We start from the raw sequence: 71746 nt of genomic DNA on the forward strand, positions 1-71746 counted from the left end.
GACATGGGGTCACGGTATCTCCAATGCCCAAGGGGTCTAAAACTGAAAAAAAGTTTTAAAATCGGTTGAATAGTACTTGAGATATGGTCCCACTTCCAGTTGACACGGAAGAAGAGGTCAAAATGAGGTCACGGTTTTTCCCAACAAATTTTAAGTCCTAAGGAGTCTATAACTGAAGAATTTTTTTTAATCGGTTGTGTAACTCTTGAGATATGGTCCCACTTCCGGTTGACCTGGAAGTAGAGGTCAACTTGATGTCACAGTTTTTCAAAATTAATGTCCATGCCCCACGGAGTCTTCACTACAGTGTAAAAATTGGTCCTGCACTCCTTGAGATATGGTGTTGCAAGGATTTTCAGTCACTTGTCAATAGAGGGCGGTATATAAGATAAGTGGTCCCTAGTTGAATAATGTAAAAACTTGCATTTGACTCAGGATTGTTTAATTTGGTTGGTTTCTTGAGTTCATGCTAGTATCTTTAGAGTCCATTACCATGTGACAAACTACTTAAGGATAAAATCCTTGTATTTGGTTGGTGGTTTGATGTTTGATCTTGTTCGAGTGGATTTTACTGAACTCGTAACCACCAAACTCTGCACCTACGATCACCATTTTCGGCTTAATGTGCATGCGCGGAATAAAATGTGCGAGCTTGGAAGCACACAAACAAAAGAAATCCCTGCTAAGCAGTGTATTTTGCTTGACGTAAGCGCAGAATTCACTGCTTCTGCTAAGCACTGAATCTTTGCTTCCAGAGCAGAGCACGACATTGGGCCCATTTGCACAAGATTTTTCATAAGGTTTATTGCGATTCAGAACCGCAATGCATTTTGGGAAGGAATATGGGGCGGTTACTATGCAGTTTGTACGACTCGCGCTCGCAACACCCTCTCTTGAAATTTTGCAATTCGCGATAAAACCTTCCCAGCAGGCAAATGACGTCTTTCTGACGTCATATTATGGTTGATTTTGAGTCATGACGTCAGATTACCAAAAAGTTACTAAAATACAACGTCAGATTGGCGACAAGTATCAAACGTAAATTAATAACGTCGTATGGACGTCGTAAGATGGTCATGACTATGATAACTAAAATGTAACCGAAAATGAACGTTACATTTTAGGTAGATTTATAACTAAATAGAAACGTCATTGACCAGACGTTGCTTAGACGTTATTTTATTGTCATAGTTTGACCATAGTTTTATTACAACAGTCTGACCATAATAAGACGTCGCAGTAATGTTTGTATTTTAACCAGATAGTAACGTCATTGAGCAGACGTTGCATAGACGTCTTTTGTATGTCCCTTTGTAACCATAATTGTATTACCATAAGCCGACCATAAACAAACGTCATATTTTTGTTTGTATTACAACCAGTTAGTAGCGTCATTATATTTTGGTCAACCTGTGACATCAAGTAGGACGTCATAATATGTACATCAGTATTTCGTCATATTATGGTCAGCTTGTGACGGCAATTTACCGTCACAACATTATTTGCATATTATGCAAATTTTGAGGTCAGGCTTAGATGTGGTTGCATACTGCAACAATTATAGAACAAATTAATCGGTAATAATTAAAAATTAATTAACTAAGAAATAATAAACGTAGATAATGTTGATGTTACGTCAGGTTTGGGGTATTCCAATGACGTCTAAACGATGTCATTAATTGACAATGTGCCGACGTCGGTTTGTGGTCGGAAAAATTACGTTGCATCATGGTCGATAACAGACGTCCTACAAACCATAGAACCATGAGCCAACCGTCATCCGACGTCGGGATTTGACGTCATGTTTTGGGAAATTTACCGACGTCTAATTGACAGTCGTTTATTGACCGTCTGTCGACGTCGGTTTGTGGTCGGAAAAATTACGTTGTATCATGGTCGGTTAGTGGTCGGAAAAATTACGTTGTATCATGGTCGATAACAGACGTCCTACAAACTTTCACATAGAACCATGAGCCGACGTCGGGATTTGACGTCGATTTAACGTTACTATGACCATCTTGTGCCTGCTGGGTTAATAGGCAAGTTCCCATCATGATAGGCCTGGGTGACTAGTGAAATTTACAAACTCGACTAATCGCCCCTCAAACCCAACTTGGACGCTTGCCGCGATAAATTACGGATTCTCAAGACTTGTGCCGCAAAGTGTTGCAAGCGCACGTTATATTATATGTTGCGAATAGTAAGAAGCAACACAACCAGTATTTCACTGGACAGGTAGTCGGGACAATTTTTGTAGTCAACGTTTGAGCACGATTATAACAGAGTAGAGAAAAATAGTAGTCGCGACTCAAATAATAATTTGTAGTCATAGCTCAAATAATAATTTGTAGTCGCGACTTTAACACTAAAGCACACTAGTCGCCCCGGCCTACTTCTGCACGTAAGTAAACCACTGGTATTATCCTGAGATTGCAAATCAAATTTTTAAGTCACTGTTGTTTTCAGTTTTACAGGACTTGAGCACATAGGCAACTGTAGCTTTTTTTATTGCGAATTGTGACGCTCAAGAACACATTCCCTGCTAAGCTGTTAAATACGCTTAGCGTAAGCACAATTCCATGATTACGCAAGCGCTGCGATTCTTTCCTTTAAAAGCCATTGGCCCTGGACCAAACTACACTAAAGATTTTTAAACACAAAAAGCAGCTAAACACAGCAAATACAAGTACAAGTTGTGAATCAAGGTATTCTGCTGATCTGCAATTTATTTTAAAGCAAAATGTTTTGCCTATTGATTATATAAGCAGCTCTATAACATTAAGCCACTATTCTGCTCAATTTATGCATTTTTATAAAGCAAAATGTTTTGCCTATTTATTATAAGCAGCTTTATACAAATGACCCACTCAACCACAAGAGAAACGTCAGCATAATAAAATCGCTGCTTTTGTATTCCTGCCAAAGAGTTTTTGTATGTCATGGTATAATTTCCGAAAAGAAAGCGAAATACTTGAATTAGTTTAGACAAATGGTCCCCGGCGCAAACAAGGTGACTTCACCCGTAAATGATTGAAAATCCCTGGCGTTCTATTTTCGTCGTCCACGCTCGTCGCCTGAAACGAAGCCGGTCAACTCGGTCCCAAACCAACTCGGTCCCAGTCATACGCTGACATTTTTTTCACTAATTTCTCAAAAACTACAACACCACAGCAAGTAATATGTTAAGGGAAGCTTTCAACTATCATTATCTTCAAACTGTTTAAGTTTAGTGTAAACATGGAGGTAGAATGTGTGGACACGATGGTGTGTCGTCGTCGTCAAAAACCCCTATTCAATTGCGCACGTTCGTTAAACGAAAACCCTATGCCTTCGTGTACGTCCAGAACTCGGTTAGGAAACGAATAAAAAGAGAATTCGCTGTGGTCCAGAACGTAAGTAGAAAAACAACAAAAGGAGACTTGAGTAGACTTCTCTCAAGAAGTCACAACTCATGATAGGTACATACTGAATTGCATTTACCATAGAGAATGTTTAACAATAACATGGAAGCGACTGCATCCAGTTATATTCAAATGCGTATACTCATCTCAAGAAGTCACAACTCATGACAGGTACATACTGTATGGCATTTACCAAAGAGAATATTTAACAATAACATTGAAGCGACTGCATCCAGTTATATTCAAATGAAGATTACGTGGTTAATTAATTAAGATTTTCAATTTTTTTTACATTTAGAGTAAAGCTTATGTTCTAAGCTACAATATGGTATAATAAACTCACTCTTTCGTATTATGGTTTGGGAGATTAGGCTTAAAGAAAAAACGTGTACAAATGCAATGGGGTTTTGGCGAGAAACAAAGAATAATAATAATAATAATAATAAAAATAATAAAAATCTCGACGAAAACAATACCTGTTCCGACGGTAGGTCGGAACAGCTAAAAATCTCGACGAAAACAATAGCTGTTCCGACTGGATCGGAACAGCTAATAATAATAATAATAATAATAATAACTAAACATTAGGTAATTGTGAACAAACACAAAGCTGTTCCGTGTTCTTTTGCTTAGATTATGTGCTAAAATGACCAAGGAGCCTATAACTGAAAAAAAGTTTGAAATGTTGAATAGTGTCTTGAGTTATGATGCCACTTCCGGTTGACCCGAAAGTAGAGGTCGACATGGGGTCACGGTAACCTAAGGCTAATCTCCAATGCCAAAGGGGTCTAAACTGAAAAAAAGTTTGAAAATCGGTTCAATGGCACTTGAGATATGGTCCCACTTCCAGTTGACACGGAAGAAGAGGTCAAAATGAGGTCACGGTGGTTTTTCCCAACAAATTTTAAGACCTAAGGAGTCTATAACTGTGAGATATGGTCCCACTTCCGGTTAACCCGGAAGTAGAGGTCAACTTGAGGTCACAGTTTTTCAAAATTAATGTCCATGCCCCAAGGAGTCTTCACTACAGACAGTGTAAAAATTGGTCCTGCACTTCTTGAGATATGGTGCTGCAAGGATTTTCACTGTCAATAGAGGGCGGTATATAAGATGAGTGGTCCCTAGTTGAATAATGTAAAAACTTGCATTTGACTCAGTATTGTTTGATTTGGTTGGTTTCTTGAGTTCATGCCAGTATCTTTAGAGTCCATTGCCATGTGACAAACTACTTAATGATAAAATCCTTGTATTTGGTTGGTGGTTTGATGTTTGATCTAGTTCGAGTGGATTTTACTGAACTCGTAACCACCAAACTCTGCACCTACGATCACCATTTTCTGCTAAATGTGCATGCGCGGAATAAAATGTGCGAGCTTGAAAGCACACAAATAAAAGAAATCCCTGCTAAGCAGTGTATTTCGCTTGACGTAAGCGCAGAATTCACTGCTTCTTCTAAGCACTGAATCTTTGCTTCCAGAGCAGAGCACTACATTGGGCCCATTCGCACAAGATTTTTCATAAGGTTTATCGCGATTCAGAACCCCAATGCATTTTGGGAAGGAATATGGGGCGTTGGACGTACGCTCAATAAATCACGATGAATGGGGCCTTAGATTCTAAAATCGTGTACACGTCATTGGAAACAAAGCAAAAATCATTCAAAAGTTATAGCAACCAATCATTAAATATATTTATTTTCAATACAATTTGCAGAAATTGTCTTTGTCGTTAAAGTCCATACCAACTGGCGCGTTTTTTTTTTATCTGCTGTATCCTCTGCTTACCAGTTATCACGCTACTATGCCTTTTTCTTTGAATTGGGAAAAAAATAATGATACCATATATCAACCGATGCCCTAATTATCTTCATTTGTTAATACGAAGTATGCAAACATGTATTAAAACTTGATGGACATTGAAATGTTCACACCACACACCGATCTTGGATGACTTCAACTGGCCCCATTTGTTTTGAGTTTTTCCTGTTTTCACGGCAAACGAGAAAGTATGGTTTCCCGGTGAAGCCATACATGGAAGAAACATCTGCAGTGACTACAAGTGTTCTTTGAGACTCTGTGTATGACTGTATAGCCAGCAGTTGCCTTCATTTTATTCAAAATATTTTTTTATTAAATTTTTAAAATTACCATGGTAACTTGCAAAAAATAAAAAAAAATAAAAAAAATATAACAAGTGTGAATAATTACTGGCTTCAAAATCTGATTTCTATTTATTTTTTTCCTATTTTTTTTCTTAATATTTATAATAAAGCGTATAAATAAACAGTGGTAATTGAATCAACAAGCTGATGTTTAAATTTTTAATATAAATAATAGTATTGATACGAGGGTTACAAAATAAAAATCTCCGAAAATGATATAAGGCACATGGCTTCTTTAAGCCTCGGTATTTTTTTTCAAGAATGCTCAGCAAAACATTCAGTCACATGATTTTGATCATCATGAATTGTGAATTGAAATAGCGTTTGATGAAACTTTTTCGGTGGGCAAATATTTTTATATGGCCTCAACATTATGACATATTTGTGTACCTTGTAGAAATGCCTAAAATACCAAACTTTTTGCATTTACAAGTGCAAATATCCAGTGGAGCCTTACGTGTTTCTAAGTTTTTGTCAAGGGAGAGGAGACTCTTTGCTTGGCGAATAAAACCACACAATTTTTATCTTGGGACTGTTTACATCACGCACAGAGAGGTAAAAGATTTGCCACGATATTAGGGGCACCTCGAAAACAGGACCTCCTACGATATACCAGAACTTCTTCGAAGCTTCCTTTTCAGTCAGATAAACTCCGCGGCTATTAGTGGCTGTGGTTATGATTTTGTTTTAAAAGAGGGTACCACTTTCATACAAGCCTTTTTAGTCGGATTTCTCCTGTGCTATTAAGTATTAGCAGTGGTGATTATTGTTGAGGGGGTAGACCAGACTTAGACCACTAAAATCCGTGTAACTGAATTATACCATGTGCTCAACACAATAAAATAAGTGTGTCATTGGAGCAGTGTACGTGCTATATTTTTAGTCGACTAAGCATTATTACCCTTACAGTCATCTTAGCTGGGAAATACTCAGTGCAGTGGATAAAATTGACACAATGACAAAAGCCGATTGAATTAAAACTATGCGTAAATGAGGCGAAACATAATCCACATTACGGATAATGTGTTGGCCCGCTCGATCAACACTAAAATAAAATTATTACGAAATACCCTACATATCATGCCAAGTACCATCATTGCCAAGTATACCCATCCCCAATATTGAAGCTCAATTCCAGAAACGAACACCAATTCCTTTAGTTGGAGAACGCAAGAGAGAAGGTGAGGAGGGGAGGGGACGCGTCGCGACGTTTCACAACTAAGTTGTGCACGCTCAACAATTAATTTTTATCAAAATACAACATTAATGACAAATTGCCATACCGATTATAAATACAATTTCTAATCCAATCCTACGAAATGATTATAACCTGTAAGAATACCTCCCTTGCCCCCACATTACCTTTTACAACATTTTGTATACTAGAATCCTCCTCATCTAGTATGTATCATTTACACCGTATTCACGAGGCATAGCAACAGTCTTTGACTCGGATACAACGGGCACAACATGAGTTTGAAGCAACTCACAGTGATTACAGCAGTCTGGCAATGTGCTATTACATACATTTTGTTACAGCTAACTCTCTCAACGTAGCCAAGACAAAAACATGATATTTAAACTTTACCTAGTTCCGTTAATATAGAATTCTTGACAAAAACTATTGTCAATCATTTCCTTCGATTTGATAATGGACCACCCTCTATTTTTCCGTGTCGAGCTAGCTTTGGCTTTATTTGTGGGTTACACAATTTTAAAGTAATGAAAAACTTTATTCACCGAACAGGCAGCAAATTGAACGATGGACTGCAATATTCTGATTTATTCTTGGCTGCTTTTTTACTTGTTTTTACTCTTTTATTCTGTCTGATTACTTGCTAGTTCTTAAGCATTAGATTCATAACTTAAATTGACAAACAAGTTACTGACCTGGTTTGGTGAATCCACGGAACACAGACCCGCTTGTAAACACAATCAGAGCAAATCAAAACGATGCTGTCCCAATGACTACCAAACGACAACTGCATTACTGCACAGACTGAGCGTTAGACTGGTCCCCTCTCTAAAGACAGACACTGGTGTTACAGGTCCAGTGATTTCATTGGACACAACTAGTTCATTGAAAATATGTGCAGTGACGTAGGCTTTCCATGATTGGTCGAGGTGATTTATAGTGCAGCGTGCACAATGTTTTTGTACATTCTATACAGCATGTGATATTGTTAAGTTCCCTGTATGGCCGCTTTTAATTTTAAAGCTGTTTTCCATTATTCCATATCACATAATTACGTACACGGTAAGCCGGTTTTTCCGTTTAGAAAAGGGATTTCATCACTGTTTATCTCACAATGTCGTGTTTAGAAAACATGCACTTTGTTTACATGCGGGCACGTTAGCAATGACAATACTAAGTTGTGAATGAATGGTCCATTGTCGATCATCCATTTTAAATATTTTGTTTTACCATTACATCGATGTGTTTTAGCACTAAACACTTTTCTGAGTTCTGTAAAAAAACAATCGCATGCATATTACTCGGTGGGATTCGAACCCACGACCTTTTCAATTCTGTACTGTGTATTCTGATCAGTGCTAACACAAATCAGTGTTAAGGTAAAACAATATTCTGTATCCCCGATGCAAATTTAACGTAGAATCGTTTCGATTCACACTCACTCTACTACCGGGCAATCTCGGTGGTCTAGTTTGGTAAGACACTGCTCTAAAACTGCAAAGATTGTTGGTTCGAATTCCACCCGACGGTAATATGTTCTTTCTCCTGTGTATTGGTCCCTTCGTCTCTCACTTCTTCTTTTTTTAACTGAAAGGGGAGGTCGGGTCCAGAGTGTACACAGGTTTTAACTATTTTAGATAGTTTAATTTCTGTCATGTTTTGGCTTTTAATCTCTTAAATCATTTTATTGTGTTATTTTAGGTAATTTAATGTTCTTAACTATCCTGTTATTAGCGCTTGTGCTGTTGGATATGGCTAAAAACTAATATTTTGCGTATGTTATTTGGCTTTCTAATTCATGGTTGTCCAGAAAGGCAGATGGTCCGAAAGAAAAATCATTTATACAACAATTCTACCTTAATTTCTAGTGTAGTCTTGTCCGAGGCTCTTTACGCAAGCACCGGCCCACAACCACGGTACATAACAGTTACTTGATACCGTGGGGTCGAAGCATGGTTTTTCGAGGTTCCTCATCTAGATGCTGAACAGGCTTTAATGAGAACCGACATAGATGTAGATGCTTCGACCCCACGGTATCTAGTACTGTCGTGTACCGTGCAGTAAAGTATTAATGCAGTTTGTGAATTCGGAGCGGGCCAGTGCTTGCGTACAGAGCCTTGAAAAAGGCTAATAAGCACGAAGAGGCAATTTTTTTTTAAATCACTCATTTTGGCAAAGCTGTGTTTGACACCGATGACTTTAGATTGAGCCCATCCAACAAACGTATTGTGTCTGTGGAATGCTACATAATCGGTAGTACTGGAATACCGTTTCTTAGTCACTAACCTTGACACTTGAATATGAATAATATTTGTATGCAATGCCTAGTCAACAAAACATCGGGAAACCCCCCTTCGACTGTAAAGGCTGTTGCAACACGCCAAAGTTGTTTATCGGCAATTCCATTCAATTTACAATTTACATTTATATTTAGTTGAAAGAAATATCGACAACAAAAACTCTTTCGGGCGCTATTTCTAACCCTCATGCTGAAGATATTTGAATGTTGGGTGTTTGTTGCTGATTTTATGTTAACTCTCATAATTTAGCTGTGTTTATATTAAGATTTAGTGTTCATTTTTACTACAACATTGATACATTGTAATTATTGGTGTGCATATAATCGCCGTGGGTTTGTGAGTCAGATCGTTTGATGATTACAGACTTTTCATTTAAAGACACTAGACACCTTTGGTATTATTGTCAAATACCAGTCTTCTCTCTCAACATTATATTCAAAAAATAACAAACTTGCGAAAACTATGGAACTTTATTGGTCGTCGAAGTTGCGAGATGAGAATGGATGAAAAACCACCCTTGTCAAACGAAGTTGTGTGCTTTCAGATGCTCGATTCTTGGACCTAATAATGTCGAAATCGTGAAGTGTAAAATTACCTCTTTCTCGAAAAACATACGTTACTTCAGAGAGAGCCGTTTCTCACAATGTTTTATACTATCAACAGTTCTCCATTGCTCGGCCGAGTAAGTTTTTTATGATAGCAATTATTTTGAGTAATTACCAATAGTGTTCAGTGCCTTTAATGTATATCCATTCATCTAAATATAAATTGTCTGAATATACCTTAAATAAAATAGCGTGGTCTTTAAAGGAACACGTTGCCTTGGATCGGTCGAAATGGTCTTTGAAAAGCGTTTGTAACCGTTTTTTATAAAATGCATATGGGTAGAAAGATGTTGTAAAAGTAGAATACAATGATCCAAACAAACATGCCTCGAAATTGCGTGGTTTTCCTTTTACCTTGTCGACTAACACGTCGGCCATTTATGGGGGTCAAAATTTTGACTCCCATAAATGTTAGTTCGCACAGTAGAAGGAAAACCACGCAATTTCGAGGCAAACTTGTGTGGATCATTGTATTCTACTTTTAAAACATCTTTTCAACCATATGCATTTTATAAAAAACGGTTACAAACGCTTTTGTTTTGACCAACTCGTCCGATCCAAGGCAACGTGTTCCTTTAATATGTATCATTTACACCGTAATTACGAGGCATAGTAACAGTCTTTGACTCGGATACAACGGGCACAACATGTATCATTTACACCGTAATCACGAGGCATAGCAACAGTCTTTGACTCGGATACAACGGGCACAACATGTATCATTTACACCGTAATCACGAGGCATAGCAACAGTCTTTGACTCGGATACAACGGGCACAACATGTATCATTTACACCGTAATCACGAGGCATAGCAACAGTCTTTGACTCGGATACAACGGGCACAACATGTATCATTTACACCGTAATCACGAGGCATAGCAACAGTCTTTGACTCGGATACAACGGGCACAACATGTATCATTTACACCGTAATCACGAGGCATAGCAACAGTCTTTGACTCGGATACAACGGGCACAACATGTATCATTTACACCGTAATCACGAGGCATAGCAACAGTCTTTGACTCGGATACAACGGGCACAACATGTATCATTTACACCGTAATCACGAGGCATAGCAACAGTCTTTGACTCGGATACAACGGGCACAACATGTATCATTTACACCGTAATCACGAGGCATAGCAACAGTCTTTGACTCGGATACAACGGGCACAACATGTATCATTTACAACGTAATCACGAGGCATAGCAACAGTCTTTGACTCGGATACAACGGGCACAACATGTATCATTTACAACGTAATCACGAGGCATAGCAACAGTCTTTGACTCGGATACAACGGGCACAGTATGTATCATTTACAACGTAATCACGAGGCATAGCAACAGTCTTTGACTCGGATACAACGGGCACAACATGTATCATTTACAACGTAATCACGAGGCATAGCAACAGTCTTTGACTCGGATACAACGGGCACAGTATGTATCATTTACACCGTAATCACGAGGCATAGCAACAGTCTTTGACTCGGATACAACGGGCACAGTATGTATCATTTACACCGTAATCACGAGGCATAGCAACAGTCTTTGACTCGGATACAACGGGCACAGTATGTATCATTTACAACGTAATCACGAGGCATAGCAACAGTCTTTGACTCGGATACAACGGGCACAACATGAGTTTGAAGCAATTCACAGTGAATACAGCAGTCAGGCAATGTGCTATTACATACATTTTGTTACAGCTAACTCTCTCAACGTAGCCAAGACAACAAATATTATATTTAAACTTTACCTAGTTCCGTTAATATAGAATTCTTGACAAAAACTATTGTCAATCATTTTCTTCGATTTGATAATGGACCATCCTCTATCTTTCCGTGTCGAGCTAGCTTTGGCTTTATTTGTGGGGTTACACAATTTTAAAGTAATGAAAAACTTTATTCACCGAACAGGCAGCAAATTGAACAATGGACTGCAATATTCTGATTTATTCTTGGCTGCTTGTTTACTTGTTTTTACTCTTTTATTCTGTCTGATTACTTGCTAGTTCTTAAGCATTAGATTCATAACTTAAATTGATAATAAAGTTACTGACCTGGTTTGGTGAATCCACGGAACACAGACCCGCTTGTAAACACAATCAGAGCAAATCAAAACGATGCTGTCCCAATGACTACCAAACGACAACTGCATTACTGCACAGACTGAGCGTTAGACTGGTCCCCTCTCTAAAGACAGACACTGGTGTAACAAGTCCATTGATTTCATTGGACATAACTATTCCATTGATTACATGTGCAGTGACGTAGGCTTTCCATGATTGGTCGAGTTGATTTAGTGCAGCGTGTGCACAATGTTTTTGTACATTATGCACAGCATGTGATATTGTTAAATTCCCTGAGAATTCTATTTATATCAGCCTTGTGGGTTTTGTGTTTTCCTTTGTCCCTGTAGTGTAAGAACCTCTCATAGGATTTGTACACGAAAACATTTGTGGAGCAAGCAACAAGTCTGTTGAAATCATTGGCTGCGTTCGTTTAGCTTCCCTGGGTCGACACCCAGGTCTGCCCCGGTACGTTCGAATAGCTTTGACGGGCCTCACCCGGGTCAGCCCCCAGTGCCCTTCTTGTGGAGTGGGTCACTTGGGGTGACCTGAGGTGCATGCCGTCACCACGAGAGGGCGAGTGTGATCGTTCGATTGTCAGGGGCTCACCCGAGTGAGCACTGCGGGTTCGACCCAGGGAAGCTTATCGAACGCACCCAGTATGGAGACCCTTTTACCCTTTCTTTTTTGTTCTATACATCTCCTTAAGGTAGTGAATATGAAATCATGTAAATTGACTGTGAACCTCCGTGGAAATGAATGTGAGGTCAAAAGCGTATCAACCTCGTTCCCAGGGATGATCGATCTCACCGCGCCATTTTCCCCAGCAGGCCTTGCTCGATCATGACGAGAGGTATCGATACGGCGCGCTGCCCATGGTAGCGAGGCTGGGCAAGTACGCATGGAGTTATTGGGTGCGTTCGTTTAGCTTCCCTGGGTCGACCCCGTTGTGTGGCTGGGTTTTTTTTCCAGGACGAACGTGGGTAATTATCTGCACACGTTTGTCCTGGAAAAAAAACTCGCCACACACCGGGGTCGACCCAGGGAAGCTAAACGAACGCACCCATAGACTCTAAGTGTGACGTCATAATTTCAGTCACCGTAAAGCGTGGAAAAGCCCGCACACACAATCTGGCCCGACTGCGCCTCCAATCACATGTCGCAAAATGAAAGGAATAATCTGGTAGACATCTCTAGTCGCGCCTTTAAAGGGTGTCTAAAAAAAAGGTAATCCTCTGTTGATGGTTTTTATGACCAGACTATATGTTTACCAGCAAAAAGTATGGCATCATCTTAAAGCCGAAGCCTTGTGCTTTGTAATGATACATTTGGTTACATTCCAGGGTCATGCATCAGGGAGCACCACTGTCTTGAAGACACCCTGTATATCGTCAGCGGTTTCACGAAGTAGCACTCACTGCTATACCAGCAAAAAACAACAATCAAAGAAAACGGCCTCTGAAGTTGAACACTTTTTAGAAACCCGCCTCCCTTCAAAACTTAAAAGTATTTCAATTTAAATGTTTCAATGTAGATACTTGATGACTTGAACTTATCAATTAATCTTATTTTGACTCATTTGCATAATTAATTATGAAACTAGACACAAGAGAAGATGCGTGCTACTTCGTGAAACCCAAAAAGTGCAAAATATGTCTTTTTGCGTTTTCACGAAGTAGCACTCGCCTATGCTACAACACAGCATTTTGTATTGTTTTTTGAAACTAGGTCAGCGCGCGCGCGCTCACACAACTTGCGTGCTACTTCGTGAAAACGTTTTTACCACACTTTGACTCGAGTGCGTGCCATGCATACAACGGTAAACAGAGGTTCGGGTGCTACTTCGTGAAAACAAAAAATGCCACGTTTGTGCCAAAATTGAAAACACTAATTAGCTTAATTAAAAAAGTAAAGCTGTCTGAGCTTCGAACATTATGGAATTGTAGGTCTTCGTGCATTATCGCTGACGATATGTGAGCAAATGAGTACTTCATTAAAACTGAGCCTTCTTTGCTTACACAGCTAGCACTGTAATTTGATGCTAACCCTGTAAGCAAAGAATGATGACAATAAGCGCAGAACTACACAGTAAGCGTTGCTATGCAGTAGCTAGAACACCCTACCGAGACCTGGGCGTGCTAAAGTGTACAATACATGGCAGCAGTCCCGTGATCCTACCACCAGCGTCGTCAGACCTTAGACCCCCTCTTCCACATCGTGATGCTACACCTTCCATCACGGAACGAGAACCTCTCTGTAGTTAGTTGATCTTCCTATACCACCGGTTCGACCCCATACCTCAGCGTATGAGCCTTCAATTAGATAAGTTGTGGTAACGCCAGATGGAAGCATAACAGGTACCCAGAGCCTTCTCGACATGATACAGGAATTCAAACAAGGCTGTTCTCACCAAACCAGGTATGTAACTACATACCCGATCTATTTTATATAGGTATTTCATTTATTTATTAATTTCACATGTAAAAATGCAAAGTACAAAAATAAGAACGATAAAGAATCATATACCAGGAGAGAAAACCAAAAAGTAGCACACTTGAAGGGTTTCAACAAAATTAATTACAATCAAGTTGGGGTATTTAAGTTTTCCCGATAAATTACGGCGCGCAAATTAGCAGCCAATTTCACTTAAGTACATGCATTTGTATTCAATGTTGCTTTTGCCTCTTCATGGCAACCCGACTGCCAAACACACCTTCATATAATTTAGCAGAAGCATGTTGTTGTTGGTTTTTGCTTAAACAGTAATAAGCAGAACCATGGATTTTAGTTCGTATTCGTATGGTATGACATATCGTAAGATAAAAACATTATCTTTAAAACTAATGTAAACGTATATGACTTCAACTGCCATTTTATGTTTTGATTAAATAAATTCTTCTTACCTTGAGGAGCTCTATCAGTCTGCATAAAAAACACACAATAGTACCGAAACTGCTCTTTTGAAGGTTCGGGATGATGTTCTTAAGGCAATGGATAGGTCTAATGTTGCATTTCTAGTGCTATTAGATTTATCTGCTGCCTTTGACACCATCGATTATGATATTTTACTTGACAGAATGAGGGATGACTTAGGCGTTTCCGATACTGCACTGGTTCAAATCATATCTCTCGGGTAGACAAAGTCGGGTATCTATTCATAACCTATACTCTGATCCAGTTGATTTTGAGTATGGGCTACCCCAGGGGTCCATATTGGGTCCCTTGATGTTTGGAATTTATACCCTCCCACTTGGCAATATCATACGTCATCATAACATAGACTTTCATTTATATGCTGAAGATACACAGCTATATTGTTCCTTTATCCCAGAATACCTGGTGCTTGGCAAGTTGCCACTGAGAAACTGCAGCTGTGTATTACTAATGTTCAAAACTGGATGACTTCTAACATGCTTAAGCTCAATGAAAATAAAACTCCGATAAAATTCCTCTCTCGTATTGACTATGGCAATCTCCTTTTATTTGGTGCAACGTCATATGAATTGGACAGAGTCCAAAGATTACAAAATAGTGCAGCTCGTTTAATTTGTTCTACACCCTTGAGAAAACATATTACCCCCATCACTTAGGGAACTTCATTGGCTACCAATGAGAGAACGAATCCATTTTAAGATTGCTCTTCTCGTTTTTAAATGCTTTAACAAAACTACACGTCATTATATTACCACTTTACTGTCACATTACACTCCTCCACGATTTCTTCGGTCCACACTTGACATCACTCGTTTGAATGTTCCCCGAGCAAACAAAGTTTGAGGTCAGAAGGCTTTCAGTGTGGCTGGGCCCATGACTTGGAACAATCTCCCAACTGCCATTAGAGAATCTACTAACTCTTTCTGCTTTTCGTAAAGTCCTTAAGACTCACCCTTTTCCAAGTTAATTTCTTTCTAGTGCGCTATGATCTTGATGGAATTGCGCCTGTAATAATAAATTGTAATTGTTATGTTATGTTATGTAAATAAAAAAAGGTTTCAGTGAAGGCAACATGATAAAAAAAGATGATTAAATTTGTACGACAAAAATTGTGTGTGTTATGAATATAATAATAATAACATATTTGTTTTTTAAACCACTCTCATAATACCTTATGTACAGCCGACCCCTGTTGATTGGGCACAACACTTGATGAACCATCAACTCCTTAGGAATATGCAGCGCCGGCAGCCGAATGGGCGCACAGGTTGCAATAAAGCGGAACATTAAGCCTTTTACGGCCTGGGGTCGGGTCCGCTCAAGGGCCCACGAATTTTTTGCATTATAGATGCTCTGTGGTGCAATCGTAGGACAATAAGAGGCATAAAGAATGGAACATTCACGGCATCTTCAGGTGCGGATCTATCACCGTGTTCACACTTGATCCTGGAGGATCAAAGGAGGATCTTATCTCAAAAGGGCGTCAAAGGGAGGTCACCGGCTAGTGTGAATGCGATCAGGATCGGGATTATATCCTCCTTTTCGACCTCCCTTCGTTGCGAGATCAGAGGGAGATGAGATCCCGCAAAGGTGATCAAAAACAAGTGTGAACGCAGATCGAGATCAGGTCCTGCAATTTAAGCTGCTCACATCTTCTATCGTGAACTGGTCCCCGACCCTATTGTGACCCTTGGAATAAGTACGGGCATGAAACGGCAAGTCTGATCATATAGTAGCTCTTTAGTTTTATTGAGATCTGTAAACGGTGAATCTGTTGGGTGAAGACACGCAAAGACGTCAGTTAAGGTCTTCGGCCCAAAACAGAATGCTCTTACAAAATATACAATAATAATTACATAAACTAAACTTTAAAAGAATAAACAATGAAACGATAAAACAATACTCGCGGTTCGCGCCAAAATTAAGGACGCGACCGCCATCTTGGATTTAAGGCAAATTAACGGTGAAATGCAATATAAACAGGTTATTTCCAATCCCTGAAGCAATGATAAAATAAACTAAAGGATCTCCAAAATGTTACATTCAGTAACACTGCTAAGATTATTAGGAAAGGCTCTAGAGGTAATAAATATATCTAAACACCGCAAATCAATAAATAGCTAGCGTGATGTTGCAAAAGCAACCAGATATCCACTAAAGTCAACAACATTCTATAAACAAATTGAGACTTGAGGATAGTGCTTATTACACACTATTTAATCTAAGTAGTAATTAGGAAAACATTTAAATGCAAAATATAACAAGATCTTTACCTGTTGGGTGAAGACACGCAAAGACGTCAGTTAAGGTCTTCGGCCCAAAACAGAATGCTCTTGAACCGGAAAGCAGCCCGCAGAGGGCGCTAGCCATGCAAGTAAAGCAAATGATTACGTAACATAAAAATAAACGTGGGGGGGGTCGCATCGCACCCGTGACATTATTCCCCCTGGAGAAAAATGTCGTCCTCGGCATGCAACTAACATAACCTATGTTACATATTTACACAATGGAAATTTTACAACTTATGAAAACAAAATGGTGGCAAATGTCTTCCATACCATCCAACCTTTAAACAAAACTCTGGTGTTCCAAGCATTTAGTTAGAACAACAAAAAGGTAAGTATTCTATAACTAAGGAGCAGAACACCAGTAATTTAAATACATCTCTAAATGGTTCCTTCAAAAAAGACTCTGTCATTTTGGTAGACAAAACTTAATGCAGAAGTTAATTACATTACAACTTCAATATCTTGACACATTGAAAGTAACAATTATAACGAAATGAACATAACTCAGAGAGATTTTTTGTTTCTTTCTCTCTATAACAGTATTATTTAAATAATACTTCGTTATCTTCATTGAGTTACAATCAATAATAATACAGTGTATATACAATTGGGGGGGGGGTTATTAGATGGAACTGTGTTCTTGCAGAAGGAGACGCAGACAAGCTTTTCTTCTTGTCTTAGCCATAGTAGGCTCTTTCCACTTGTCGAACAGTCGTCGTCCATTGCATATCTTTTCTTGGCGTGATGTATCTCGTGCTTGCAGTTGTTTGGTTTGACCTATGAAGTCATAGGTAAACCTTGTGGGCGGCTGTCTGTTTCTGATAGGTCTAGGGCTCGGTGGCGAAAGATATACCGTACTTTCAGTGTCGTTCGACTCATCTGTAACATCAATAGTTTGGGTTTCCAGTAACTCAGGGGTAAGTTGCGGTGGTGCGACAGGAGGGGAAACTTCAACGACATTGCTTGGCTCAAGATCTATGATTGGTGTGAGGACAGGAGGTGATAGTGACGGAGATAGTGAAGGAGACATTGACGAAGATTCAGTTTCTACTGGGATGAAGTCTATGTCTATCTCTTCGTCGCTAGTTTCACTATGATCCATGATAGTTGGAACTTTCTCACTCTCCTGATGTTCGTCTGACTCTAACTGGGTTTCCTGATGTGGTTCATCGGCTGTTGTGTTGTTCTCTTCTAGTGGGAGAAACATGCATGGAGTCAGCATGTTTCTGTGCACAGTTCTTTCTCTACCGTCACCGAGGGAGCGGAGGCTGTACACAGGTAGATCTTTGTGCTTTGAAATCACAATATAGGGCTGTGATTCCCATCTATCGGCTAATTTGCATGTGCCAATGAGGTTCTTGTTTTGGATGAGGACTCTGTCACCTAGACGTAGAGGAGCGATGGAGGAACCTCTGTCATACAGGCGTTTCTGCTTCGACTGCGCTTGTTTGACGTAGTCGCTGGCCCTTGTGTATGATTTCTGTAGTCTTTCTCTCAGCTGCTCTACATAGTCCGCATAGTTTGAAGTAGACTCTCTCTGAGTGGAATTGAGTCCAAACATCAAGTCGACTGGTAGATTTGGGTGTCTACCAAACATCAGGTAGAACGGAGCATAACCGGTGGAGTCGTGACGTGTGGAGTTGTATGCGTGTGTCATTATTTCGACGTATTGCTTCCAGTCTTTCTTCTGATTTTCTTCTAATGTCCCAAGCATGTTAAGGAGCGTATGGTTAAAACGCTCTGTGACGCCATTTCCTTGAGGGTGATACGGGGTAGTTCGGCTCTTTTTGATGCCACAGATCTTGCATAATTCTCGGATGAGTTGGCTTTCAAAGTTGCGACCCTGATCAGCGTGTAGTCGTACAGGAAATCCGTAGTGCTGTATTATCTTTTCCCAGAGTATCTTAGCAACTGTGCCTGCCTTCTGATCGCGAGATGGAAACGCCTGGGCATACTTGGTGAAATGATCTGTGATTACCAAAATGTTTTCATAGCCACCTTTGCTTCTTTCCAGCTTGAGGTAATCGATGCAGAGTAATTCCATAGGCTCAGTTGTGGTGATGCTGACCAAAGGTACACGCGTTTTTGTAGACGGAGTTTTTCTTAGGCAGCATCGCTTGCATTGTTCACACCAAGTTTTAATGTCACTTGCCATCTTGGACCAAAAGAAGCGGGTTCTTGCGATGTCGAGCGTTCTTTCGTAGCCCAAGTGACCGAAATCATTGTGGAGTGATGTCATTACTGTGTGTCGAAATTGTTCAGGGAGAACAAGCTGTTCGGCTGTTGATCCGTCATGGGTCTTTCTGAGACGATAGAGTACGCCGTTTTTCATGTGAAGCTTTTCCCATTGTCTTAGGTACATGAGGCATCCGAGCTTTTCACAACTCCTCTCTGCTCTGGTTGGTTTTCTTCCTTTCTCTAGATAGTGTATGACTCTGGATATGTCCGTGTCACTTCTCTGAGCGGATATGATGTCTTTCTCTTGTAGTCTCGGCAACTCATTTGATGGGAGTGACGTGTGACTCTGTGTCATGACATCGCATCTTGCAATTGGAGGTTCGATGAAGGGAGTTGTTTCGGGTGGGTGACTGTTGCAGATAGCTTGCACGATGTGGGGAGGAATTGTGATTGCATCCTTTTGGAATGACAAGAGACTTCTTGAAGTATCAGCTTGCGATTTGCGAGAGAGTGCATCAGCCGCTCCGTTGTTCTTTCCGGGCTTGTATTTAACAGTGAAATTGAACTGAGATAGTGCCGCAATCCATCTTTGGCCTGTCGCATCTAGTTTGGCAGATGTAGTGACATAAAGGAGAGGATTGTTGTCTGTCAGCACGGTACATTGGTTGCCCAGAAGATAGTCTCGTAGCTTGTCAGTAATCGCCCACTTCATGGCTAGGAATTCTAACTTATGTGCTGCGTAGCGAGATTCGGCGGGGTTGAGTCCTCTGCTTGCGTAAGCGATGACTCTCTCTGTTCCATTTTGGACTTGGCTGAGGACAGCTCCGAGCCCTACTCCTGATGCATCGGTCTGGAGTATAAACGGGAGTGAATAGTCGGCGTAGGCGAGGATCGGTGGAGATGTCAAGTACTGCTTTAACATGTCCATCGCGTTCTGACACTCTTCTGTCCAGATGAAAGGTGGGGTTACAGATGGAGAGGTGTTTTTGGTATTCTTCTTCTTTCGTCTTGGGTCACCAGCAGTGAGCTTGTAGAGAGGTGAGACAACGTGTGAGTATCCTTTAATAAATCTTCTATAGTAGCCAGTGAAGCCGAGGAAGCGTTGTAGTTCCTTGCGATTAGTGGGGGTTGGCCAGTGCTCTACTTGTTGCGTCTTCTCTGGATCAGTACTAATGCCTTTGTTCGAAACGATGTGTCCGAGGTATCTAACTTCTTCTTGGAGGAGGTTACACTTGGACGGCTTCAGTTTCAGACCGTGTTGCCTCAAACAGGAGAACACTTTAGAGAGGCGGTCGAGATGGTCTTCGAAGTTGGCAGAGAATATGATGATGTCATCGAGGTAGAGAAGACACGTGACGTAGTTTTGCTCTCCGAGACAAGTCATCATCAGACGTTGGAATGTAGCTGGGGCATTTGCTAAGCCGAAGGGCATCCGATTACATTCAAATAGTCCCATGGGGGTAGTGAACGCTGTCTTAGGTATGTCTTCGTCTTCCATTTGAACCTGCCAGTAGCCTGATGTGAGATCTAGAGTGGTGAAGAGTTGAGCATTTCCAAGAGCGTCCAGTGCTTCATCGATGCGAGGGAGAGGATATGCATCACGTACAGTTTTGCTGTTCAGGCGACGATAGTCAATACATATCCGCAGTGAACCATCCTTCTTATGGGCTATCACTATCGGTGAGGCGAATGGACTGTTACTTCTGCGGATGACACCTGCTTCTTCCATGGCCTTGAGATGATCTTTGACAGCTTGGTATTGTGAAGGAGGAATTCGGCGGTGAGGAAGTCGAAAGGGTTGATTGTCTATGAGTGGGATGGAGTGCTTCATCGTCGACGTACATCCAAAGTCCAGGGGACTGGATGAGAATACGTCAGAGTAATTCTGAAGGAGACTCTCTAGCTGCTGCTTTTGTGACTCGCTGTCTAACTTCGCTTTGGATAGGTCAACAAGTGGTGTATGTTTAACATCTCCTGGACTTTCATGGACTTGGCTCAGCTGATAAGAAGGAGAAACATCTTCGTCTTCCTGTCTAGCTTGTAACGTTTCGTAGTCTTCATTGAGTGGTAGATCATCAATGCGCTGGATGTATGCTAGCTGTGCGAGTTTGCAGTTGCGTTTGATGGTTATGGGCTTGGCGGAGATGTTGCAAAGTCTCACGGGTACTTGGCAGTTAGATTCAACATCTGTGACCAGGTTGCTAACTTTTAAAGATGAAGAGCTTCGAGGAAAGTTTTCAACTACTGCAGTGTACGGACCTTTGCCAGGGGGTGCCTGACAAATGATGTCTACTTCTTGGCCTGCTGGTATCACTCGGGGGTATCGGCCGATGTACCTAGCGTAGCCGATGGTACCGTCGCTGTGGCTACCAGGTTCTGAAGCAGAAATACTGTTGAAGGCTGCATACCACGCAGAGCTCTTCGGAGGCAGGAACTTATTACTCTTTGTCACTTGATGGTCTCTCTTCACTGCTCTGATGACATTAGTACCAATGAGGACTGGAACGTTTCTACGGTAACTGTCTGCTTGTACAACAAATGTAGGAACATCCTTGTAGACGACGTCCATTATAGTGATGGTTAAAGGGATGACACCTCGGTGAGGAACGCTGTGCCCACTAGCACTTTCGATGGAGACTTCTGAAGGAGAAATTTCCATGTTCTGGAGCTCAGGGTTTTGCCTCAAGATGTCTTCCGTTATCGACGTGATCTGGGAGCCAGAGTCTATTAGGGCAGTGTAGTTCACACCATTAACGTTGACGACGTCTTCGTTTGTTGGACCAATCAATTGCTGGTGATGGAGAGGTATGTTACCACCGTGGCATATTGAAGACAGACGTGGTGCAGTGTTTGAAGGAGAACTTACTACTGGGCTCGCTGATTCCCGGCCTCTGACGGCTTGCCCATTGGCCGTGGGCCGTTGGAGTTTAAAGGGGCACTTCTGCATCCTTTGGCAATATGACCTTCATTGCCGCATCTGTGGCAGTAGAACACTCGTTGACCAGAGGCATGTTGGTCTGTTCTTGGTTGCTGAGGTCCACGTGGAGTTTGATGAGAGATATGATCTACCCTCAGAGCTAGTTGATGGACAGTGGCGAGAAGTTCTTGTAACACATCATGATCGGTAGTTGGTTTGGGGCTCTTGACATCTGGCACTTTTGGTGAGGATTGCTGGTATGGAGGACGAATCTGCTGCAATTGTTGAGCTTGAAGCTTGGTTCCTGTCTTTGCAGCTGCTGCAATCCTAGACTCTCGTTCCAGTTGACGAAGTTCAATTTGAAGTTCCCGAAACGTCATATCTCTGGGCTTCATCGGTGCGAGTCTCTGTGTAACTTTCTCGTCTTTGACGCCTCTCATAAATTGTAGCGTCAGCATACTATTTCTATTAGGAAAAGGGCGACTTAGGGTTGACTTTTCCTCTATGGTTCTCAGCGTTGCCTCTAGTTCGACGGCGTAGATGCTCGGTATTTCGGTGGGATGTTTCACACGCTCATAGAAGCTGGCTAATGGATCACCAGTCAGAAATACATCTCCGAACTGTGCTTTGAGTTCTGCAAAGGCGTGGCTTGGGGTCTGATGTGTTGGATGGAGATTGAGTACAAGTTTTCTTGCAGCGCCACCAAGATATCTCACGATGGTAGAAAACTGGATTTCTTCAGGCATCGAAGTAGTTTCGATGAGATAATTCACGTCTCGGACCCAATCTTCAATGGCGATTGTTGCACCTTGGTCACGCCCTGTAAACATAGGTACACTTTTCACTTGATGTGATGGAAGTAAACGGTGATGAGATGAAAGCGTAGTGGAGTTGCGGTCAGGTAAGTGGTGATTCTGAGGTGTGAGAACTGGATAGTCGGTTGAAGAAGAACCTTGCCTCGGCGCTTGGCTAGACCTCAAAGTATAGTCATTTGAAGAAGACCCTTGCCTTGGCAATGTGGTAGACATCATTGGAGTTGACCGTTGTGCATGAGTACCTGGAACTGATTGATGCAGTGAGCCTCGGGATAGTCTTCGCTCGATGTTTCCCAGTTGCGAAAGCATGCGATCGGTTGTTTGCTGGATGTCGCCTAGTTCTTCTTGGAAGGGAGAGGTATGTTGAGGTCTGTTCGGAAGAGTTCGACGAGATGATCTGTGACCAAATGCTGCTGTGGACGATGGGAATTCTTCCTCGTCAGACATGCTTCCAAGAACACAGTCCAAAGATAAAATACAGAGTGACAAAGTATGCAAAAGAACACAATTCAAAAGTATCAAAAATGGTCATCAATGCAATACCTTCACAAAATGTAAAATGGCTGTCAGAAAAAATGATAATATCAATCCAACTGAAGCAATCATGAAATGCAATCAATGTAACCAATGCAAAAACAAATCAGCAATAGCAAAATATAATCTTTGAATGCAAATTGGAACACATCAATATTCAGAAGAAGAAAAAATTCTGTACGCAATTGAAGTACCAGAAACAATGGAATTTTCGTGCGACAATTCTGAAGGAAATGACTTCAATTATCTCTACCCAATTGAGGTAATAAAGAGAAACTTTCACACAGCTGGACAATCAAAATGTCTCAAATACAATACAAAAGAATTTACAGGTGTTCTTTTACACCCCAGGAATTTAGCATCGCCAAAGGCAAACAACAATGTATGGATTAAAGTTCTTTTCAGCTGAATGAGAACTTTAAGTACCTACTCCCATTAAGTGGACACCTGTCTAAATGCCAGACAAGATTAATGACTCCTAACAATACCAACAATACCAAATCCGAATCCAAAATACAATTGAGACTTGATTCAATCAAATTCCAATAATGTCAATGTTCATAATGGGAATTGTTCATCAGCTGCTTGTCTGGTGGTAACAACCGAACGCACTCTTAATCGGCACAGTGGAAGAGTACAAAGGAGGTCTTTAGTCCGTGTGACAATGCTATTGTGTTTATTGTCCTGATGATGGTGCTTTCCCGATCGTATGAGTTTAAACAACTATGAGTTTGTCCAAAATGGAGGCGATCGAATTCTTTGCGAGAGTTCGTGAAATCTGCAAATTTTTATTATTGGCAAAATGTTCAAGAACACCGCGATAAACTTGTTCTTGATGTTGGCGAAAATGTTCAACAGTTCCGATCGTGAAGAAAAAACATCCGGCACTCAGGGGCGTTGAAGAGGCTGGATAAGGTTGCTCAATCACGGGTGATCCAAGTCCGATGGTAAGGATACGGCGGTCCAAAATTCTTCACGTCTGGAGTGTTGAGGGTCTCTCCGATCCGCGGGGCAGGGTTCAGGGGGGAAGGCCGCTCTGCCCGCTGGAACCCAGCAGTCCTGGCTGGGGATGCCTTCAACGTCTTTAGGGTTGGTCTGTACCGGTCACAAGATTGACGGGTATAATGTACTCTGACGATCAAGTGATGCTTGATGCCGTCGTCGATATGCCCGTACCCGGATTCTCCACCAAATGTGACCCTTGGAATAAGTACGGGCATGAAACGGCAAGTCTGATCATATAGTAGCTCTTTAGTTTTATTGAGATCTGTAAACGGTGAATCTGTTGGGTGAAGACACGCAAAGACGTCAGTTAAGGTCTTCGGCCCAAAACAGAATGCTCTTACAAAATATACAATAATAATTACATAAACTAAACTTTAAAAGAATAAACAATGAAACGATAAAACAATACTCGCGGTTCGCGCCAAAATTAAGGACGCGACCGCCATCTTGGATTTAAGGCAAATTAACGGTGAAATGCAATATAAACAGGTTATTTCCAATCCCTGAAGCAATGATAAAATAAACTAAAGGATCTCCAAAATGTTACATTCAGTAACACTGCTAAGATTATTAGGAAAGGCTCTAGAGGTAATAAATATATCTAAACACCGCAAATCAATAAATAGCTAGCGTGATGTTGCAAAAGCAACCAGATATCCACTAAAGTCAACAACATTCTATAAACAAATTGAGACTTGAGGATAGTGCTTATTACACACTATTTAATCTAAGTAGTAATTAGGAAAACATTTAAATGCAAAATATAACAAGATCTTTACCTGTTGGGTGAAGACACGCAAAGACGTCAGTTAAGGTCTTCGGCCCAAAACAGAATGCTCTTGAACCGGAAAGCAGCCCGCAGAGGGCGCTAGCCATGCAAGTAAAGCAAATGATTACGTAACATAAAAATAAACGTGGGGGGGGGGTCGCATCGCACCCGTGACACTATGACACTGGTATTAACCAACATCACAGCGATTGTGAATGCATAACTCACACGCTTTTCGTCCTCCAGAATTTTCAGTACCGACCTTTTTTCGTTCATCAAACAAATTTTTTTCCAATGTATTTTTAATACAGTTGTAACATCATATGGAAGTTATTATCAGTTTGGTCAGTTTTGTGTCAGATTTTTCGTAGAGTTCCTGTTATTTTAGGGAACATGCGCGCGGACAATCAATGACCTCGCACAGTAACCTTTGCCGTCAGCTGAACTGAACTTCCGTTTAACTTAATGCGAGATCAATGTGAGATCATACTCAAGTGTGAACGCGGAACAAAAATGCTTGATCTCGCTTTCGGGATCTGGTCCTCCTTGGATCCTTGTGGGAGGATCTGATGTAAACGCGGCGTTTGACACAAGTTTTCGGTAGTACCCCAAACCTAATCGCAAAGCCACTGTGTCTGGCAAACCTTTGTGGGGGTCGTGGCCGAGCGGGTAAGAGCACCGAATTCAAGCTCTGGTGCTTCTGTTCATCAGAGTGTGGGTTTTCGGTCGTGACACTTGTGTCTCTGAGCAAGACACTTTTAATATAGTTAAAACTATATTTGCTTCTCTCCACCCAGGGGTAAATGGGTACCTGTGAGGGCAGAGGTGGTTCTTGTGATTGATTTAGCCGAGTAGCGCTATATAAAAACGGGTTATTATTATTATTATTATTATTATTATTATTATTATTATTATTATTATTATTATTATTATTATTATTATTATTATTATTATTATTATTATTATTATTATTATTATTATTATTATTATTATTATTATTGTTATTGTTATTGTTATTGTTATTGTTATTGTTATTGTTATTGTTATTGTTATTGTTATTGTTATTGTTATTGTTATTGTTATTGTTATTGTTATTGTTATTGTTATTGTTATTGTTATTGCTATTGCTATTGCTATTGCTATTGCTATTGCTATTGCTATTGCTATTGCTATTGCTATTGCTATTGCTATTGCTATTGCTATTGCTATTGCTATTGCTATTGCTATTGCTATTGCTATTGCTATTGCTATTGCTATTGCTATTGCTATTGCTATTGCTATTGCTATTGCTATTGCTATTGCGATTGCGATTGCGATTGCGATTGCGATTGCGATTGCGATTGCGATTGCGATTGCGATTGCGATTGCGATTGCGATTGCGATTGCGATTGCTATTGCTATTGCTATTGCTATTGCTATTGCTATTGCTATTGCTATTGCTATTGCTATTGCTATTGCTATTGCTATTGCTATTGCTATTGCTATTGCTATTGCTATTGCTATTGCTCTTGCTCTTGCTCTTGCTCTTGCTCTTGCTCTTGCTCTTGCTCTTGCTCTTGCTCTTGCTCTTGCTCTTGCTCTTGCTCTTGCTCTTGCTCTTGCTCTTGCTCTTGCTCTTGCTCTTGCTCTTGCTCTTGCTCTTGCTCTTGCTCTTGCTCTTGCTCTTGCTCTTGCTCTTGCTCTTGCTCTTGCTCTTGCTCTTGCTCTTGCTCTTGCTCTTGCTCTTGCTCTTGCTCTTGCTCTTGCTCTTGCTCTTGCTCTTGCTCTTGCTCTTGCTCTTGCTCTTGCTCTTGCTCTTGCTCTTGCTCTTGCTCTTGCTCTTGCTCTTGCTCTTGCTCTTGCTCTTGCTCTTGCTCTTGCTCTTGCTCTTGCTCTTGCTCTTGCTCTTGCTCTTGCTCTTGCTCTTGCTCTTGCTCTTGCTCTTGCTCTTGCTCTTGCTCTTGCTCTTGCTCTTGCTCTTGCTCTTGCTCTTGCTCTTGCTCTTGCTCTTGCTCTTGCTCTTGCTCTTGCTCTTGCTCTTGCTCTTGCTCTTGCTCTTGCTCTTGCTCTTGCTCTTGCTCTTGCTCTTGCTCTTGCTCTTGCTCTTGCTCTTGCTCTTGCTCTTGCTCTTGCTCTTGCTCTTGCTCTTGCTCTTGCTCTTGCTCTTGCTCTTGCTCTTGCTCTTGCTCTTGCTCTTGCTCTTGCTCTTGCTCTTGCTCTTGCTCTTGCTCTTGCTCTTGCTCTTGCTCTTGCTCTTGCTCTTGCTCTTGCTCTTGCTCTTGCTCTTGCTCTTGCTCTTGCTCTTGCTCTTGCTCTTGCTCTTGCTCTTGCTCTTGTTCTTGTTCTTGTTCTTGTTCTTGTTCTTGTTCTTGTTATTATTTGTATGTATCCAACCCATTGTGTCCAACAAACCATTTAGGCCCTCATTGCGAGAAGCATACAATCCCAACCCATTGTTTTCACAAACTGTGTAAGACAAACAGTGATGCTCATGGTAGAAAGACCAGTTGTTCGAAAAGATGGTCAAAGTATAGAATATAATGGTTCATGATATACATGTTTCGCTAATATACCCCAAATTTTGTGCTGTACTATATACAAAAGAATCTAATTATTTCGTACAATGATACATATTTAAAGTAAATCTACATTTGAAGTAAATTCGTTATGCCTAGTTTTAAAAAAACTTGGAACTGCTACCACTATTTCTGTATAAGAGTTATCGAGTCATTTGTTCTACTTCGAAACAAATAAAAATCTGTATTATATTAAATGCCTTGCCTTGTTTACAGCAAATGCAGAGTAATGCCGTTGATATGCAAACAATAATTTGTATTTACAAGAAATTGAAAATAGACTTTAAAGACACTGAGTACTATTAGTAGTTGTCAAAGACCAGTCTTCCACTTGGTGTATCTTACAAAAAAATTATTATGCATAAAATGACTAACCTGTGAAAATTGGAACTCAATTGGCCGTTGAAGTTGCGAGATATTAAATAATGAAAGAAAAACACCCTTGTCAAACGAAGTTGTGTGCTTTTAGTGCTTGATTTCAAGACCTCTAAATCCAATTCTGAGGTCTCGAAATCAAATTCGTGGAAAATTACTTCTTTCTTGAAAACTACGTTGCTTCAGAGGGAGCCTATTCTCACAATGTTATTTACTCAACCTCTCCCCATTAGGCCTACTCGTTACCAAGTAAGGTTTTATGCCAATAATTATTTTGAGTAATTACAAATAGTGCCCGCTGTCTTTCAAAATGTATTTAAACATTAAGTAACTAACTACAAGGAAAACTGACTGGGTAAGTTTTTAAAACTGATTTTGGGTTTGAACAAAGAACAAATTTACGGGAGCGGGGTTTGAACAATATTTGGCACCCTCCAACAGGGGTGTGATAAACAGGGAGACCGCCTACATAGTTCGTTAGTCCGGAGGTCGTTGGTCCAAGTCACAATTAAATTGTGCTGTGTTTAAAACCATTTAAATTTAAACAGTTACACGTTTAGATCGCCCTTGTTATTAAGTGAGGGAGATTGTTATTTATATATTTTTGGAAAAGAAAATAAAACAAACATTGGCAATTATTCAGTGATTAACAATATTGGTGTTTTCTTTTCTTGTAGTTGATAGAGAATGAGTCAACTCATCTTGACCCTCAAATCGTCATTACCACTCGAAAACATCTCGACGATGCCTTGAGACGAGAAAACGGGGCGCTCCGTCTCCTGCGATATCAAGTAGACCTCTTGAGGAAAGAAAACACTGAGCTGAAGAAAGATGTAGACAAGTTGAAATCAAAGAAACTGAAAAATGGCCTCAAGATTGAGGAAAATGGTGAGGACCACAAAGTCCCAGAGACTAATGGGAAGGACACTGGTGCTACTCTGAGGAGGGAAGCTTCAGAGGAACATCTTGTCAGCTTAAGAATGGAGAATGAGAAGCTGAGAAAGAGCAACGATCAACTACAGAGCTGCTTGGAGGAGCACAAGAAAGCTGAACGCAAACAAAACGGCAGTAGGAATGGACTGACCAATGGGGAGACTCATAGGACTGAAACAACCAATGGGATGTCCAGTGAGGATGAGGTTGAGGACAGACAAAATGGAAGGCTGTCACCGAGAAGTAACGGAGTAGGAGAGGACAGAGTCGACGGGAAGACGTTAAGGACAACGTTGAAGAAAGGGAGTGATAATGGGGCGGGGACAAGCGGGACTAGCTTGGTATCAGGTAGGCATCAGTGATTTAACGCAAGCCTTGTTCATACTTCCTCTGAATGCAATATACGAAGTTTAACGTCACAGATTTGATGCGGATAATTTGCAATAGTTGAACTGAGTTGAACGTCACATGGCCGTTTTCGAAGCAAATGTTTCACAGGAACTGAGTTCAACTCCTGCGAAACATTTGCTTAGAAAACGGCCATGTGACGTCAAAATTTGCTTCGCATACGCCTTGACAGGGAATATGAACCAGGCTTAAAGCAGTAAACACCCAAGTGGCTGGGCTCACAGGGTTTAAGTTTTAAATGTTTTCTTCTTTTCCAACAGTCAATTGTCTCCGAAAGGTTGAGGGCTCCTTCCACGACTGTGATGAGATCTTGGAGCAGAGGCTGAAGTCACATATGGCTGCAAAGGGTGTTGACCTTGTCCTGAATGAGTGGAGCCCTGGTAGGGACCATCATATGGTGACACTGGTGCACTGCGTCGCATCCAACGATGCCACTAAGAATATTAAAAAAGCTCTGGACGGAGTCAGTAGTAAGTAGTAGCAGTGGATTGTTCTCATATCTTAGCATGTATTTTTCAATCATTTATTCTCCTATCTGGGTGGAATATTCAGTGAATCTTCACTTCTCCTGTTGGTTAGACTTGACTCAAGTCCGTTCTCCCTATAACGCCAACGTGGCACAGATATGGGGGTTGCAGGTGTGCCAGGAAATTCCGTCTGCCTATGAGAAGTAGTTTATACACCGTCAGCCATTTGGGGGGACAAAATCTCCTGCCACATCAGCCACGCCAAAGTTTTCTGGCGTTGGGTGGTTGGACTGTAAAAATAAAAGGACTCTCACAGGATTGGGGCTTGATTCCAGTCGGACTGATGGTCTGAGCTCTAAGCACAAAACAAATCACAAACAATTTAAAAAAAAACAGTTTAAAGGGTCTATGTTTAAATTTTTGTCTCAATGATCATGAGACGAATATTATTTTAGCATGTAAAAACGTATTTTCATGACATTGTTTTACTCATTTCTCAAAAACTACAGCACCTCAGCAATTTTAAGGTACGCTTTCTACTATCATTATCTTCAAACGGTGCAAGTTTAATGTAAATCTGTGGACATTGTGTTTTGTGTAACAAAAAGTATCCAAATCCTTTAAGTAATCTCAAATTACCGGCTATGGCTGCAGGTGTGGCTTGATAGGATGCAGCCAATACAGGTGCTCAGCATTTAATTTTCCCTGAGACCAGGGTCCAATTTCCTAAAACCTGAAAGCACAAAAACTTGCTATTACTAAAATATGTGTGCTTTCACTAAACAAGGCTTCAGGCCTGAAATCTTTTAATATTTGAGTGAGAAATGACCTTTTTCTCAAAAACTATGTTACCTCAGACATGTCAGAGAAAGTCTTTTCTCCCATTGTTTTATACTGTCAACCAAACAGGTTTTATGCTTAGAATTATTTTGACTTATTACCAACAGTGTCCAGTGCCTTTAAACATGGACAAAAGTAAGAGAATGAAAATAAAACCCACAGATGTTGATGACTTCTTCATTCTCTCATTCTGTTCTGTCGTTGTTGTACTTCAGGTGATGCAGAGATTGTACTGGTTGTCTTCCACACAGCAAGCCAAGATGCAAAGAGGAAAGATCCTGAAACAGAGTCTCTTAGCCTTCCTGAACTCTCCAATGCCTGCCTAGTGGTAGACGTCTTCTTCAGTAAGAAGGACAGTCTGTATCGATGTAATCAGAACAACAAAGCCATGTCTCGACTCTTACACCTTTTTGAGATGATTTGTTGAGGTATGTGTTGTAGCTTGCCAAACCTCTTTTTCACAGAGCTTGGGAAAGTACTGAGTATACAGTGCTAGCACTAATTGGTGTGTTAGGGTAAAACCCAAATGAATACAATACAGCTGTTCGGTTGGTTCACCAAATGCTAACAATAGAGTTCACCAAATGCTAACAAATGGGCGGTTACCTGTTACTATCACATGGTGGTTGGAGTTGTTTACAGATACATGCGAATCATCAGTTTGTAGGTTTGTTGCTCATTGTATGTGTGTGTGCAATATGTGCACAGCAGCACAGACACCTTTGTTTTTTTCTTTCTTTTTTGAGGGTTGTTTGCTGTATTATGATACTTGTTTTATTCTCATCAAATATGTGTAGATGTCACTTACATATTGTTTTTGTTAGTTTTCACTCCTACCCTAGGAGCTTCATCAGGCGCTGTTTGAAAAACATTTCTGGAGCTTGTATTCTTGTCTTTTTTGTTGGAAGGTACTCCCTCCTCCCCCCCCCCTGCCTATGATCCTCATGGCCTCCTTGGTATTTTTGGAATGTATCATTAAAATCTCTTTTACATGTAATTTAAGAGTAAAAATGTCATCTTTTCTTTCTTTCTTTTGTTTCAGTTGTTTGTCAGAACCCAAACGAGCAGTTGGTAAGCGTTGAGGCTGGGGGAACCAATTTACACACTGAGATATGCATCATAACTGATGATCAAAGTGAATATTCAACAACTATGGATTACTCATGGAGTATTCTGCAATGGAGTGTTCAGCAGTATGCTGACCATGGAGTATTCTGCAGTGTGCTGATTTGGCCATGGAGTATTCTGCAGTATACTGATGGAGTATTCTGCAGTATGCTGATGTACCGTGGAGTATTCTGCAGTATGCTGATGTACCGTGGAGTATTCTGCAGTAGTATGCTATACCATGGAGTATTCTGCAGTATGCTGATGGAGTATTCTGCAGTATGCTGATGTACTGTGGAGTATTCTGCAGTATGCTGATGTACCGTGGAGTATTCTGCAATAGTATGCTATACCATGGAGTATTCTGCAGTATGCTGATGTACTGTGGAGTATTCTGCAGTATGCTGATGTATCGTGGAGTATTCTGCAGTAGTATGCTATACCATGGAGTATTCTGCAGTATGCTGATGGAGTATTCTGCAGTATGCTGATGGAGTATTCTGCAGTATGCTATACCATGGAGTATTCTGCAGTATACTGATATACCATGAAGTATTCTGCAGTAAGAGGCTGATGAAAATGCTTCAAAATGCTCAAAAGTACTGAATTATTTTTAACTAAACTTTTAATTTTGTTTTATATAAATTATATATCATACTTTTACGGTTCAACAAAAACGTACTTATTACATATTCTTTTTAATGCAAATTTTATTTGTTGTTATTATTGATATCATTGGTCCAAGAAGACTGATATTTCCAACACTTTTTATTTCATTCAGTGAATTATATTGTAAGTTTTCGTTTTTTTATATATTTGTTATATCTTGTGGAAGGAGGGAGATCTCAGAAAAATATAACTCACACACAAAGTGAGATGGGAGTTTGAGAAGGTCACACACTCGTATCTTAAAATTGTTTAAATGCATGTACACACAAAATCAAACCAGAGTTGTGAGGTCAATATTCGATTCCTATTCGCAGGAAATTTTAACCAGGCTTGAGTGAACGCCCTTTGATTAAAAGTTACCTGGCATGTGACAAGTACCAATTGGATTAAGCTGGTATGTCTGATGTCACTGCCAGCATCCATGACTAGTATTCAATCACTGATGTGACAAGTACCAATTGGGTTAGGCTGGTACGTCTGATGTCACTGCCAGCATCCATGACTAGTATTCAATCACTGATGTGACAAGTACCAATTGGGTTAGGCTGGTACGTCTGATGTCACTGTCAGCATCCATGACTAGTATTCAATCACTGATGTGACAAGTACCAGTTGGGTTAGGCTGGTACGTCTGATGTCACTGTCAGCATCCATGACTAGTATTCAATCACTGATGTGACAAGTACCAGTTGGGTTAGGCTGGTACGTCTGATGTCACTGTCAGCATCCATGACTAGTATTCAATCACTGATGTGACAAGTACCAGTTGGGTTAGGCTGGTACGTCTGATGTCACTGCCAGCATCCATGACTAGTATTCAATCACTGATGTGACAAGTACCAATTGGGTTAGGCTGGTACGTCTGATGTCACTGTCAGCATCCATGACTAGTATTCAATCACTGATGTGACAAGTACCAGTTGGGTTAGGCTGGTACGTCTGATGTCACTGTCAGCATCCATGACTAGTATTCAATCACTGATGTGACAAGTACCAGTTGGGTTAGGCTGGTACGTCTGATGTCACTGTCAGCATCCATGACTAGTATTCAATCACTGATGTGACAAGTACCAGTTGGGTTAGGCTGGTACGTCTGATGTCACTGCCAGCATCCATGACTAGTATTCAATCACTGATGTGACAAGTACCAATTGGGTTAGGCTGGTACGTCTGATGTCACTGTCAGCATCCATGACTAGTATTCAATCACTGATGTGACAAGTACCAGTTGGGTTAGGCTGGTACGTCTGATGTCACTGTCAGCATCCATGACTAGTATTCAATCACTGATGTGACAAGTACCAGTTGGGTTAGGCTGGTACGTCTGATGTCACTGCCAGCATCCATGACTAGTATTCAATCACTGAAATCTGCATTTAAATTCAATGAGAAAACTTTGTTTAAAACTAAAAAATTATGAAGAAAAACAATTATGGGAGAACATAGCAACACAGCAACTCAGCAAAGGAACGGGTACAAATGCCAAGGGAAGCGTTTGCTTTATACTCATTCCTACTTAGCAATCCTCATTGTGCTAAGCTCTGCTACTGCTGCATGTTAATAGAGTTGGTGTAATTTGGGTTTTTTGGTCCATCCTCTTGGTGTGCAAAAAAAATGCTTTACTTCTGAAATATGCTGATAAATTTGTAAATATTAAGCAACAAATGCACTCTGTGTCATATTCAGTATTTGAAATTGATTTTATACTATCTACTATGTTCCAAGGCCGTGTCCGAAAAGGCAACTTTGACTACAGCTATGGCTAGATCGCACTCAGTCCAACTATTATTCGCTGCAAATTTGTGACTTCAAAATGTTTATTGCATGAACGGGCTTTGGGCTGCAGGCATAAGGCTGCGCAGCAGGCGACTACAAGTTTCTTGCAGTTACTTTGATCTTGGGCAAGTGTTACGAATAGGTCGTGGAGAGCTGCTTCAGTAGAAAATATACTGCTTGATAGTTTCCTGCTTAGCAGAAATAAGTAGGATAGCAGTCACAAAATGTGACATGGTATTTTGGCTGATATCCCTGTTCTGATAAGCATACTTTTGATGTACTTGGCTACTTTTTGTGCTTAAGAAGCTCTTTAAAATTGAGCCCTAATCACAGCATGCCTTCCCATCTCCAAGCAGCCATCCAATGTCATGTCAGAAATGATGTGCGTTGCCTTCCAGCAGCCGATTTCACAAAACTTCACGCAACTGCGTAGGTCCACTTGCGCAACGTGTATGGCGCAAGTTGTCCTTCAATAAGGTGATTTATGAACGAAAGGTATACAGGTACATCATGTTGAGTTGGAGTCTGTGTCCAAGGAACTTTGAGTTGCTGAGTTCCTATACAAGCTACAAATGCTCCACAATTAATAGGTCACAATAACACTTATTTCTGTGTTTGTTTGAGGGTTTTAATATTTTTTTTGTTTTTTAATTGTATACTCCTAATAATATGGTTACTATGCTGGTTAGGGAATTGTGTCTTTAACTAGAATGAAAACAACCTAAACTTTACACGGAAACCAGGTCAAAAAGTAAAATAACATTTGTTTTGCATAACGGACTTCGGACTTCATATTAATTTGTATCTGTGACTGCCATGGTTGTGTTGTCTGATCATCTACAAATCAGAGTGGATTTGTCGAACTTGTAGTGATTTTAGCATACTTGTTTCTATTTGATTAAAATAAAACTTATGCTTGGAAGCCAAATACCCTTGGAGTCCTCCAAGTAGTGAACTAATTTATATCGAAACGTCCTATATTTCCTTCCTCAATGAAACGTCCAAATGTGTTGGCTCTGATAGGTAAATCTAGTGTTATTCGGGCAAGCTGTTTTGAAACATACATGAAAAGTAATAGCTATAGGGTATGAATTAACCATTTTGATTCTCATTGCACAAAACAAAAACAACAAGGCTGAAAGAGAGGTAGAGTCCAAATTAGTGGCTATACGTATATCAGCTTGATAGGACATCCATAACCACACCCTTAGCAACAGTGCAGCCCTAGCCACGTCATCACCTACCTCCATGGTTAAAGTATAAGGTGACCATATCAACACCCTTAGCAACAGTATCTCTAGCCATAGCCACACGGCTACGTCTATTGCTTGATCGCTGATTCGTCATGTGTTAAAGTATAGGATTTCATTAGCAACACCTGCCCCAGCAGTAGTCCTCTATAGCTGTAGACGTAGCCACCAATTTGGATACAGCCCGATTTACAAAAAATAGATTGTAGTCGGGTACTCCCGTTAATAGTCACACAAGTACTAATCAAGTTCGCAGTAAATCAAATCCTGTCTAAGGGAACTAGACAAGTAGATTTCAAACTTATGGACCGATTACATATACACTGGTAAACTTGTTTATTTCTATTTGTAAATGTATATTGGCATATAGTATTCTATCAATTCAAAATAGTTTTCATTTTTTATTATAATTTTATAGCTTCTTTTAGTTATTTCTTAATGTAAAATAGATTAAAATAATGTGAACTTAATATTATAATAACCATTTTCATAGAATTTGTATAATTAATATTGTAATTTGTGTTTGCACAAACTTACAGTCACATTAAGAGTCAATGCAGAGTCAGTACATTTAGAATATTTTTGAAAAAAAGTATTTTATTTACTGTATTTTATTTACTGTCCCTTGCTAAAGTTTTATAGCAATGCTTACTGTGTAATTCTGCGCTTATTGTCACCATTCTTTGCTTGCAGGAAGCATCAAAATTTTTGCGCTAGCTGTGTAAGCAAAAAAATAGGCCGAAGTACACAGTTGCTCACAAGCATGGATTTTCTTTTTCTTTTTTTCCCGCTTACAGATAAGCAGAACCATGAACTTTAGTTCGTATGGTGTGAAATTTGTAATAACCAATAATCATTTTCTCAATTTGTTTATCTATCGGTAAGCTCCTTTAGAATCGAGTTAAGTGAGTTGTCGGGCTGTGAAGTACATGTTTGTATCGTGGTACGGGGTGGTTGGGTTGGCTTAGGTTTCTTTCCTCGCCTTCCACCTCTAGGACCCTGGTTCGAATCACGCCATGGACACTATATGTAGATTGGGTTTTCAGTCCCTACCGGTTTGCTTTGTTTCAATCTGAAATAATTCCCTGGGGTTTTCATCCAACATTAAAACCGGAACTCGTAGGCTTCACAACCAGGATTTATAAAGAAATATTTTTGATCATACCTTGAAACAAAACTGTTAATTTATGATAAACAATCACAAAACAACTGTACTATTTTATTAATTTGTTTATATTGAGGGTTATTTTTTATAAACTTGACAGGGGCCTCATTACCGATTGTCATTTAGGAAAGAAGTGTTGCCAATTGTTATTTCTATTTGCCAAACTAAAAACAGTATACTCAGGTAAAAACAACTTCCAAAATGAAAAGGTTATTCATCAGTGTTTCCTTCAAACTTTTACATTGTCATGTAAAAGTTGTTTTTTATTTGTTTAATATGTGTATGAATCTTAAAGTGGGACTAAAATAAAGTACGCTTCTAAAAATCAAATGATGTGATTATCTTAAGAATATCTTTACATTATAGGAAATATCTTAAGATAAAAATATTATCTTTAGAAATAATGTAGACTTATAAGACTTCAACTGCCATTATATGTTTTGATTAAGTAATTTCCTCTAAATAAAAAGGTTTCAGTGAAGGCAACAGGATAAAAAATATTATTAAATTTTTACGTACAAAGTTGTGTGTATTATAATAATAATAACATTTTGTTTTTAAACAATTATTATAATACGGTATGTACAGCCGACCCCTGTTGATTGGGCACAACACATTATAAATCTACATATTGGGCAAATGTGTTTTGCCTGGTTAAACAAAAAAATGTTCCCATGGAACTGCTTCCACTATTTCTATTTTAAGATTTACCAAGTCATTTGTTCTACTTCAAAATCAAAAAGAAAAATCTGTATGATAACAAATGCCCTGCCTTATTTACAGCAAATGCAGAATAATACCGTTGATATGCAAACAATAATTTGTATTTACAAGAAATTAACAATAGACTTTAATCTTTAGAAAAAAATATTTAAACATTAAGTAACTAACCAGATGGGAAACTGATATGTACATAAGTTGTTGAAAAGATTTTGGGTTTGAACAATGACAAATCTACTAGAGCGGGATTTGAACAAACAACCTCCGGATACACGCATCAGTTTTCAATGTGAAAACTTTGTTTAAAACTAAAAAATTATGAAGAAAAACAATTATGGGAGAACATAGCAACACAGCAACTCAGCAAAGGAACGGGTACAAATGCCAAGGGAAGTGTTTGCTTTATACTCATTCCTACTTAGCAATCCTCATTGTGCTAAGCTCTGCTACTGCTGCATGTTAATAGAGTTGGTGTAATTTGGGGGGTTTTGGTCCATCCTCTTGGTGTGCAAAAAAAATGCTTTACTTCTGAAATATGCTGATAAATTTGTAAATATTAAGCAACAAATGCACTCTGTGTCATATTCAGTATTTGAAATTGATTTTATACTATCTACTATGTTCCAAGGCCGTGTCCGAAAAGGCAACTTTGACTACAGCTATGGCTAGATCGCACTCAGTCCAACTATTATTCGCTGCAAATTTGTGACTTCAAAATTTTTATTGCATGAACGGGCTTTGGGCTGCAGGCATAAGGCTGCGCAGCAGGCGACTACAAGTTTCTTGCAGTTACTTTGATCTTGGGCAAGTGTTACGAATAGGTCGTGGAGAGCTGCTTCAGTAGAAAATATACTGCTTGATAGTTTCCTGCTTAGCAGAAATAAGTAGGATAGCAGTCACAAAATGTGACATGGTATTTTGGCTGATATCCCTGTTCTGATAAGCATACTTTTGATGTACTTGGCTACTTTTTGTGCTTAAGAAGCTCTTTAAAATTGAGCCCTAATCACAGCATGCCTTCCCATCTCCAAGCAGCCATCCAATGTCATGTCAGAAATGATGTGCGTTGCCTTCCAGCAGCCGATTTCACAAAACTTCACGCAACTGCGTAAGTCCACTTGCGCAACGTGTATGGCGCAAGTTGTCCTTCAATAAGGTTGCTTAATGAATGAAAGGTATACAGGTACATCATGTTGAGTTGGAGTCTGTGTCCAAGGAACTTTGAGTTGCTGAGTTCCTATACAAGCTCCAAATGCTCCACAATTAATAGGTCACAATAACACTTATTTCTGCGTTTGTTTGAGGGTTTTAATATTTTTTTTGCTTTTAATTGTATACTTCTAATAATATGGTTACTATGCTGGTTAGGGAATTGTGTCTTTAACTAGAATGAAAACAACCTAAACTTTACACGGAAACCAGGTCAAAAAGTTAAATAACATTTGTTTTGCATAACGGACTTCGGACTTCATATTAATTTGTATCTGTGACTGCCATGAATGTGTTGTCTGATCATTTACAAATCAGAGTGGATTTGTCGAACTTGTAGTGATTTTAGCATACTTGTTTCTATTTGATTAAAATAAAACTTATGCTTGGAAGCCAAAAACCCTTGGAGCCCTCCAAATAGTGAACTAATTTATATCGAAACGTCCTATATTTCCTTCCTCAATGAAACGTCCAAATGTGTTGGCTCTGATAGGTAAACCTAGTGTTATTCGGGCAAGCTGTTTTGAAACATACATGAAAAGTAATAGCTATAGGGTATGAATTAACCATTTTGATTCTCATTGCACAAAACAAAAACAACAAGGCTGAAAGAGAGGTAGAGTCCAAATTAGTGGCTATACGTATATCAGCTTGATAGGACATCCATAACCACACCCTTAGCAACAGTGCAGCCCTAGCCACGTCATCACCTACCTCCATGGTTAAAGTATAAGGTGACCATATCAACACCCTTAGCAACAGTATCTCTAGCCATAGCCACATGGCTACGTCTATTGCTTGATCGCTGAGTCATGTGTTAAAGTATAGGATTTCATTAGCAACACCTGCCCCAGCAGTAGTCCTCTATAGCTGTAGACGTAGCCACCAATTTGGATACAGCCCGATTTACAAAAAATAGATTGTAGTCGGGTACTCCCGTTAATAGTCACACAAGTACTAATCAAGTTCGCAGTAAATCAAATCCTGTCTAAGGGAACTAGACAAGTAGATTTCAAACTTATGGACCGATTACATATACACTGGTAAACTTGTTTATTTCTATTTGTAAATGTATATTGGCATATAGTATTCTATCAATTCAAAATAGTTTTCATTTTTTATTATAATTTTATAGCTTCTTTTAGTTATTTCTTAATGTAAAATATATTAAAATAATGTGAACTTAATATTATAATAACCATTTTCATAGAGTTTGTATAATTAATATTGTAATTTGTGTTTGCACAAACTTACAGTCACATTAAGAGTCAACGCAGAGTCAGTACATTTAGAATTTTTTTGAAAAAAAGTATTTTATTTACTGTATTTTATTTACTGTCCCTTGCTAAAATTTTATAGCAATGCTTACTGTGTAATTCTGCGCTTATTGTCACCATTCTTTGCTTGCAGGAAGCATCAAATTTTTGCGCTAGCTGTGTAAGCAAAAAAATAGGCCGAAGTACACAGTTGCTCACAAGCATGGATTTTCTTTTTCTTTTTTTCCCGCTTACAGATAAGCAGAACCATGAACTTTAGTTCGTATGGTGTGAAATTTGTAATAACCAATAATCATTTTCTCAATTTGTTTATCTATCGGTAAGTTCCTTTAGAATCGAGTTAAGTGAGTTGTGGGGCTGTGAAGTACATGTTTGTATCGTGGTACGGGGTGGTTGGGTTGGCTTAGGTTTCTTTCCTCGCCTTCCACCTCTAGGACCCTGGTTCGAATCACGCCATGGACACTATATGTAGATTGGGTTTTCAGGCCCTACCGGTTTGCTTTGTTTCAACCTGAAATAATTCCCTGGGGTTTTCATCCAACATTAATAAATACCTTGGACGGTTTCAAGTCTCTGATTGGTCAAAACCCGGTCACGTGTGGGAGTGTTAACGGTGGTATAAAGACCGGCTTTGGAAAATAGCGAATAAGTGGTCACTAAATCAGCATACATTGTGTAAACCTTGCGCGTTGCACTGTATCGCACGCTTATTTATATAATGGGAATAACAGTGTTCGTACCCGGTCTTCACTGCGTGGTAATGACCGGCTTGGTGGCTGGCGCTGTGTAAACGGTCCGTTAACAGCGCCAGCCACCAAGCCGGTCATTACCACGCAGTGAAGACCGGGTACTCGCACTGTTATTCCCTAATTTAAACCGGAACTCGTAGGCTTCACAACCAGAATTTATAAAGAAATATTTTTGATCATACCTTGAAACAAAACTGTTAATTTATGATAAACAATCACAAAACAACTGTACTATTTTATTAATTGGTTTATATTGAGGGTTGTTTTTTATAGACTTGACGGGGGCCTCATTACCGATTGTCGTTTAGGAAAGATGTACTGCCAATTGTTATTTCTATTTGCCAAACTAAAAACAGTATACTCAGGTTAAAACAACTTTCAAAATAAAAAGGTTATTCATCAGTGTTTCCTTCAAACTTTTACATTGTCATGTAAAAGTTGTTTTTTATTTGTTTAATATGTTTATGAATCTCAAAGTGGGACTAAAATAAAGTACGCTTCCAAAAATCAAATGATTTGATAATCTTAAATTAAAATGTCTTTACATTATAGGAAATATCTTAAGATAATAATATTATCTTTAGAACTAATGTAGACTTATAAGACTTCAACTGCCATTATATGTTTTGATTAAGTAATTTCCTCTAAATAAAAAGGTTTCAGTGAAGGCAACGGAATAACAAAGATTATTAAATTTTTACGTACAAAGCTGTGTGTATTATAACTATAATAATAATAACATTTTGTTTTTTAAACAACTATCATAATACGGTATGTACAGCCGACCCCTGTTGATTGGGCACAACACATTATAAATATACATATTGGGCAAATGTGTTTTGACTGGTTAAACAAAAAACTGCTCCCATGGCACTTCTTCCACTATTTATATTTTAAGATTTATCGAGTCATTTGTTCTACTTCAAAATCAAAAAGAAAAATCTGTATGATAACAAATGCCTTGCCTTATTTACAGCAAATGCAGAGTAATATCGTTGATATGCAAACAATAATTTGTATTTACAAGAAATTAACAATAGACTTTAATCTTTAGAAAAAAATATTTAAACATTAAGTAACTAACCAGATGGGAAACTGATATGTACATAAGTTGTTGAAAAGATTTCGGGTTTGAACAATGACAAATCTACTAAAGCGGGATTTGAACAAACAACCTCCGGATACACGCATCAGCGCTCTATACCATGGAGGAAGGAAGAGAAGGAGCTCGAACGACCCGCATAACCGCAGAGTAACAAAATAATACTCTGAAAAAAGATATAGAACCTCCAGCTGGACGGCCGATTAACGAGCGGGATTAAATCTCTTTGTACAGAACGTGTGGTACCGCCAGTCTGCGCTCTTGCCTGCTTGTAAATTTGAATCATTGGAGACAAGAATTGTGAATATACACGTTTTCATTTACTGTTTGTGGTGTTTCACGGAAACATCATGGCATATTTTTACATTTTTGTGACTTTCCGGTAATTTGGGTATTAGCACACGAGGGTGGTTGGTATTCAATTGTGTTTTTCGATTTGGTGGGCACAAGTGTACACAATTTTTATCAGGTCTCAAAAAAGTGTTGGTTTTTTTCTGTAGTATATCCATACGACATACGACACCATAGTTGAGTGAAGAACCAAGTGCGCACGCGCAAACTCACATACGCCAGGTCGCCCATTGTCTGTATAAGGTTTGTGCGTGATTACGAGGTGTCGTTAAACGACCGCGGTACCACGGGTTCGACTTTTAAAGTCCCTTCGTTTGAGCTCCTTCTCTTCCTTCCTCCATGTCTATACCAACTGAGCTATATATTGGCACCCTCCAACAGGGGTATTGGTCAACAGGGAGACAGCCTACGTCATCTGACAATTTCATCAATGTTCCCTGATCGCAACGATGGCAAACTCAGCATCTGGGCGATTCATGTCAATGAGGGCGCCCGTCAGTGTAGCCCGTGTTTCTTCTTCTGTCCTACCTGACTGTCTTCCGACGAATAACTCAAAGACGACTTCTGTGGGACTTCTTCGTTCTCGCCCTGCTTTACCATTGATGCTGCCGATGCTTACTGAGCGATTCAACAGTAGTGTAGCGAGGTTACGCCAGTCGTTTCCCAAAGGATTGGGATCATCAAACAGATCACAAAGTTTATTAAAAATGGACTCTTCGAGTAGTCTTGGTTTAACGCTGGTGCATTGCAGGTTCGCCATTTGTTCTAAGAACATTTGCTTTATCCGGTCTATTTGTGTTTCTCGATCCAGTGCCGGTTGTTGAATACGTTCCTGCATAATTTATACGAGACGAGAAATACTGGCACTCCATCATCGGTTATTAAAAAAACGATTTCATTTCTATTCTCTACTAGTTGTAAACCACTCCATATAGGCCGACAACACTTGTCAAGTATAATGTCATAGATTGATGTGCTTGGTGAGTGGGCTTATTTCTTTCTCTGCTATCGAAACAAACAGTTCCTGATTTGTGGGGTCTGCACATGCAATTGCTTTGGCATGACATTCACAGCTGACTCACCTTATTTGCATCGACAAAGAAGTTTGCCCCATAGACCTCACTGCCTTCTTGGAGGACGGTCATGCGAGCTGTGAAGCAAACTTTCCGAGAGCCCGAACGTCGTTCAGCGACAAACATGGCGGACGGAAAAGCTCGGGCACGTGATGCCTCGGTTTCTCGCCATAACAAGTCACGGTGAATCTTCTGCCAAATCAAATAGTAATAGAGGAAGAGTTAACAACACCAAAGCGACTTAACTTTCAAACACAAGAATGGCAAAGAGTTGTCCATACCTGTTGGCAAGATTCCGGTTCAGATAATTCCCAGGACGAGTTGCAGTTTGAGATTTTCGCCACAACGTCTTGGTTGTTCTTCTGAACTATCAGAGGACTGTCCACGTCTGCCGAATAGAACCCATGCTTTCCCTCCTCTGTCTTTACTTCCTGTAAATACAAATTGCAGGTTTGGTCATCAACGAAAAGACATGAGTAGTAATTCAGTCCAAAAGCTCAGCGATTATAAAGTTCATATAAAACCAATCTTCCACACAAAAATCATCATTGTTTATACTGCTTACAGCGATCGAAATATGCCGGATGTGATTTTGCACGAAATTACGGACAAAACTGGGTTTGTTTGTTTGTTTGTTTGTTTGTTTGTTCGTTCGTTCGTTCGTTCGTTCGTTCGTTCGTAAACAATTAATTAAGGTTTAAAAAAAATAGTTTCCATGTTATTTACAAATGTGAAAATAAGCTCGACCCGAGAGGGCGCTGTTCGTGACGTCAATCGAGGCGCGATGAATCGCATGCAGTGCCAACACAAGATAGTGACGCTTGGCGCAAGCTAAAAACATGCTCTCAAAGTTGAAACAATACCTGATTTTTTTTTCACGTTAGGCAAATGCTCCTTTAGGTTCGTTACGTCTTTCAGGTACCTTCTTCGACTTCCCCACTAGCTGGAAAAATTGTTGGGATGGCGTCATGTTTTAGAAAAGAACTTTTCTCTTCATGTCAAAATGTGTAGTTTATTCCGGATTCTCGAAGCACGACGGCTCGAAGTGTTTGCTGCATAGCGCTAGAAAAGACTTGCAATTTTAGTAAACTTTCAAGAAAAATGAGCGCGACTTTTTTTATTATATTTTAGTATATATAAAGTCACTCACCAGAACATTTACCTTGACGTCATCAACGAGTCGAAGACGAAGTGTTACTACATCTTCGGAGTGACTGTCTTCGTGGATGAACAAGCATGCTATCATTGTCTTCTTCAAGATGGTTCCATCCACAGGTGAAGCTGTAGCCCCAAATCCACAAAAATGATTAACTGAAAACGTTATGGAATCATTGTCAACAACCGTGATCACATCCGACCCTTCACTAAGCTCGCTGGAACCACCTAAAGACAGTTTAGCCAATGAAAACTTGCATGTGGATGTATCCTTTACACAATGTGGAATAGTCAATACAACATCTTTGTTGAAGACGGTGTCTGGCGGTCCACAGTGGACAAATGGAGTTGATAAATAATGGCTTTCAACTGACGAAGTACCGGTGACGTAGATGTAGACTTGTTGCGTTTGTTCTTCAGGTATTGCTCCAGGAGGAACGTATAAGTGAACGTCTAAATTGTCAATGGACAGACATCCACCTTGACAGTCCAAAACGGCGGCAGCAAAGTTGGCGATTTGGAAGACTTTACCAACTACGTCAATACTCTGTGCCTTGGCTTGCTCCAACATGGATTCAAATGATTTGAGGAAATCTTTCTTCTCTATTAAAGTAAAATCAGTTAGAGTGGGTAGCTTGCTGTAGGTTGTACTCTCTTCTACAGATTTAATTTCTTCGAGGTTCACGTCAAGTGATGTTTTGTGCTGTTCGACACTTTTTGCAGTCTGTGTCTGCTCTTCATTACACTCTAAAACCTGTTCTCCAAGTTTTGCTGTAAGTCGTGAGACAATACTTGTTTCTGCCGCTGTGTATCTCAAGCTGCTTGCGAAACTATGGTCGCCCTTAGTTGGTCGCTTAAAGGGAAAATATGGGAGATGGGGGAAAAAGTAGTGGGAAAGGTAAATCAACATTCTGCATTAGAGACTTTTACTTTGCGATTGGCTCAACGTAAAAAGTGATGCCTTAAGCGATGCCATGCCGACAAAAAGTGAGAGATCTCGGCGTGATTTTGTAATTTTGCTGTGCTACTTGTCCCTCAGACAATGAATTTCATGCCTAACTAGGTTTTTGTTTACATCATTTTCATGTAAACTAATCATTTTGACCCACCTGCGTTGCGTCTACTAAGAAGTCGACCCCATTGCAACTCCCACTGCCGTCTTCTTGATAGACTGTCATTCGAGCTTTGAATGGAACTTTCTGAGGGCTTCTGTGTCGTTTAGCAAATATTAACCCTGATGGAAATCCTTGTGCACCGACTGCGGCGGTTTCTGGCCAGATAAATTCACTGTTGAATTTCTATTAGGTCAAAACAAGAAAGAAATAATATTTAACGAAACATTGATGACATAACTTGCGATACAGAAACAGCATCAAAAGCGGGTTTTTCATACCAGTTGGCAAGACTCCGGTTCAGATATTTCCCAGGACTCGCTGCAGTTTGAGATTTTTGCCACCACGTCTAGGTCGTTCTTCAAAACAGTCAAAGAACTTTTCATGTCTGCCAAATGGAAACCATAGTTCCTCTCCTCTGTTTTCACTTCCTGAAATAGCAGGTTTGGTAAAAATTGAAAATTATATGATAAATTTCAATCTGCAAGTATATACTCGTACTTATCCACAGAAAAAAACGTCAAGTGTTAATGAGTTGTTGCTGCTTATTTTGCTTGAAGCAATCAGAATAGTCCCGATGTATTGCACAAAGTTACGGTGAACACAATTTGTTACGATGTGTGTTGAGAGAAACAGCACCCTATCATTACACATTCAACGAAATGTTTATGGTTGATTAGATCCCCTTCATGTCTTCGCTGAAATTGTGTGTACTAAATATCATCTTACTTTTTGTTTGTTTGAGGAGATGTTGGTTGGGGTGAGTAAAGTTATTTTTTTATAACTTCCACCATAACCTTTTTAACACAACCAGTTTGTTCGGTGAATTAAAATTAAAACAACGAAAGGAGACAGCGAACAACGGTTACAGTTATTTATTAGCATAAAGTCACTCACCTGAACATTTACCTTGACGTCATCAACGAGTCGAAGACGAAGTGTTATCTCATCTTCAGAGTGACCGTCTTCCCGGATGAACAAGCATGCTATCATTGTCTTCTTCAAGATGGTCCCATCCACAGGTGAAGCTGTAGCCCGATTCCGACAGAAACGATTTATCGAAAACGTTATGGAATCATTGTCAACAACCGTGATCACGTCCGACCCTTCACGAAGTTCGCTGGAACCACCCGAAGACAACTTAGACAATGAAAACTTGCATGAGGACGTATCCTTTACGCAGTGTGGCATAGTCAAGACGACATCTTTGTCGAAGACGGTGTCTGGCGGTCCACAGTGGACGAATGGAGTTGAGTAATAATGGCTTTCAACTGACGAAGTACCGGTGACGTAGATGTAGACTTGTTGCGTTTGTTCTTCAGGTATTGCTCCAGGAGGAACGTATAAGTGAACGTCTAAATTGTCAATGGACAGACATCCACCTTGACAGTCCAAAATGGCGGCAGCAAAGTTGGCGATTTGGAAGACTTTACCAACTACGTCAATACTCTGTGCCTTGGCTTGCTCCAACATGGATTCAAATGATTTGAGGAAATCTTTCTTCTCTATTAAAGTAGAATCAGTTAGAGTGGGTGGCTGGCTGTAGGTTGTACTCTCTTCTACAGATTGACTTACTTCAGAGTTCACGTCAAGTGATGTTTTGCGCTGTTCGACACTCCTTTTTGCAGTCTGTGTCTGCTCTTCATTACTCTCTAAAACCTGTTCTCCAAGTTTTGCTGTAAGTCGTGAGACAATACTTGTTTCTGCCGCTGTGTATCTCAAGCTGCTTGCGAAACTATGGTCGCCCCTAGTTGGTCGCTTAAAGGGAAAATATGGGAGATGGGGGAAAGTAGTGGGAAAGGTAAATCAACATTCTGCATTGAAGTGGATGGTGTAAAACTGCGCCTTTGATATGAATACCGCAAAGCTAGTATTCTAAGACTAGACAAGAGGCCAATGATTGTCATCAAAATATCTTTACACCCCTGATTACACGTAAACCATAAAATAGTTTCTGAAACCCCAACACCAATCAAGTTTGGATCAGAATATTTTCCATGCGCGCGTTAACACTGGGTGGGAACATTTTAACAACGAGACTTTTATTTTGCGATTGGCTCAACGTAAAAAGTGATGCCTTGAACGATGAACGATGCCATGCCGACAAAAAGTGAGAGATCTCGGCATGATTTTGTAACTTTGCTGTGCTACTAACTTGTCCCTAAGACAATTAATTTCATACCTAACTAGGTTTTTCGTATCAATTTCATGTAAACTAATCATGTTGACCCACCTGCGTTGCGTCTACTAAGAAGTCGACCCCATTGCAACTCCCACTGCCGTCTTCTTGATAGACTGTCATTCGAGCTTTGAATGGAACTTTCTGAGGGCTTCTGTGTCGTTTAGCAAATATTAACCCTGATGGAAATCCTTGTGCACCGACTGCGGCGGTTTCTGGCCAGATAAATTCACTGTTGAATTTCTATTAGGTCAAAACAAGAACAAAATAATATTTAACGAAACATTGATGACATAACTTGCGATACAGAAACAGCATCAAAAGCGGGTTTTAAATACCAGTTGGCAAGATTCCGGTTCAGATATTTCCCAGGACTCGCTGCAAGTTGAGATTTTTGCCACCACGTCTTGGTCGTTCTTCCGAACTATCAGAGGACTGACCATGTCTGCCAAATAGAACCTATGTCTCCTCTCCTCTGTTTTCACTTCCTGAAATAGCAGGTTTGGTAAAAATTGAAAATTATATGAAAAACTTCAATCTGCAAGTATATACTCGTACTTATCCACAGAAAAAAACCGTCAAGTGTTAATGAGTTGTTGCTGCTTATTTTGCTTGAAGCAATCAGAATAATCCCGATGTATTGCACAAAGTTACGGTGAACACTATTTGTTACGATGTGTGTTGAGAGAAGCAGCACCCTATCATTACACATTCAACGAAATGTTTATGGTTGATTAGATCCCCTTCATGTCTTCGCTGAAATTGTCTTACTTTTTGTTTGTTTGAGGAGATGTTGGTTGGGGTGAGTAAAGTTATTTTTTTATAACTTCCACCATAACCTTTTTAACACAACCAGTTTGTTCGGTGAATTAAAATTAAAACAACGAAAGGAGACAGCGAACAACGGTTACAGTTATTTATTAGCATAAAGCCACTCACCTGAACATTTGCTTGGACGTCATCAACGAGTCGAAGACGAAGTGTTATCTCATCTTCAGAGTGACTGTCTTCACGGATGAACAAGCATGCTATCATTGTCTTCTCCAAGATGGTTCCATGCACAGGTGAAGCTGTAGCCCGAATCCGACAGAAACGATTTATCGAAAACGTTATGGAATCATTGTCAACAACCGTGATCACGTCCGACCCTTCACGAAGCTCGCTGGAACCACCCGAAGACAACTTAGACAATGAAAACTTGCATGAGGACGTATCCTTTACGCAGTGTGGCATAGTCAAGACGACATCTTTGTTGAAGACGGTGTCTGGCGGTCCACAGTGGATAAATGGAGTTGAGAAATAGTGGCTTTCGACTGACGATGTACCGGTGACGTAGATGTAGACTTGCTGCGTTTGTTCTTCAGGTATTGCTCCAGGAGGGACGTATAAGTGAACGTCTAAATCGTCAATGGACAGACATCCACCGTGGCAGTCCAAAATGGCGGCAGCAAAGTTGGCGATGTGGAAGATTTTACCAACGACATCGATATTCTGTGCTTTGGCTTGCTCCAACATCGATTCGAATGACTTGAGAAAATCGTTCTTCTCTAACAGAGTAAAAGCGGTGAAAGTGGGTAGCTGGCCATGGGTTGCTCGTTCTCCTACATATTGAACAACTGTATATTTAACAACTTCGGATTTCCCGCCAAAAGATGTATTGCGCAGTTTGATGCTTCTTCTTGGAGGTAGCTTAATTCTTAAATCTTCTGAAGACTGTGTCGATTCCCCGGGCTTACTTGGTCGTGAGCTCCGGCTCTTGCACAGCTGATAATGATGGTTAAAAAAACAAAGAGAAAGAGAGAAAGTGTGGACGAGAGAGAGCGAGAGGGAATGGTTAAGAGTCAGTTCAGGTAAATAGTTGACATACTTGCTCACGGTCAAACAATGAATTTTTTTTATACTTTGTGGGTGGAAGGGCCTTGGGGTGCAAGTAAACAAAATTGCATTTTCAATTCTATTTATAGCCCGTTGCCATGGTTACAGCTCATTTTGTTTTTTGGCCATTTTAGGCCGATTTTGGGGTCTGAAAAACTGTTTTTTAGCTCATATTTACAACTCCACTCAACCAAAATGCAACATTATTTCAAAAAACCTTTTATATCACTACAAAGTATCATCCTTGGCCTTCCTTGAGATAAAAAATTATTGCTTTAAATAACACCCTTGTGCTATTTTTGCATTATGCATTACAGTATGTTTTTAGAACTTGCAAAATCAACATTTTTACCCTATTTTTGGACCCCAAAATGTCAACTTGCCAGGGGTCTCAGAAAATTTCCCTTTCGGCTGTGATTAGGGCCAACAGTGGTCTTTCCATATCTGGTGTCAAAAACTTGGGCAATTGTATCCTGTTGTGACAGTACTGCCTCAAAACTAGACTTTTTTTTAGACATGAAAAATGCCTTTTTAAGGGTCTTTTCACATAATATCGAAATGCGTGTCAACAGTAAAAAGAAAAGAATATTTTTCATTTTTTTGTGGATGGTAGGATGGTAGGGACTTGGGGTCCAAATAAACAACATTTACATTTCAAATCATAATATAACACGTTGCCATGGTAACAGTTCATGTGTGTTTAGGCCACTTTAGGCTGATCTTGGGGAATGAAAAACTGTTTTTTTGGTTAATATTTACAACTCCACCCCACCAAAAAACAAAATTATTTCATGAAACCTTTTACATCACTACAAATTATCATCCTTGGCTTTACTTGAGACAAAAAAATATTGCGATAAATTTCCCCCTTGTGCTATTTTTAGAACGTGCATTAGAGTATGTTTTTAGAACTTGCAAAATCAACATTTTTACCATATTTTTTACCCTCAAAATTTCATTTTTTCAGGGGTCTCAGAATATTTTCCTTTCGGTTTTGATCAGGGCCAAAATTTGTCTTTTTTATTTCTGTTAAGAAAAACTTGGCAAGTGTATCCTGATGTTAACAGTACTGTCTCAAAAATAGACTTTTTTCCTCAAACAGAAAAATGCATTTTGAATTGTTTCTTCTTCATATTGAATTTCTAACATTAAAAAGTAATAATTCTATCAATCTTGCAGCTTTTCCCTTAGCACTAGTGGATTACCCAACATTGATCAGGAACTGTTGATGACCTTAATTTTACAATTTGCCCGGCCCAGCCCCAATCATATTTCTTGACATTGCATAAAACAATGTTTTGTGAAAGTGTTTGGTTGTTATTGGTGTTTTCATGTCTTCTGGGTAGAAACACTGTGTTTATTGTATCCTGTTGTGACTGATCATGCCTTAAGTATAGTAATTTTTCCAAAAACAATGCATGCTCGTTAAAAATCTGGCACTGTTTCCATGCCCTTTGAGTAATGAATACAAAGTTTTTATTTAAACATAATGGTATCCAACCAAACCATAACCAATGCTTTGCCACTGAGAGTTCTTGATTTGGCTACTTTACCTATTGTACAGGTATGATTCCCATTGCAAGTAGAGTGCGATGAGTATTCTTTACAAGTTGTCTTTAATACAGGGCCTACTCTCCTTGGTCCCTGCCTGCTACCAAATGTAAAACTTTTCTTAGAGATAGAGATCATAAACAATGTAGTTTCTGTGCTTGCGGCAGATGGTTTGGAGCATCCAATCATATCCAACACAAACGTGGGAAATTAAAAAGCCCGCTTAAAAGTGTTGGAAAAGTTTGCCAAGATCTTATTAAAAACAATGATACTAACGATTTGCAAGATGAGCGTAAGAGATTATTTAAAAGGAACACGTTGCCTGGGATCGGTTAAGTTGGTCTTTGAAATGCGTTTGTAACGGTTTGTTTTAAAATGCATGGTTAGAAAGATGTTTTTGAGTGATACTTGTATGGATCATTATATTCTACTTTTAAAATATCTTTCTAATCATATGCATTTTTTAATAAACGTTTACAAACGCTTTTCAAATACCAACTCGACCGATCCAAGGCAACGTGTTCCTTTAATGAAACAACATTGAAAGAAGTTGTAAAAACTTGCACCTGCTGAACATAAATAAGTAAGATGCATTTGCAGTGACAAAAGTCTATTCAGGCTAGTTTGATTATTTTTTCCATTCACTATCTTACTAATTCATAATTATTATATATGTCTCTGAGAACGATCAACAAAAAACATTGAATTGTTCATCACGTTAAATAAACCAACTCTTTTATTGTTTGCAACAGTACAATTGAAAGGAACCCCACCATAGTTTGGGGAACTGCTTACAGAAGGCCAAAGCAGGTGAATGGCCATTTAGCCCTTTAGTCCCTGCACCGCCCGAGTTTGCTGAAATCCAATTTCTCAAGAGTCTTGCAGTAAATTACTGGAATCATATATCAAATTTTAAAAGATAGCCATGGCTTAATGTGTATGCACAATTTTTTTACCCTTTCGGTAATATTTGTATAAAAGTTCTCATGGGAACAATAAATGCCTCTCGTTAAACGGCTACGGTAATTTTTATGGCGAATATTTTTGTGCACGGATAAAATGAACACAATAGCTTTTCAAGGCTTTTTTCTGGCTCAATGCTCATACTGATTAAATGCGAAGGCGTTAATTTTTGACAATATCATAAATAATGAACAGTTTCCTGTTTACAAATGAGCGTTTTATTTTTCGTAAGAGCTAAATTATTTCAGATTCATCATTAGCTTCGACAAGTCAACTGTGAAGGGAGAATTAATAACGATCTATAACAACTAGATATATTAACAAATGCGTAGACCTACTAATGACTATCGAGTTTTCTTTTGATGTTCCTTTTTTTCTACAAACACAAGCTAGCGAGGTTTCCTCGTACCGCATACAGTGTATCGCTATAATGCGGCTGGGCGGTACGGCGGCTAAATGGTTAGATACTTTGGATACAGTACTTGCTCACTTTTAGAGCCTCTTTGTTCTGATTAGGATGATAATGTTTAGTTTGGTAGCGGGCAGGGGACCAAGAAGACTGTTATAAGGCCATGTAAAGACAAGAACAGTAAAGATTGCTCATCGCACTACTTCTCTTCTTGCAATGTGAATCATACCTGTACAACTAGGTAAAGTAGTTATGACAAAACAAGAACTCAGTGGCTTAAAGAGCATGGAAACAGTGCCATATTCTTTTAACAAGCATGCTCGTTTTTGTTTTTTATCAATTCAAACTAAGGGATAACTTCAAAATGCATTTTTACTGTTTTTGGAAAAATTACCATTTTTGAGGCAGAAGTGTCACAACAGGATACAATAAACCAAAGTGTTTCTCCCCAGTAGACGTGCAAACCATAATGATAGCCCATCAAAACAAAAAGGGAAATATTCCGAGAACCAGTAAAACATTAAAGACAGTACAAACTTTCTTGATGTGCAAGGGGAATTAAAAAATGTGACTTTCAAAAAAGAGACGCTGTTCACAAAACTGTTATTTTATTTTATGCAATGTCAAGAAATATGATTGGGCCAGGGCCGGGGTGGGGCAAATTATAAGATCCTGATCAATGTTTGGTAATGCACTAAACCTACAAAGTGCTTATAAAAAGCTGCCAGATTGATGGAATTATAGCTACCTTCTTCATGTTATAAATTCAAAATGAAGCAAATATTTCAAAATGCATTTCTCTATGTTTTCGGGGAAAAGGGTCTATTTTTGAGACAGTTCTGTTACATCAAGATACAATTGCCCGAGTTTTTCTTACCAGAAATAAAAAGACAAATTTTGGCCCTGATCAAAACCGAAAGGAAAATATTCTGAGACCCCTGAAAAAATGGAATTTTGAGGGCAAAAAATATGGTAAAAATGTTGATTTTGCAAGTTCTAAAAACATACTGTAATGCACGTTCTTAAAATAGCACAAGGGTGAAATTTATAGCAATATTTTTTTGTCTCAAGTAAAGCCAAGGATGATACTTTGTAGTGATGTAAAAGGTTTTATGAAATAATTTTGTTTTTTGGTGGGGAGTTGTAAATATTAACTTAAAAAAACAGTTTTTCATTCCCCCATTATCGGCCCAAAGTGGCCTAAACACAAATGAACTGTTACCATGGCAACGTGTTATATTATGATTTGAAATGTTAATGTTGTTTATTTGCACCCCAAGTCCCTACCATCCACAAAGTATAGGAAATATATTCCTTTTCTTTTATCATGGACACGTATGTCGATACTATGTGAAAAGACCCTTAAAAAGGCATTTTTCATGTTGTTGGGAAAAAAGTCTAGTTTTGAGGCAGTACTGTCACAACAGGATACAATTGCCCAAGTTTTTGACACCAGATATGGAAAGACCACTGTTGGCCCTAATCACAGCCGAAAGGGAAATTTTCTGAGACACCTGGCAAGTTGACATTTTGGGGTCCAAAAATAGGGTAAAAATGTTGATTTTGCAAGTTCTAAAAACATACTGTAATGCATAATGCAAAAATAGCACAAGGGTGTTATTTAAAGCAATGATTTTTTATCTCAAGGAAGGCCAAGGATGATACTTTGTAGTGATATAAAAGGTTTTTTGAAATAATGTTGCATTTTGGTTGGGTGGAGTTGTAAATATGAGCTAAAAACCAGTTTTTCAGACCCCAAAATCGGCCTAAAATGGCCAAAAAACAAAATGAGCTGTAACCATGGCAACGGGCTATATATAGAATTGAAAATGCAATTTTGTTTACTTGCACCCCAAGGCCCTTCCACCCACAAAGTATAAAAAAAATTCATTTTTTGACCGTGAGCAACTATGTCAACTATTTACCTGAACTGACTCTTAACAATGATAATAGAAAATAATATTAAACTGTACAACTACCCGTTGTTCTCTCTTCTAGAATGTCAGTAAGTATTTCTCCAAATGAATCGTCCTCATGTTGTTTCCAGAATTTCCCACGTTCTGGTGATGCGCTTAGGGTTACTGATATTAACATATTGCTTATAAAGAAATAATTATAAATATTAAACAAGAGAGAGAGTATGGAGAGATAACTGAAAAATGATAACTGTTGGCAATACGCGTTTATTACGACTTCCGCGGAACCTGTTCAGGATTTATACAAGAGACAATTTGTCTTCAATAACAACTTACACCAATGAATACCAGAAAACCAGAAACATCAAACAATAGTACCTCATAAAAGCCTCCATTCCCCTAAATTGTGATATACTATTGCTGTTTTCAGATTTTAGAGGGGCTCAATGTCAAAAGTGATGCTTTGAACGTTACCGTGAGTACGAATAATGAGCTCTCGGCATGCTTTTTGTTCCAGAAAGGTTTATAAAAATGTACCCAAACTACGAACCTGACAAAAGACATCCTGGAACTTAAAGTCACCTGGAAATAGAATTTGTTGTCTTTCAAACATAAGACTATATATGCTTACGAACAATAAAACAATTTTTTTAGTAATTGTTTGTCACGATTTATATGTCAAAAAAATATATAAAGTTGTTTGAGGGCTGACTCCGCCTACCCCTTTTGTGACGTCAATCGAGGCAGACTTTGCCTGCAATGCGTATAGTAAACACACGTGCAAAGTACATGTACGTCCATTTCAAAATGTGTTTTTCTGCAGCAAAACACCTGGTCGGCATTGCCGGAAAAAGAAAAAATAATTTTTTTGAAACGTACAAACTCACGACTTGGTCCGTACATTTACTTTGCAATTGTGTTTACTCTACGCATTACAGGCAAAGTCTGCCTCGATTGACGTCACGAACAGCGCCCTCTCGGGTCGGGGTCTACTCTTAAATTTGTAAATAACATAAGAACTGATTTTTTAAAACCTTAGTTAACTGTTTATTCACATTCCACTCATCAAAACACATATATTAGTGACAAAAACTTTATTTTGAAAAAATACCACTTCCAGGTGACTTTAACGCAAATCAAATGGCACACACGAATAATAACACTAAAAAAAAGCGCAAATTGCAGAAAGAATTAGTAATCATATTGTCCGTTGCTGCAAAAAGCAGTATAGTATCAAATGTTTATGTCAGACGACTTCACTATCAACTCGCATGGTGGTGCCAAGATTAACGACATCTCTACAAGACTCAAACATATTAAGAAAGAAAAGTACTGCAGCATAACCTTAGTTTGTGGTACGAATGACACTACTACCAAAAAGACCCCTCAGAACATCCATGATGAATGCAAAATTCTCCTTGATCAAGCTATAAGAAGAAGGCAACTACAGTAACATTGTCTAGCATCCCACCTAGATCCGATGGTAAGTTTAGCTCAACTAAGATTGACACAACAAATGATCTTCTGTGAAACCTTGCCCATGAAAGCGATGTCGAGTTTCTAAATAACGACACAAGCTTTTGATTCAAAGATGGCAGTATTGATACTGCTACACTCTTGCTGGATGGTCTGCATTTATCTGATGCAGGTGCCAAACGTCTTCTACGTAATCTTGGCCTATGTGATATATCTACATACAGCTCTCGGAAGGGACCAATGAAGTGGCCAAATCAACCAGATACTCCAAGTGCTTCAAATGGCTTTAACCCCAGATTAAAGAGGTACCAGGATCACGGTCTAGTTCGACAACCTACATCCATGTCACACAGGGGAGCAACAAATAGATTTATCCCTCGTAATAAGCAACATCACCGGACTCCACCTGGACAACAGCCCCCCCCCCCCCCCCCCCCGCCATGATCGGGTCCCTAATCATACTAAACCACAGTACTTCGCTACTCAACAGAGCCAGCAAGGTTATTATTTATACTACTGGGAGCAATATTACTGATGTTAACCATGTCTTGCAATTTAATTTTGATAGCATTAGTGATTGGTATAAATGTAATCGTCTTGCCATTAACCCTGTAAACCAAAATTATGCTTTTGAAAATCTAGTCGTGTTAATAATGTTGAAAAATTGAATATTTCTATTAAAGGACACTCAACTTGAACAGGTTGACAAAGTAAGGTATTTAGGTATTGAAGTTGACGAAAATCTTAATTGGAAATCACATGTTAGGAATGTTGTTAAGTCGGTCGCTTATTAGGTTTATTCCCTTGGTCGACTGAGACATGTCCTTATGCTACTCTCACACTTTGGCGAATATGAATGTTTGAAATTCGCGATGAATTCGCCAAAAAGTTGCAATTTGTTGGTGAATACGTTCTCGGTCGTCCCTAAACCCCTCCTTACCACTATATGCGTTCAATACGCAGGCTTTACCAACAGTACAAATGGCTTACCAATGCTTATTAAATCGATGGCGAATTACCGTCCTCACAACATTCGTATCACCCCTCTCACATAGTGGCGAATGTTCTTGCGGTGAATTCGTCCAAAATGGCGGTTGAATAGTGAATATTTTCATCTCGGTCTCACCCCTCGATCGTCCTCGGTCGGCCCTCTCCTTACAATATCTTACGAATATATTATGAATGCTTACCAACGCTTGCCAATGCCTTTACGAACGCTTTACCAACGCTTACGCACGCTTTACCAACGTTACCAATGCTTGCGAAAATCGACGGCGAATGACCGTCTTCGAAACATTCGCTGAAATTTACAAACCGGTTTGTAAATTGACCGATCTTCGTAAGGAGGTGGGGAATAATTTGTGAACGTTTCCAATTTGTTACCAATGCTTACGAAGACACGGCAAATGTTGCGCAGTTTGAGCAATTGTCAAATATTTCCTTGCGTTAGCATATTCGCCAGCATATTCGCCGTGTGAGAGCAGCATGAAGTGACCGATCTTCGTAAGGAGGTGGAGAATGACTTGTGAACGTAGTGAATTTGTGGTGAATGTTGCGGCAGACTTTTGAATAGAGGAGGGATTTCTTTTTAGCCTGCAATATGTATACATGTGTTAATGGTTTAGAGAGCCCCAGACAGACTTTGTAATAACATTGAGGTGTACTTTGATAGGCATGGGTTCAATACTAGAATTTCCCACGTTCTGGTGATGCGCTCGGGGTTACTGATATACCAGATCGCTTCTAAAGAAACAAATATAAATATAAACAAAAGAGATAGTATGAAGAGATAACAGAAAAATGATAACTGTTGTGCAACTTCTAGGTCCCCTTTTTTCGTGTATCCCCTCCCATTTTTGGACTGCACTGATAAGCATGGGCATCTAAAACATCGACAGTGGTTTGAATTGCTCCGAGTTACAGGATCAAAGGAGGGTTTGTCATACCTGTTTGCAATATTCCGGTTCAGATAGTTTCCAGGACTCGTTTTCGTATAAAAGAACAGCCCGAGGAATTACCTCGTCTGCCAAATTCTCATCTGTTGTCACTTCTTGAAATAGCAGGTTTGGTAAACATTGAAAATTATATGATAATTTATATGATAATTCGTCTGTGTCGTTTAGCAAATATTAACCCTGATGGAAATCCTTGTGCACCGACTGCGGCGGTTTCTGGCCAGATACATTCACTGTTGAATTTCTATTAGGTCAAAACAAGAACGAAATAATATTTAACGAAACATTGATGACATAACTTGCGATACAGAAACAGCATCAAAAGCGAGTTTTTCATACCAGTTGGCAAGATTCCGGTCCAGATATTTCCCAGGACTCGCTGCAAGTTGAGATTTTCGCCACCACGTCTTGGTCGTTCATAAAAACAGTCAGAGGACTGTCCATGTCTGCCGAATAGAAACCAAAGTTCCTCTCCTCTGTTGTCACTTCCTGAAATAGCAGGTTTGGTAAAAATTGCAAATTATATGATAAATTTCAATCTGCAAGTATATACTCGTACTTATCCATTGAAAAAAAACGTCAACTGTTAATGAATTATTGCTGCTTATTTTGCTGGAAACAATCGGGATAATCCCTTGCACAAAGTTACGGTGAACACTATTTGTTATGATGTGCGTTGTTTTTGCTTAACACTAAAAGAGAAACAGCCGCCTATGATTAAGACTTTCAACAAAGTGTTTATGGGTGATAAGATCCCCTTCATGTCTTCGCTAAAATTGTTTGTACAAAATATTATGTTATTTTTGGTTTGTTTGAGGAGCTGTTGGTTGGGTTGTGTAAAGTTCTGGTTTTTTATAACTTTTCAAACACAAAACCAGTTAATGTTTGGCGAATACAGCAAAAGCAATTCCGACTAAAATTACAAATAACGAAAGGAGATAGCAAACAATGGTTACAAATATTTATTAGCAAAAAGTAGCTCACCTAAACATTTATTTTGAAATCATCAACTAGGTCAGGCCACGTTTTCGGATATTCCGAGCCTATCTCCACACAATTTAGTCACTTCATTATCTCCAACTCATTAGCATATCACTAGCATATCATTAAAAATGAACATCCTACCGTGTAAATCCCCTTACTCCAACGCGTAAGCCCCCTCATTATCTCAGTGACGCGCCTTTCCTCGTCTTCAACTCCTCCCCAGTATGCAAATCAAATCACCCTTTTGTTTCTCGTAACGCTTCAGCGCCTCATTAAAGTTATATCCGTATATCCGCCCGCTTAACTACTGTCCTCTTTGAGTTCCTTCAACCTAGGCTTCAGCGGTGCGGCTCAACTCTCTGGTAGTTTTCCTTGAATGGTGCTGCGGACTAAACCCATAGCGCCATTCACAACATTGGCGAAGAGAATAAATTGTTGCGTGTAATTGGAAAGAAGAATCTTTCAGAAATTGGTCTGAAATGTCATAAATTATTTGATGACAAATAAATAATCAAATTTCCCGTTTGGAGTTTATCGCTCAGTGAGCGTGTTATCCATTTTTTTTTTTTTTTTTTTTTTTTTTGCAATGATGTCATGAAATTTGTGTAATCGGTATTTCACTATTTTCATGTGACCCAGATGGCCGATCGATCTCAAACTTCTACAGGTTTGTCAGTAAATGATTACTGCCAGCAACTGTTTTGTTTGCAAAACCAATTATGTAATGTTCCTTTATTGTTCACTTTCGGTAATTATCATATTTTAAGAAAGTCCGGCGTTTGTTAAATTTTCAAATTCATCGGTACATCTGCTTTTTGGTGTTTGTTTTATAATTCTTACTGGAATATGCTAAAAACCTATTTGAGCATCGACAGCGTTTTTCATCACTCTAGACAGTAGCGCTTGCAGTATGGTGTTCCATTATGCGCTACTCGTTGGAAACAAATATTTCCGTCGCATTTTCATTTGTTCCGTCGCCTTTTAAATAAACTATGCTATAACCATTGATCTTTTTGACTGGATGAGACAGCGCGCTATGCCGTGTGCATAAACGCGCGACCGGCGGCGCAATTCCATCAAACGGGTAAACGTCCATTTTAGACCGGCAGCCCAGAGCACTTTGGTTAAAGGAACGAGGTACCAATATTTGAGTACAGGAACATTTAGTGGATAACCTGACATAGTCAGATATGGATGTCTGCTGGGGACCCCCCCCCCCCCCCCCCCCGCTGCGTGTAGCGCATGGACCCCCAACAAAGAGGCAAAATAATGGGCTGAATCAAACATTCTAGGTACCACATGAAACCAAGTGGAAATGGTCATTAACATGATACTAAGTAAAAAATATCAACCGCCAGACAAATTTTCTGCTGCATTAGGCCTGCCAGACACCCCCTCCTCCAAATATTTATTGCACAAACCTATGGGTTGAAATTAACCAGTTGTCAAATTAGCTCAGATTTACATGAAACTTTGTCTAACTGTTCCACTATGGCTAAAATGAACACAAACCATAATCCGTACCGTTTCCGAGATACAGCCTCTTAAAATATGCTAAAATCTCCCCCTTTTGGAGCTCCGCCCCCGGCCGACACCGCGCGTCGTGGTGGTATTCTTTCAAACGTTAAGAGCCCGTAATTTAATAACGATCCCAGCTGTTTGGCTGAAAGGTGTATGCTATTTAAGATATGGCCCTTGATTTACAATTTGGCTGCACCGGGCCAGCCAGACACCCCCACCCCATCTGGGGATCTCCTCCTTGACCATCTAGGGAGGCGTTCTCGGAAGTCCTGAGAAAACGGAAAAAGAAGACCCCGTCTCCACCCAGTCAAGGACTTACCAAACTGAAGTCCGACTCTCCTCCGAAAAAGACACTAAAACCACCAAATGATGACCTCACAGACACACCATCTCTCACTCAAGCTCTTGATGGTGATGATGACAACGCTAGCGACGTCTCCCATCAATCTCAACTACCCCCAGATGCAACACAGGAGAGCGTGGATATGAGTGACATCGAAACAGAAATCGAATCCGAAAACTTGTCAAAGGTCTAGACAAAGAAGATGTGTCACGCCTGATCCCAAAAGTAGCGTGGCTACTCTTGTCAAAAATAATATATCTGTGCTTAGTCATGCTGTTCTTTATCAAAGTTACGCTCTTTTCACTGAAATTGAACTTGATTCGAATATATATCATCTGTAAAATTTACTTGTTCCACAGGGAGACGTAGAGGCAGGAAAAATGCTTATAGGAGGTGATTTTAACTGTACCCACAATCCCTCTCTTGACCGCATTGCTATCACTCATGAGAAAAGGCACAAAATAGCCACCACCCTGTCGAATCTGGTCAACAAAAATACTCTGCGATATTTGGCGAGAACGCAACCCAGAACAAAGGAAATACACCTGGTTCCGTACTAACAATATAGCTGCGGGGACTATGTCGAAAGCGAGGCTTGATCGCATATACCTACCTTCGCATTTGGCTCCCACTGTTTTTAAATGCAACATAATCCCTTGCAGCCTGTCAGATCACAGTGCAGTCAGTGTTGCCTGTAAATCTAGCTCACATCGTCCCAAGGGAAGTACCTACTGGCACTTTAACAACACTCTCCTCCAAGACGAAAACTACAAACACATCATCTCCCTGTTCTGAACTAATTGGCAAACTAAACTCCCCTCTTACCCTGATATTTGTACTTGGTGGGACATGGGCAAAGCCCATATCAAAAACATCACTCAGACCGATGGTAAAAAATGTGCCAATGAAAAACGTGCTCTGATTCAAAAACTTCAGAATGACATTGATGACCTTCAATCCTCCCCCAATCTCAGCCCAGATATGAAACAATTCCTTCTCGATCAGAGATATGCTCTCAATAACATATACAAACAGGAAGCTCAAGGAGCCATGGTTCGCTGGAAAATCTAGAAAAACAAAACTCCTCTGCCAAAACTCACCACGGAATGCGATTAAGTAATGGCATTGTCACTGAAGATCCGAGTGAAATACGCCAGCATGTCCATTCCTTTTACAAAGACCTCTATTCTCATGTTCCCACTTCCCAAATTGCGCAGAATTACCTTCTCAAGAACATACCCACCCTTGATCCCACCGATTCTGAAACATGTGACCTACCAATCTCAATTGAAGAATTGGATCAAGCCGTCAAAGTGAATTTTACCTCTGTTTTTGGCCAATGTTGAAAAAAAAGCATTCATCAGTACCAATTTCTTCCGACAACGTGCGGGGAGAGCTGCCATTACTCTCCTGCCCAAGCAGGGGGACATTCAGGAAATCTCCAACTGGAGACCAGTCTCCCTCCTCAACACTGACTATAAAATTCTCGCCAAAGCTTTGGCCAACAGGCTGAAAAATGTCATCGACGACGTCGTTCACCTCGATCAATGCTATGCAGTTACAGAGCGCTCCATTTATGATAACATCAATGTCATAAGAGACAGCATCATGTACGCCAACCACTCTGACCTGCCTCTCGCCTTGTGTAATTTGGACCAAAAGAAGGCGTTCGATAGCATTGACCATGACTACTTACTCAAGACGCTGCAAACAATGGGTTTTGGTGAGCATTTTGTTTCCCTCATCCGTCTTCTTTACACGGATGTCAAAAGCACAGTCAAAGTCCAGTCCACGCTAACAGCCCCACTCCCATTTGAGAGAGGTATTCGTCAAGGATGCCCCCTCTCGGGGTTGTTATATTCCATTGCTACCGAACCATCAGACGTAACTTAAAAAATTATGGTATGTCCATTCCGGGTTCCGACAGGATCCTGACTGTTTCTGCTTATGCAGATGACGTCACAGTTTTTGTTTCATCCAACAAAGGATTTCAAGTTTTGAATGATATTTACACTATTTACAGTAGGGCATCATCTGCTTGTCTTAATCTTAATAAATGTAAAGGGTTGTGGGTCGGAGCATGGATAGACAGACAAGACCAACCACTCAATTTTCTCTGGAACAACAGAGATGTCAGATTTCTTTGAGTTCATCTGGGAAACACAGAAACTTCTAGACAAAAAAACAGAAAATTGTGCAAAGAAAAACTGAATAACGCTCTTTCGAAGTGGAGTGGTCTAGCAAGGACCATGTCTTTTAAAGGCAAAATCATTATAGCCAATCAGATAGCTGCCTCGAAATTGCTGCATTTTCTCGCTGTTCTCCCTCTACCAGAACAAGTTTTAGATGAACTCCAGGAAACTCTCATCAATTTTGTTTGGTCTCAAAAACGCCATATGCTCAGTAGAAAAGTGCTTTTCCAGTCCCCATTGCAAGGGGGTCTTGGTCTTGTCTGTCTTAAATCCCGTGTGATGACTTATAGATTTTCTGTTCTTCAGCATTTGTTTTGTAAAAATAAACACCCTGCCTTTTATTTTCTTATTCACTATTGCCGCATGTATCGTAATCTAGGTCATTATTTTAACTCTTTTATACCAATCTTGAAGTGAAATATCTTACCAGTCTCCCCGTTTTCCAAGCAGAAATTCTCAAAGCTTGGATCACATCGAAAGCCACAACGAGCGTACCACATGCCTCTGTTAATTATGTTGTGAATATGCCTATTAATAATTTGATTTTATGTAGCCATGGTAACAAAGAACTTCTCTCTTGTCGGCTCCTTTCATGTGGTGTCACACTTATCAGTCAACTACTCGACAAGAACGGAAAGTGGATCTCAGCTGAAGACGTTCAAAAACAGCATCGGATGGGACTACGCCCGCTTTCTTCAAGAACACTTGCAACAGAATTGTCACACATAAGACAAACCTTACGAGATCTCTTCCCCAAACTCTTCGACAAAAGGGGTGCTACAACGACTCCTGACGAAGGAACTGAGTCTTTTCTCCACTTGAACTTTCCAACACCTGACATCAAAATTTACGACATCAAAAGTGAATCCAACTTTCCCTCCAAACACCTGTACACAGTCTTCAACAAAGAACTCAATACTCTGCCGGACAACCCCCGAACCCCTTGGCACAGGGACATCCTGCAAATGAACACTACAATACCGTGGAAAAATGTATACAAATCACCCATCTCCAAGAAAGAGGGTGATGTACAGTAACGGTTACTGCATAAAATTCTACCATCGCAGGAAGTTCTCCACTACATCGACCGCAGTCTACCAAAAACGTGCGGCTGGTGTGGACCATCAGAAAAAGGAATCTGCTACATCTCTTCTTCCACTGCCCATCAATTCAACCAGCACTCAACCTTCTGCATCGATGCATCACACAACTACTTCCAAAACTGACACTAACTTTTGAAACATACTGGTGCCTCATCCACCACAGCAGGGGCCGACCGAGAGAAAACGTTGATTTAGCCAATTATTTAATTGTTAGCTTCAAAGCTAGTGTTTACTGGTTATATGTTCACTCCAATTTCAAAGACAGCCTTCACACCTGGAAATACCGTATTAAAAGTAAAATCATAATAGAGTACCGCTACTACCAGCTCCAGAACAATGTTCCCCTCTTCCTCAAGAAATGGGGTCTCTGCAACATGTTCAAGATCACCGATGATGCCATTGAATGGACTTTGTAATTCTGTTTCTATTCCTTGTTTACCATGCCATGCTAATGTGTTTGCTTAAGTGTTAATTTGAGTGTTATCTAAATCCCAGCTACTGATCTTTTATTTGTCACAGATATTAATTGTCTATTATTAATGTAACTTTTTAGTTTCTATGTTTTTTGTAAATTCTGTATATTTTGTGTATGAATAAAGTGTGTGCTTTGAAAAGTAAAAAAAAAGGTCAATAAATCAATCAATCAATCAATCAATCAATCAATCAGTCAATCAATCAATCAATTTATTAAAAATAAATAAAAAAAAGAGGTTGATATCTACTCCAAGTTTCGCAAAGTTTGAGAAAATTCCGCAAGGATTGCTGGGAAAGCTGTTGTCCTTTCACATAAAGCACATTTTGTACAATTTTGCAATTATTTAGAAAAATTCACCTGGAAAGTTGGTCAAGAATGTTGAAAAGGGTTTAAGAAAACGCTACGAAGCCGAAAACACCCCACGAAGCACTAGTAAGGACTTACGCACTCGATTGAAGTTACGAGTGCTTCGTGAATAAGAACGGACTAGTAACCATAAATGCTTACTAAGGCCTAAGAAGGCTTCATGAATAAGGTCCCCGCTTCGCTGATTATGTGCAAGCGCCGATTTTCCTCATAAAATGTCCTGCTAACTCGTGAAAGAACCGCGAAATTCACTATTTTCACAAGCACCGATTTTGTGCTTATAAAATAGTAAGTTGAGCTATGAAATTTGACCCTGCACATGCCTTGCGCGCTATTTCATTCTATAAAACTAAAAACACGCCCCACCCCGTTTGGAAATCCTGGATCCGCCCCTGCCTTAGGACCCCGATTCGAAACGGGCCGAGGGCATTATACGTGGATTGGGTTTTCAGTCCCTGTACCTGACTGGATGGGTTTCCGATCAAAAGGTGATAATCTGGTGTTTTTCGCACATGCTGGTGATGCCGCCTTTCTTGTCTTATCTCCGTTGGGATTTTGACTGGTATAGTGCTGGTGTCAATTTCTCTGATATCCCTTGGCTTCAAATGAAATTTAAAAAATAAAAACAAGTTTGATGGTAGTATTTTTAAGCAAAAGTGAATGGGGTATGCTGTGATCACCAAGCTTGGTGAGGAAAGGTCTGAACATTTATAGTCATTTTCTTTGTTTGTTTCAAAGGGCATCTGAATCCATGGCACAAAGGTTTCATCAAAGACTTGAGGGGAAACATGTTTTGCCTCAGTCGTGGGGTGTCGTGGCCGAGTGGATAAGAGCACCGAACTCAAGCTCTGATGCTTCTGTTCAGCAGAGTGTGGGTTCGAATCCAAGTCGTGACACTTGTGTCCCTGAGCAAGACACTTAACTAAAATTGCTTCTCTCCACCCAGGTGTAAATGGGTACCTGTGAGGGCAGAGATGGTTCTTGTGATTGGTTTAGCTATGTAGCGCATATAATTGTTGCACAGGCTGTATACTCCCCAGGGAGCTGAGATGGTTTAAGGAATGATAATGTCGGAAGCGCTTTGAGACACCCCGTGAAAAAGCGCTATATAAAAACCGTGTATCATTATCATTATCATTATCATTATCATTATCATTATCATTATCATTATCATTATCATTATCATTATCATTATCATTATCATTATCATTATCATTATCATTATCATTATCATTATCATTATCATTATCATTATCATTATCATTATCATTATCATTATCATTATCATTATCATTATCATTATCATTATCATTATCATTATCATTATCATTATCATTATCATTATCATTATCATTATCATTATCATTATCATTATCATTATCATTATCATTATCATTATCATTATCATTATCATTATCATTATCATTATCATTATCATTATCATTATCATTATCATTATCATTATCATTATCATTATCATTATCATTATCATTATCATTATCATTATCATTATCATTATCATTATCATTATCATTATCATTATCATTATCATTATCATTATCATTATCATTATCATTATCATTATCATTATCATTATCATTATCATTATCATTATCATTATCATTATCATTATCATTATCATTATCATTATCATTATCATTATCATTATCATTATCATTATCATTATCATTATCATTATCATTATCATTATCATTATCATTATCATTATCATTATCATTATCATTATCATTATCATTATCATTATCATTATCATTATCATTATCATTATCATTATCATTATCATTATCATTATCATTATCATTATCATTATCATTATCATTATCATTATCATTATCATTATCATTATCATTATCATTATCATTATCATTATCATTATCATTATCATTATCATTATCATTATCATTATCATTATCATTATCATTATCATTATCATTATCATTATCATTATCATTATCATTATCATTATCATTATCATTATCATTATCATTATCATTATCATTATCATTATCATTATCATTATCATTATCATTATCATTATCATTATCATTATCATTATCATTATCATTATCATTATCATTATCATTATCATTATCATTATCATTATCATTATCATTATCATTATCATTATCATTATCATTATCATTATCATTATCATTATCATTATCATTATCATTATCATTATCATTATCATTATCATTATCATTATCATTATCATTATCATTATCATTATCATTATCATTATCATTATCATTATCATTATCATTATCATTATCATTATCATTATCATTATCATTATCATTATCATTATCATTATCATTATCATTATCATTATCATTATCATTATCATTATCATTATCATTATCATTATCATTATCATTATCATTATCATTATCATTATCATTATCATTATCATTATCATTATCATTATCATTATCATTATCATTATCATTATCATTATCATTATCATTATCATTATCATTATCATTATCATTATCATTATCATTATCATTATCATTATCATTATCATTATCATTATCATTATCATTATCATTATCATTATCATTATCATTATCATTATCATTATCATTATCATTATCATTATCATTATCATTATCATTATCATTATCATTATCATTATCATTATCATTATCATTATCATTATTATTATTATTATCATTATTATTATTATTATTATTATTATTATTATTATTATTATTATTATTATTATTATTAGTCTAGTGACATCAACAACGAGCCTGATTGAGTTAAAAAGAACGAAATTATGGGTGAGAATTGGGAATTGGATGAACCATAGTTGCTAAAAAAAAATAATAAAAAACTGGCTCGAATGAAATAGAGAAATATGCGTAAATGTCTTTTTTACTTCTTTTTTTGCTGAAAGTGTCCGGGGATGTCACTTTTTTGCTCCACACATGAGCCCAGCTCAAATTAAAGTCCCTTCATTAAACTGTCCCATAGCAAACAAAATATCAAACATAGTAGTCAGTAGTTTCCCAGTTGCAGGGTAGACAATCATCGGCCTGTCGTTGAGCATCTCTCCCCCCCCCCCAGGTCTGCGTCTGCTAATGTCTCGATAGTTTTGCAAAGAGATGGAAAGACGTACGTCTCTACTCACTGAATGGTCCGAGGAAGTGTCTTCGAATACATCGAATTCATCTTCTGGTTTGAAGTACTTATTAAGACGGCCTACTCGATGTGCTGCTGATTGCGCCATCCATGACAACAAAGATCCCATCTTGAGTTCAGGAATCGGTGATTTGTCTCAGAACACCCACTCTTTCTCTGCACCCTTTACAAATGTTTATTAAATGATGAACCTAAACATGATACAAAAATAGACAATAACAAAGCACTTTTTAATCTCTGGTCTGTTTTGAGAACGCCTACACAAATTCATAGTTCACGATGCCGATGGCCACCAACACTACTCTCTTAATGTAAAAGACTGAAAGTTTCACTCTCTTGTCCGAGTAGTGTCAGTTTCACTCTTTTGAGAGTGAAAGTCAATCTGTGTCACTCTGTTTGAGTAGAATTGGAACGAATTTTACTCTAAATAGAGTTGAAAGTACCCGTCTTTTTCTCCAAAGAGAGTTGTCCATTATATGGCTCTTTGCAAGAGTGGTATGGCGGACTAAACGAGTGGTTTTCACTCTTTTACAAATAAGACAACGTTGTGATTAAAGAAAGTTAAGGTTTATAATTTGGTTTTAAAATATTTTGCTAAAAGACAAATCTATAAGCCGTCCGCCTTAAAATGCTAACCAGCGTCCAACTAATAATTGTATTGCCCTCGGCCCCATTACATTATGTTAACAGAATTAGAGTTATGAAATTCATGTAGAAACCAAGCTAAAATATAATTTTGTTGAAACGCGCTAATGTTAAAATAAAAAGACACAATAAAAAAATATCCACACGCTATTACACACATCAAAGGGAATAAAGAAAAGAACAATAACATAAATAGGAATTGAGGCTGTGCATGGTGAGGTATCAATTTGGTTTGCGGTAACATTATGTGTGTATCTACTTGCCAGGTAGAGTTTGTTCTTAGAGAACTGTCTTGCTTAATTCTACTACCACGGAGTACATTTTTCGGGGTCCGCCCGATAGTCCGAAGGTCCGTTAGTCCGAAGGTTCAATAGTCTGAAGGTTCGATAGTCCGAACGCGCAAATTTTCGTTAATCCGAACATTTGATGCGATAGTCCGAAGGTTCATCGATCCGAAAGTTTACTGGTCCGAAGGTTCGGTAGTCCGAATTTAGAATAAGGTTAGTTGGTCCGAAGGTTCGATAGTTCGAAACAAAAACGAGGTTCAACAGTCCGAAGGTTCATTATTCCGAATCGACGATAAGGTTCGGTAGTCCGAATTGACAATAAGGTTCGATAGTCCGAATTGACAATAAGGTTCGATAGTCCGAATTGACAATAAGGTTCGATAGTCCGAATCGATAATAAGGTTCGATAGTCCGAATTGACAAAACAAGTTGTTTAAATAGTCTGACTCCATCGTATTGGAAGGTGGAGCAGAATGACTTAATGACACTTGACGCCCCCCCCCTCCCCATTATATCGCGTGATGGGACGGCAACGGGAGTGCCCCCCCCCCTCCCCACTCAAATAAAACTAATAATAATAATTATTATTATTATAACCGGCAATGGGTTATTAGGAAGATAACCGGCAATAGGTAATTAGGGATTATAATATAACAATAATAGTAATCTCCCACCTACCCCCCCCCCCCCGGTATATACCCTTTTATGTGCGGCCGATCTAGTTATTTTAATTCTATATCTATGGTATAGCCCGGTTCATACTTCCTGCGAATTCGAATGCGAAGCGAATGTCGACGTCACAAATTCGCAACGAATAATTCGCAGCAGTTGAACTCTGCTCGACTCACTTGCGAATATCGCTGCGAAAGGAGGGTTATGACATCAAATTTACGTCAAATTCGCTTCGCATTCGCATTCGCAGGAAATATGAACCGGGCTTATAGCTGCAATTCAAAACAATTCAAAAAAAGATTCAGCAACGTTTGATTTGAAATCAAGATGCATAGAATGTTGTTTTTCTCGAAATAAATCTTTAATTTGGACTTTTCATGTAAATTCGGACTACATCTAACCTTAGTGTCGATTCGGACTATCGAACCTTATTGTCGATTCGAACTATCGAACCTTATTGTCGATTCGGACTTTCGAACCTTATTGTCGATTCGGACTTTCGAACCTTACGTCGATTCGGACTGTAGAACCTTATTGTTTTTGATTCGGACTATCAAACCTTATTGTCGATTCGGACTATCGAACCTTATTGTCAATTCGGACTATCGAACATTATTGTCAGTTCGGACTACCGAACCTTCGGAATATTTAACCTTATCCTATTTTCGGACTAACAGACGTAGCATGCTGTCGTTGCGGGCGTGAGTCTCCGTTGCTCATACGATACCAACCTACAACTCGGCACCTTGTAAACTCGGCACCCACAAACTCGACACATGTACACAAACTCGGCACCCATTTAAAAAAGTTCGATTTTCACAGTGGTATTCTAAGATTCACGAGACCTGTTTTGTTATCGTACGAGTGCTTTTTCGACGGGCAACCCAAAACCCTCTTCTGGATTTCAGAAGAACCTTCTTTGTAATTCCCACTCCTCAAATATTTTATTATGTGATTACTTTTTTCACAATACTGTCGTAGACGCTCCTCGTTCTTCACCACACGATTTACATGTGGACGCCGCCATGACAGCTACGAGGTGTAGAGCAAAACAGTCGGTCGACTCTGACGGCGCTAAAATCGACTACTTTCGCGTGGTGTGCGCAGGCACGGGACGGCATGACTACTACCGTATTTGGTAATCTGGAGCTTTGAGTACGCCGGAGCTCCGAGACCGACACACTAGTACCGCCAATAGTGCCCCCCCCCCCAATCTTTTGGAGGGCGGGGGACACAATATCAAATGTACCCCTCCTCATCTTTTTGACCACCTTTATCACGAAGCCCAAGTTTTGCATTGTGTAACACCAAACCATTTGAAAAGGTTGGGGGACACTTTCTGTCTGTTTACATCGTCTGTTTACATATCCATGACAACATTTATGTTGTTTCCACTGCAATAATCTATACCCGTCACGGAACAATATACCTTCCCTGAATAATTGCTCACGTTTGACTGTACTACATGGACACTGAACACTAAGTCAGCTCCTATAAAGAGTGCATTTGAGTACATAATTAGCCATATTGTTCATTTTCTGATAAAGGGTATATTACAAGGCAGGTAGGATTGATCATAGCAGTAGAATATCATGGGTTGCCACCTTTTTTTAGCACAAAACATAATGTCCACATTAACATTAAACTTACTCAGTTTGAAGATAATTAAGTAGAAAGCTTCCCTTAAAATGTTACTTACTGAGGTGATCAGTTTTGTTGAGAAATTATTAGTAAAACAATGTCACAAAAAGATAAATTTCGTCTCAGGCTGTCAGTGAGACGAAAAATTATTTTGCATGAGAAAAAAAAACGTATTAACAAGTTATGTTATGTTGTCGTAAAATACCATAACTGGTTTTAGCATGTACAAACGTATTAAAATACGTTTGTACATGCTAAAACTGAGACTAAAATCATTTTCGTGACATTGTATTACTCATTTCTCAAAAACTAAAGCACCTTAGCAAGTAATATTTTAAGGGAAGCTTTACTACAATTTTCTTCAAACTGTTTTAGTTTAATGTAAATCTGTGGACATTTTGTAAAAAGTACCCAGACGCTTTAAGTACGGCCCTATATGCATGATTTCCAACTCCATAATAGCACTTTTGATGATTTCGGTCAATATACCCTTAAAAGCAATTAGGCACAATCACCATTTTCCACCAAAATGCTGATATGGGCCTAC

At 39.2% G+C, this 71746-nt stretch overlaps 3 protein-coding genes across 5 annotated transcripts in view; 1 reads left to right on the forward strand and 2 right to left on the reverse strand.

Moving 5' to 3' along the window:
• LOC139938683 (netrin receptor UNC5D-like) overlaps positions 1-7538 on the reverse strand; it is a 64349-nt gene extending 56811 nt beyond the window's left edge. The window contains exon 1 of one of the 3 annotated variants that reach the window (XM_071934299.1): positions 7453-7538. The gene's annotated coding sequence lies outside the window, so the exon portion shown is untranslated. The remainder of the gene's footprint in view (positions 1-7452) is intronic. The other 2 variants (XM_071934313.1, XM_071934306.1) reach the window with 2 other exon arrangements.
• A 15784-nt stretch (positions 7539-23322) lies between these two features.
• Positions 23323-37183, forward strand: LOC139945112 (uncharacterized). Its single transcript, XM_071942420.1, has 5 exons — positions 23323-23367; positions 28793-29396; positions 29717-29926; positions 30979-31191; positions 31806-37183. Exons 1-4 carry the CDS (start codon positions 23323-23325, stop codon positions 31188-31190), a joined length of 1071 nt encoding a protein of 356 aa, XP_071798521.1. The 3' UTR covers position 31191; positions 31806-37183.
• A 4219-nt stretch (positions 37184-41402) lies between these two features.
• On the reverse strand, positions 41403-49413 carry LOC139938673 (uncharacterized). Its single transcript, XM_071934289.1, has 10 exons — positions 48597-49413; positions 47996-48145; positions 47712-47900; positions 46376-47236; positions 45760-45909; positions 45476-45664; positions 44362-45219; positions 43493-43642; positions 43221-43403; positions 41403-42970 (listed from the first exon to the last, which is right to left on the reverse strand). The coding sequence occupies exons 1-10, from the start codon at positions 49170-49172 to the stop codon at positions 42566-42568; spliced, it is 3711 nt and encodes a 1236-aa protein (XP_071790390.1). The 5' UTR covers positions 49173-49413; the 3' UTR covers positions 41403-42565.
• Positions 49414-71746: the final 22333 nt, after the last annotated feature.

The sequence above is a fragment of the Asterias amurensis genome, chromosome 1 (assembly GCF_032118995.1).
Source record: "Asterias amurensis chromosome 1, ASM3211899v1".
NCBI classification, from domain to species: Eukaryota; Metazoa; Echinodermata; class Asteroidea; order Forcipulatida; family Asteriidae; genus Asterias; species Asterias amurensis.

Coding starts and splice junctions, on each gene's coding strand:
- LOC139945112 (XM_071942420.1), top strand. CDS start 23,323: ATGCTTCCAAGAACACAGTCCAAAGATAAAATACAGAGTGACAAA. Junction 23,368..28,792: donor ATAAAATACAGAGTGACAAA/GTATGCAAAAGA, acceptor CTTTTCTTGTAG/TTGATAGAGAATGAGTCAAC. Junction 29,927..30,978: donor AGCTCTGGACGGAGTCAGTA/GTAAGTAGTAGC, acceptor GTTGTACTTCAG/GTGATGCAGAGATTGTACTG.
- LOC139938673 (XM_071934289.1), bottom strand. CDS start 49,172: ATGTTGGAGCAAGCCAAAGCACAGAATATCGATGTCGTTGGTAAAATC. Junction 45,220..45,475: donor TCTTAGTAGACGCAACGCAG/GTGGGTCAAAAT, acceptor TTTCCCTTTAAG/CGACCAACTAAGGGCGACCA. Junction 43,404..43,492: donor AACCGGAATCTTGCCAACAG/GTATGGACAACT, acceptor TTGATTTGGCAG/AAGATTCACCGTGACTTGTT.